Below are 72,089 nucleotides of genomic sequence, written 5' to 3'. Positions count from 1 at the left end.
GTGATTTGCCGGCATATGGGCCGAGCTATGTGATTTGCCAGCGTACGGGCTGTGCTATGTGATTTGCCGACGTATGGGCCGTGCTATGATAAAATGTGTAATACCGGCGTACAAGCCAATGATTTTTATGATACAAGTATATATATGCAAAATGTTATGATTGATGTGAAAATAACTGATATGGGATATCTATGTATCACGATTTTAGTTTATGTATATGATATCAGAACCTGGTTGGCTTGGTTTAGGCTAGCACTTGCACGGTACCATTGCAATGTGTCCATGGTCTTCGTGATCATGATATCTGTGTTAACACCGCTGTACGAAGTGGTGTGAGATTGGATGGTCGATGTGGTTATTTTCAAGAAGTGTACTGTTATCGCCCCTTGTGTACGGACTAGTATGGGTAGACCCATCGAACCTACAGACTAGACTATTGACTTGGCAGTGGTCGACCAACCATTGTCAGGTCCGGCCCGCCTTCGGGCCACACAACCTAGTCATGTGGGGGTAATACATGACAACAACCAGCTAACCTACCAGGATTATTTTATATTATTATTATTATTATGAGATGAGATATGTTATGAAAATGCAGTATGTTCTGCCATGTTTTGATATACATATGTTTTCCCAGATTTGATAAACAGTACTGAGTATGATATGTATGGTATATGTAGAACACGGTATACTCATGTTACCACACACTGGTATTAGTTTATTTCCCTTACTGAGAGGTGTCTCACCCCTAAAATTTTATAAATTTTTCAAGAGCCCCTGATAGGAGAACGGGAAAAGCCCCGCTGATCTAAAGTTGTTTATCTGCCCTCTACGAAGGGTAAGTTTTGTAGGGACAATTAGGTTTTTGTGGGAATTGTCCCTAGATGTGATTTTTTGGATGTATATATGAGATACAGTGATTATAGTAACTCTGGTACATTGTGATGTATGATATGATGGCATGTAAATGATTGTACATTTTCTGTTGCGTAGGCTTCTGCTGCATGTTTTGATGTATCCTTGGTACCCACGGGTTCAGGTGGATTGTGACTTGCTGAACTGGAATGTGAGATGTGTGGTATTGATTTTATGATGATATTATTATAAAAAAAAAATTTATGTGGAAAATGAGCAGGTCGTGATATTGGTTAGCTGCTAGCTATGCCAGTATTGACTGCTATAAGAAAAAAGTAGTCTTCAAACCTCCAAGAGAGTGGGAGTACAGTCTTGTGGGGACATATGTGCGTGCCCCACCATAGGTATTATCAGCTATCCATGCGAGGAGGTTGCTTCTAGAGGGAAGCCAAGGGTATCCAGCTTGGGTGAAAGAAATGCCGGTAGGGGATTTGAAATTAGAAGATATCCCGGTAGTGAGGGATTTTCTTGAATTGTTTCTAGAGGATTTGTCAGGATTGCCTCCCAATCGAGAAGTTGAGTTTGTGATTGATTTACCTCCAGGTACGACACTGATCTTTAAGGCTCCAAACAGAATGGCCCTGGTAGAGTTAAAAGAATTGAAAGAACAGTTGCAAGATTTGCTGGACAGTGCATTTATCATGCCCAGTGTGTCACCTTGGGGAGCGCCAGTGCTCTTCATGACAAATAAAGACGGGACGATGAGGATATGTATTGAATACAAGGAGATAAATAAAGTGACAATTAAGAATAAGTATCATCTTCCCTATATTGATGATCTGTTTGACTAGTTTTAGGGAATACAGGTATTCTCTAAAATTGATCTTCGATCCAGGTACCATCAAGTGAAGGTCAAGGCAGAGAATGTTTTGAAAACAACATTCCAGACACGGTATGACCATTATAAGTTCTTGGTTATGTCGTTCGGACTAATGAATGCTTTAGCAGTATTCATGGACCTGATGAATAGGGTTTTCCACTAGTATCTAGACCAGTTTGTGGTAGTCTTTATTGATGATATTTTGCAGACATCGTCAATGAGGCCATAATTTGTTGATGAAGGTAGAAGGCGTCTCGTCGACGAAATTCAGAGGCTCGTCGATGAGAAAAATCCGAGGGGTCTGGAAGTTGGAAATATCAGGATTCGTCGACGAAATCGCTGTCTCGTCGACAAAATTTCTGAAGACCTCATCGACGAACGTACCATTTCGTCGACGAAATTGGCCGGGTCAAAGGGCTATAAAAGGAAATTCTCATTACTTCACCATTAAGAAATCCTAATTATATATATATATATATATATATATATATATATCTCTAAATCTCTCCCTACTTCTTTTCTCTAGAATTCTTCGCCAATCGTTGCTAGAATCAGGAAGCGGAAGTTACCACGAGGATCATGGAAAGATTCTCTACAACTTCTATGGATCGAAATCTCGTTTCAAGCGTTTTTGGGTTTTAGGCTAAAATCGAGGTAAGACTCGGTTGATTCAGTATATGTGTAGTAGTACGAATTGTAAGCATGTACTATACTATGGTTTGTAGGTTTTGGAGTCTCGATTCGTAGTTTTGAGGATCGTAGAGTTTGTAGTTGGAATTCAGGTTAAGGTAAGGGGATTCTGTTTATATTAGTCCATTTTTGAAATCAGGATCGGTAAGCGCGTAGGCTACGATCATATGTATGCTTTCGCTACTTATTTGGGGAAATCTATCGGGTAAAAATGCGGGATTTTCGAGTTACAGTTTTTGGGAAAATTGGGGATTTCGGGTATCATCTCTATTTTTTTTGGAAAACTGTTGGTTGTATTTAAACTATATTATTGGGGTGAGCGAAATCCATATCTGCATAAACTGTATACTTGAATTAGTAAACGATATGATTTGCTGTAAACCAAATAAGTGTGGTATGTATGGATGTATGTATTTATTCCAGGTATTTGTAAAACAGTTATGTGTCGGCTAATTACCGTACGTTGAAATGTATAGGGACGTGAGTCCCAAAATGATTCCAAGTTTTATGAAATCTGCTAGGGGCGGCTAATTACCGTACGCCGAAACAATTATGTGGCGGCTAATTACCGTACGTTGTGCCATGGATCAGTTAACTACCGTAGGCAAGAGTGTCCGGCTCTATATCCGAGGGTGTGAAATATCACCAGTCTAATTCCGGTTAGTCACCGAAGTGGTGTGAGCTATATGCTACATCGTATGAAGCAATGGATTCACTGTGGGCCTAAGTTGTCGCAGCGTAGTTTTGCATGTGGCAATGTAATCGTGGTGAGACTAGGTGACCTTGTGTGGTTGCATATGTAGCAATGGATTCACTATTGGGCCTGAGTCGTCACTTCGTAGTTGCGCGTGTAGTAATGTAATCGCTATGAGACTAGGTGACCTTGTGTAGTTGCGTATGCAGCAATGTAATCACTATTGGGCCTTGTTCGTCGCAGCGTAGTTGCGTATGTTGCAATGTAATCGCTGTGAGACGAGGTGACCTTGTGTAGTTTCAAACTAGTGTGACAACACCAACCGTATGTATGTATGTATGTATATATGTATGTATGTATGTATGTATATTTGGGTATCGTATGAACTGGAATGGTTTTCTGAAAATGCTGGAACTGTATGGAATTGTATGAAACTGTACGAATTGTTTCAAACTGTATCGTATGTATAGTGTTATGAAGTATGTAAAATGACACTGGTATGCCACACATTGATATAAACAGTTTTCTTCCTTATTGAGAGGTGTCTCACCCCGAATGTACGTATAATATTTTCAGGTTCTTCAGGTAGCGGTAAGTAGCATCCTAGCGTTCGGAAGTAAGGGGTGTCGTAGCTATTGCTAGTACCTTTTAGGTACGAGTTTTGGTATTCATGTTGTCAGGATATTTTGTAGACACCTGGGGTACGTGTTGTAATTATGGGAATGTATGTCCTAGTTTGTGTAGACTCTGATATGATATTGTTTATGTATAAAAGACCATATTCCACTACATATCTGATGAGTATGGATTGGTATGAGTATGTATATAGGGTAACCGTGTACCCCACGGGGTCGGGCCCTCTTATTTGTGTTGTATCATGTATGTTTAAATTGATATAGAGACAGGTTAGGTTACTTAAACTCACACCTGGGACCCACCTGCGGGTTCGGGGCGTGACAGCTTGGAATTAGAGCTAACCAGGTTGTTGGGTCTTGCAGACTTGGTTAGGAGTATTGATGTGTACATACCAGAGTATAGGATGATGGAAATGGGTAGTGTTGGTCGAGGGTTGTTCTGTTACTAGATCGGGATGTGTCGGCGGTATTCCGTGTTTTTCCTGGAATGACGATTCCAGTAAAGGCAGGGCAGACCATTGACGACTTTCGTGTCGGTGTGATGGGATAGGGTTAGACCTGTGAGATTAATAATTGACATGATTAGGTGTATGATTGTTTTAACTGTGTACGATATAGGAATTCTAATCGATTCCTATTCTGTTTTCAGAATGGAGCCCAAGGATAATAACTTGGAAAGTGGCTCCGAGGAGACGGCAAGCGATGAGTCTCCTTCTGTGTCTCGTGGTTTGGCGAGACAGGTGATCCGAGAGATTGGGCGGAGTGTTAGGAGACGCAAGAGCTCTCTTACTGATGCAGGGTGTACCATCGAGAGGTTCACACGCATGCACCCTTCGACATTTACGGGAGGACCTGATTCGATAGTAGTAGAGGACTAGGTCAAGAAGACCGAGGGGATTTTGGAAGTCCTCCACTACACAGAGAAGTAGAAGGTCTTGTGCGCTACCTTCCAGTAGACTGGGGAGGCAGAGCAATGGTGGACAGCAGTGAGCCTGCTAGAGAGGCAGAGCGCTGTCCATTTGATATGAGGTGGGGCCGTTTCAAGGAGGTATTTTTCGAAAGATACTTTTCGGTCTCCACACGGGATGTGAAGGCCGATGAGTTTTCGGGTCTGACGTAGGGAATTATGATGGTGCATAGGTATGCTGCCAGATTTATTGAGTTGTCTCGATTTGCACCGTACTTGGTTCCGAATGAGCACGAGAAGGCTCGGAGGTTCGAAAGGGGTCTGAGGAAAGACATCCGCCATCTTGTGGGGATGCTGTAGATTCGTGAGTTCTCTGTCCTGGTGGATAAAGCCACCATAGTTGAGACTAACCTTCGGGGAGATAAGGCAGTATAGGATCAGGGGAAGAGGCTAGCGTCTTCTGGTCCTCAGAGTGGTCCTTGGCAGGGACAGTGGAAGAAGAAGAAGAGTTACAGTTCTAGTTATCGGTAAAACACCGAGCGGCCGAGTTCTCGGGGGGTTCTATCCTCCGCACCATGCGCCAAGTGCTATAAATGGCATGATGGCGAATGTCAGCCATTATGGGGTGTCTACTACAACTTTGGCAAGTCGGGCCATATGGCAAAGAACTGCCGGGAACCGAGGAAGGATATGCCTGCACAGAGCCAGAACCGTGGGAGTAATCAGATGCCTCAAGGGAACTACCAGGCAACCACGGCTCCAACGAGAGTATATTCACTTACTCCAGCAGATGCGAAACACGTTGGGAACATGGTGACGGGTACCATGTTATTGCTTTCGAATAAAGCTGTTGTTTTATTTGATTCGGGGGCGACCCATTCATTCATATCTACTAGTTTTGTGAAGTTGTGTGAGGCGGAAACTTGGGTGATGAATGAGATGTTGTCTGTGACTATGCCAACTGGGAGTGTAACGATTTGTAGTAAGATGTTAGGAAACTGCCCAGTTGTGATTCAGGAGAGACTACTACCGGCAAATCTTGTAGTATACGACATGTCGGGTTTCGACATTATACTGGGAATGGATTGGTTGTTCTCCAGCTATGCGGTGATTGATTGTCGTAAAAAGGTAGTAGTGTTTAGACCTCCTGGGAAACAGGAATATGAGTTTATAGGATCGTGTGTGCGTTTGGTGCCACAGATTCTATCAGCATTACAGGCGAGGAGGTTACTCTTGGAAGGTTGTCAGGGGTACCTAGCTTGCGTGAGGAACCGCCGCGGGATAAGTTGAGACTCGAGGATATTCGAGTGGTCAACAAGTTTTCGGATGTGTTTCTTGAAGAATTACCCGGTTTACCTCCGGATTGTGAGGTGGAGTTTGCGATAGAGTTGTTCCCTGGCAAGGCACTGATCTCTAAAACTCCATACCGGATGGCTCCAATAGAACTTCGAAAGTTGAAGGAGCAGTTGCAAGAATTACTAGACCAGGGTTTTATTCGACCGAGTGTTTCGCCCTGGGGAGCTCTAGTATTGTTTGTGACGAAGAAGGACGGGTCGATGCGTATGTGCATTGACTATTGTGAGATCAACAAAGTGATAGTGAAGAACCGTTACCCTTTGCCTCGTATAGATGATCTTTTTGACCAGTTGCAGGGAACACATGTATTTTCGAAGATCGACTTCCAGTCAGGATATCATCAAGTGAGGGTTTGAGCAAAGGATGTAGCGAAGACTGCTTTCTGAACCAGATATGGCCACTATGAGTTCTTGGTTATGCCGTTTGGGTTGACCAATGCGCCGGTAGTGTTTATGGATATGATGAACAGGGTGTTTCATGTGTACCTGGATCGATTCGTAGTGGTATTCATTGACGATATTTTGGTATACTTGAGGAGTACGGAAGAGCATGTGGAACATTTGAGGTTAGTGTTACAGATGTTGCGGGAGAAGAAGTTGTATGCTAAACTGAAGAAATGTGAGTTCTGGTTGAATCAGGTCATGTTCTTAGGCCATATGGTGTCTGAGGGCGGTATCTCTGTTGATCCTAGTAAGATCGAAGTTGTGGTCGACTGGGTGAGGCTGAAGAATGTGCAAGAGGTTCGGAGTTTCCTAGGACCGGCAAGGTACTATCCTCGGTTCGTAGAGGGTTTTTCTAAATTATCTGGACCTCTGACTTGATTGACGAAGAAGGGGGTGGAGTTTGACTGGACTAATGATTGTGAGCAGTGCTTTCTCGAGTTGAAGCACCGGCTGGTTACTGCTCCAGTATTGACCGTTCTTTCTGGGAATGGGGGATTTGTGATATATAACAACGCATCCTTGAAGGGTTTGGGGTGTGTGCTTATGCAACAGGGTAAGGTGGTAGCTTATGCTTCGCGACAACTTAAGGAGTATAAGAAGAATTACCCTACGCATGATTTAGAATTGGCTGCTGTTGTTTATGCCCTTAAGATCTGGTGACACTACCTGCATGGTGTTCAGTGTGAGATTTTCACTGACCACAAAAGCCTCAGGTACTTTTCATGTAGAAGGAGCTGAATATGAGGCAAAGGCGGTAGTTGGAGTTGATTAAGGACTACGATTGCACGATCAGTTATCACCCGGGAAAGGCTAATGTGGTAGTAGATGCGTTGAGTCGAAAGTCAGAACATGCAGCAGTATCTGCAATTGTAGCTCAGCATCATATCAGACGGGATCTGGAAAGCCTTGGCGCGGAGTTAGTATCTAGTGATCATCAGGCTTTTGTTGCTAGCTTGGTAATCCAACCGACCTTGTTTGAGCATATAAAGCCGCGCAGGCTAGTGATGCGGAGTTAGCTGAGATTGTAAAGAAAGTGCAGCAGGGTTTAGCTGCGGATTTTAACATCTCTGACAGAGGTGTGTTGAGGTTTGGGACCAGACTGTGTGTTCCAAATGACGATGAGATCAGAAGGATGATTTTGGAGGAAGCGCATCGTTCTTTGTATACGGTACATCCGGGTAATACGAAGATGTATCGGGATTTGCGCGAGTCCTTCTGGTGGAGTGGTATGAAGAGGGATATTGCCCGGTTTGTGGAGTAGTGTTTGACGTGTCAGCAGGTGAAAGCTGAACATCAAAGATCGGCAGGGCCGTTGCAGCCTTTGCCTATTCTAGTGTGGAAGTGGGAGCACATTTCTGTGGACTTTGTTACCAGATTATCGACAGCACTTCATGGGCATAATGCTATTTGGGTGATTGTGGAAAGGATGACAAAATCTGCTCACTTTGTATAGACGAAGGTTAGCTACCCTCTGAGTAGGCTAGCTGATATATACGTGCATGAGATTGTGAGAAGGCATGGGGTACCGGTGTCCATTGTTTCAGATCGGGATCTGAGGTTTACTTCTCGATTTTGGAAGAGCTTGCAGGAAGCATTGGGGATGAAGCTTACTTTTAGTATAGTGTTCCACCAACCAAACTGATGGACAGTCGGAGAGGACGATACAGATCTTGGAAGACATGTTACGAGCGTGTATATTGGACTTCGGTGGTAGTTGGATTCAGTTTCTGCCACTAGTGGCGTTTGCCTATAACAATAGCTTCCAGGCTAATATAGGGATGGCATCGTTCGAGGTTTTGTATGGTCAGAGGTGTCGATCTCCTTTGTATTGGGATAAGGTCGATGAATGTCAAGTTTTAGGACCTGAACTCGTGCAACAGGCATCTGAGAAGGTAGGTTTGATCCGGGAGAGGATTAGATCAGCTCAGAGTCGGCAAAAGAGTTACATGGATGTTCACCGCCGTGAGTTGGAGTTCGAGGTGGGGAGTAAGGTATTCCTTAGAATCGCTCCGATGAAGGGAGTGATGAGATTCAGAAGGAAGGGCAAGTTGAGCCCGAGGTATATTGGACCATTCGAGATACTTGAGCGAGTGGGTCCGATAGCCTACAGAGTTGCATTACCTCTAGCACTTTCAAGGGTCCATGATGTGTTTCACGTATCCACGTTGAGGAGGTATGTGTTGGATCCTTCACATGTTATTAGTTATGATGAACTGGAAATTGGGGATACTTTAGCGTATGAGGAGATACCTGTTCAAGTTCTGGACCATAAAGTTCAGAAGCTTCGTACCAAAGAAATACCGTTGGTGAAGGTATTGTGGTGAAACCACGAGGTTGAGGAAGCTTCTTGGGAACTGGAAGCGAAAATACGTCTGAAGTATCTGCAGTTGTTTTGAGTAGTACTGGGATAGTAGGGTGGTATGAGTATGTATGTATGTAAACCTCTGTTATCGTCTTGTATTTAGTGGTTAGTCTCTGGGAGGGTCATGTGGTATTGTAAGCTCCCGCGACCGTGTATGTATGTAACACGGTATTCCTCCGGCATAAGTGAGGGAATGTATGTATGTATCGTAACGAGGCCGCATATAAATGGCCGCCGTATTCTCTAGAAATGTATGTATATATTGTAACGAGGCTGCGTATAAATGGCCGCCGTATTCTCTAGAGTAGGTATGTAGGGACTGTAAAGGGGCTACGCTGTAGTGGCCGCCAGTTTTGATCTAGAGTGGTATATATGTGTTTGATGGTATGTATGAGTATATGAATGAGAGATGGCAAATTTCGAGAACGAAATTTTTGTAAGGAGGGGAGATTGTAAGAACCTGAACCGTGAGAAGTGGGTTTATTATGTAAAAGACGGGTAAAAATGGAATTCTGCAGACTTCATCGACGAGGCCATAATTCATTGACGAAAGTAGAAGGCTTCTCGTCGACGAAATTTAGAGGCTCGTCGACGAGAAAAAGTCGAGGGGTCTGGAAGTTGGAAATATCAGGATTCATCGACGAAATCGCTATCTCGTCGACGAAATTTCTGAAGACCACGTCGACAAAGGTACCATTTTGTCGACGAAATTGGCCGGGTCAAAGGGCTATAAAAGGAAATTTTCATTACTTCACCATTAAGAAATCTTAATTATATATCTCCCTCTCTCTCTCTCTCTAAACCTCTCCCTACTTCTTCTCTCTAGAATTCTTCGCCGATCATTGCTAGAATATGGAAACAGAAGTTACCATGAGGATCGTGGAAAGATTCTCTAGAACTTCTACGGATCGGAATCTCGTTTCGAGCGTTTTTGGGTTTCGGACTGAAATCGAGGTAAGGTTCGGATTTTATTTCTAATTCAGTATATGTGTAGTAGTACAGATTGTAAGCATGTACTGTACTGTGGTTTGTAGGTTTTGGAGTCTCGGTTCATAGTTTTGAGGACCGTAGAGTTTGTAGTTGGAATTCAGGTTAAGGTAAGGGGATTCTATTTATATCAGTCCATTTTTGAAATCAGGATCGGTAAGCCTATAGGCTACGATCATATGTATGTTTTGGCTACTTATTTGGGGAAATCTATAGGGTAAAAATGCGGGATTTTCGGGTTATAATTTTTGGGAAAATTGGGGATTTCGGGTATCATCTCTATTTTGTTTGGAAAACTATTGGTTGTGTTTAAACTGTATTATTGGGGTGACCGAAATCCATATTTGCATAAACTGTATACTTGAATTAGTAAACAATATGATTTGTCGTAAACCAAATAAGTGTGGTATGTATGGATGTTTGTATTTGTTCCAAGTATTTGTAAAACAACTATGTGGCGGCTAATTACCGTATGCTGAAATGTATAGGGACGTGAGTCCCAAAATGATTCCAGGTTTTGTGAAATCGGCTAGGGGCGGCTAATTACCGTACACCGAAACAGCTATGTGGTGGCTAATTACCGTATGTTGTGCCATGGATCGGTTAACTACCGTAGGGAAGAGTGTCCGACTCTATATCCGAGGGTGTGAAATATCACCAGTCTAATTCCGGTTGGTCACCGAAGTGGTGTGAGCTATATGCTACATCGTATGAAGCAATGGATTCACTGTGGGCCTGAGTTGTCGCAGCATAGTTTTGCATCTGGCATTGTAATCGTGGTGAGACTAGGTGACCTTGTGTAGTTGCATATGTAGCAATGGATTCACTATTGGGCCTGAGTCGTCACTTCGTAGTTGCGCGTGTAGTAATGTAATCGCTATGAGACTAGGTGACCTTGTGTAGTTGCGTATGCAGCAATGTAATCACTATTGGGCCTTGTTCGTCACAGCGTAGTTGCGTATGTTACAATGTAATCGCTGTGAGACGAGGTGACCTTGTGTAGTTTCAAACTAGTGTGACAACACTAACCGTATGTATGTATGTATGTATGTATGTATGTATGTATGTATGTATGTATATTTGGGTATCATATGAACTGGAATGGTTTTCTGAAAATGCTGGAACTGTATGGAATCTGTATGAAACTGTACGAATTGTTTCAAACTGTATCGTATGTATAGTGTTATGAAGTATGTAAAATGACACTGGTATGCCACACATTGATATAAACAGTTTTCTTCCTTATTGAGAGGTGTCTCACCCCGAATGTACGTATAATATTTTCAGGTTCTTCAGGTAGCGGTAAGTAGCATCCTAGCGTTCGGAAGTAAGGGGTGTCGTAGCTATTGCTAGTACCTTTTAGGTACGAGTTTTGGTATTCATGTTGTCAGGATATTTTGTAGACACCTGGGGTACGTGTTGTAATTATGGGAATGTATGTCCTAGTTTGTGTAGACTCTGATATGATATTGTTTATGTATAAAAGACCATATTCCACTACATATCTGATGAGTATGGATTGGTATGAGTATGTATATAGGGTAACCGTGTACCCCACGGGGTCGGGCCCTCTTATTTGTGTTGTATCATGTATGTTTAAATTGATATAGAGACAGGTTAGGTTACTTAAACTCACACCTGGGACCCACCTGCGGGTTCGGGGCGTGACAATCAAAGCAGCTCAGAGTCGACAGAAAAGTCATGCAGATACTTGTCAGTGAAAGCTCGAGTTTGAAGTAGGGGATCGTGTGTTCTTGAGAGTGGCACCGATGAAAAAGATTATGAGATTTGGGAAATAAGGTAAGCTAAGCCCTAGGTATATTGGACCATTTGAGATTTTGGGAGGAGTTTGTCCATTTGCTTATAGGTTAGTGTTACCTTCTGCATTGGCTAGAATCCATGACGTATTTCATGTGTCTATGTTGAGGAAGTACGTCTCAAATCTTTCACACGTGATTAGTCATGAGTCACTAGAGCTTAAAGATACCCTGTCATATGAAGAAGTACTAGTTCAGATTCTAGATTGGAAAGAATAGGAATTGCGCACTAAAAGTATCCCATTGGTAAAGGTTCTTTGGCATAATCACGTAGCTGAGGAAGCCTCATGGGAGTTAGAAGAGAAAATGCGTCAGAGATATCCACACGTGTTTAGTGGGGCCCAGCATTGAACCAATTGAGGTAAAGGTAAATAATTGTTTTGACTATTATCCTGTACAATGTAGGGTAGCTAGTTATGAGTTAGTATTTTTGGTTTTAGGTTATGAATGGTTTTGGGAGAGTTTTTTTATGTGATTGATTGTAATCTCCCAGAACTCTATTGAAATCACGGTGTTCCTCCGCCACAAGTGAGGGTTATTAATAAATTTGGGACGGGACCACTATGTGGGTGGCTGCCGGCTCTTCTTAGATTCGAATAAACATTTCAGTGATTCGTAGAGGAGATTGTGATAAGAGTAAGTTAGCAAATTTTGAGGACAAAATTTTTATAAGGAGGGGAGAATGTAGTGATTCCCAAAATAATAATAATAATAATAATAATACTAATACTAATAATAATAATAATAATAATAATAATAATAATAATAATAATAATAATATCAATTAATTAATTAAATTAATTAAATAATAATTATTTTTAAATAAATAATATAATATAATATTATAATAATATTATATATATATATATATAATCAATCCTTCCTGATTCTCTGAGAGCCCCCCCTCTATGCCTAAGTTCTCTCTCTCTCTCTCTCTCTCTCTCTCTCTCTCTCTCTCTCTCCTCGATTTTCTCGGCCAAACGTGCGCTGATGGAGAACAAAAAATACCCCTGGGTTCCATTCACTGCCACCGACATTTTAACCAGAGTGGATTTGTCGTAGGAGGGTCATAGGCACCACTCCTGGGATAAGTTAATCTCTCTCTCTCCTCAATTTCTCTCAAATCTCCAGCCAAATTGATGATCAGACACCACCACGGGGTCCTAACTTCGATTCTTGTCATTTTAATCGGAACATATTTTTAATTTGGGTTTCCTAGGCAGCACTCCAAGACTAGGGTGAGGATAATGAAATTATAATTATTAATTATTTTTAAAGTTTAATTAGTTATTGGGAGTGTGTGGGCCTAGGAAATATTAAAATGATTATTATTCTGGGGTTGAATTGATTGAACTGGGGAAAAATGATTTCAGGGGTTTGAGCTCCGAATGCTGCGGGTGTGGAATTAGGGATTTTAGCAGGTCTCTCAGTAAGTAGGTAAGGGGAATTAAATTATGTTAGAAATTTCTAGAAATTAAAGGATTAAATTGAAGTATGATATGAAAATATATATGTGAATTTCCTAACTTATTGGGTATATATATGTGAAATGGTAGTTTTGAAAATATCCAATGTTTTACCGGATAATTATGATATGGTTAAATATTATTGGAAATCTGTGTGGCATGATAAATAATTTTGATTATTGAAAATAAATCTATGAATATTTTATATGAGGGAATGGGGTTTATGTGGGAATATAAACAGATATGATGATATGAGTAATATACTGATATGTTTGAGATAGATATGTTGAAATGGGATTTATACAGACATGATATGATAATCTGCCATATACACAATCAAGATAGTTTTATACTGATAGATATGATGAATAGCCATGAGTTACAGATGAGATGTGTTGCATGCACATGGATACTCATGAGCTTGAGCACCATGAGTTACAAACGAGATGTGTTACACATGGATACGCATGTGTTTGAGTCTGTTTATGAGAAATGAAAGCTTTTGAAAAAATAAATTTTTAAGTAAAATGAGTGATGGAAGTGAGAACCCGATTGATTAATGATATGAGAGCACAGTACCGTTGCTAGAGATTGAATTAGTGCAACCACACAGCTCGGGAAGTGTGTAGGTATTGGAAATCGATTAGGCCTTCAGGAGAGATGTTGACTACCCCTGTGTTTAGACCAGGCTGCAGTGGGCCAATCGTACTATAAACGAGGTGTTTTGACTTAGCCTGATAGGCTAACCAGGGTTAAGTCTCGCCTTCGGGCTACACAACCCAGTCATGTGGGGTTATTATATGATGATGATATGAATGAGTCTCCCCATTACAGACGCAATACACTCATATAATTGTACTTTGACAAATATGATACTTTGTATACAAAAATATTTGTTAAGCATGATTATATTTTTGAGAAAAGTATATGGTTACAAATATACATATATGTTTATGGATATGAGTACAGATTCCTATGATTCCTCAGTTAAATTAATATTTTTATAAACATGATATGATACACTGAAACTCATTACCACACACTGATAATAATTTATCCCCACTTACTGAGAGGTGTCTCACCCCATAGATCTTAAACATTTTAAGAAATTCAGAACGTTAGGCGGACTGAGCTCCGTGATAAAGGAGGAGTAGATTTCCATTAGTCAGGGTATGTTTTTATTTTGGGACTAAATATATGATTGTATAGACTTTGGGGGTCTGAAGACTTTTGGGAGTTGGTCTTGTCGCGACGTCCCAGACTTGCCAGAAACCACTCAGTAAGGGGTGCGGCTGCGAACTGGGAAAAATGGTGAATTTAAAAGGTAATGGCCTTGGCGTCCCCAGCGGAATCGCCAAGCTGTCGCGACATCCTAGACCAACTAGAAACCACTCGGCAAGGGGTACGGCCGCGAATTGGGAAAAATGGTGTGAATTTTGAAAAGAATATTTTCGTGAAAAACAATGTGTGATGGTGTCGCCACTAACCTTTTGGAGTGCGGTTAGAACACTTGATTGCTACCCCATTAGGAGTAGAATCAGTCTGCATTATCAGAGTCGGGCTCGAGAGTACAGTTATCCGAGGGGAAGGTATTAGCATCCCCTACGCGCCTGTTCTTACGAACTGTACCAAATTAATAAAAAATTATCCCAAAATAAATCTAATAAGCCTTTGAAAATTACTCCCTTTCAAAAATCGAAGAAAATGTACAAAATAAAATACTATATAAGTATTCCCTCAGAATCGGGACATATCATACTTCGAAGAGCTTAATGCCTCACTTTTAAATCATAGGGATAGAAAATCAAGAAAATAGTTTATGAAAATACTCTCCCAGGGTTTTGAAATCTTTATAGGATTTTCTAAATATGAAAAATAATATTCCGGGAGGTTTTTGGAATCTTTATCGAGATGGAAATGATTTTTTGGGCTCAAGAAAATATTTTTGTAATTTTTCTAAGTGTGAAAATATTTTTGTGATTTTTTTTAATATTTTTCCTGACGGTGCACTTCGTCGACGAGAAAATACTGAGAGGCTATTTTCAAATCTCTGAATTTCATCGACGAGAAGCAGACGTTCGTCGACGAACGTCCTTCTTGACCTCGTCGACGAGGTGATGTGGCTCATCGATGAAGGCCAGTGTATAAATAGGTAAAAACTTTATTTTTGGCCGAAATTTCATGCGCAAATACTCTCTCTCTCTCTCCTCTTTGGTTCCTACCCCTTCTCTCTTAATTTCTGGGTCCGTTTGTCACCGGATCGACGATCCAAAACCACCACAACACTCGTAGAGAAGTTCTCTGCATATCTGTTGGAGTGGATCATTGATGAGACGAGTTTGGAATTCATCTCAAATCTAGGGTAAGGTCTTTTACTCAATATTTGGCTTTACTATAGTTGTAAGAAATGTTATATACGATGAAATACTGAAGTTTAGCTCTGGGAGATGCTATTTTCAGGGTGTTGATCGGGGAACCCAGCGGGTGTTAAGTTGATTGTTTTGGGGTTTTTTTTCAGGAATCAGGTAAGGGGATAAACTAAACTAGTTATCTTATGAAAATATATGTATAATCTTACAACATCTGATTTCAAGAAAATAAATATATTTATATATATGCATTATGTTTGGGAAATACTGCTTTAAATGACGATATGTTTAAATATACGTAAAACCCCTTTTGTGTGGCATGAGTAGAATTTGCTATAAATTACTATTTTCTGGGAACATGATAATAATACAGAGTTTTAAATATGAAAAATCGGCATATAGGCCGAGAGTTTTATATGATTTGCCGGTGTACGGGCCGAACTATGGATATGATTTGCCCGCGTATGGGCCGAGTTATGAATATGATATGACGGCGTACGGGCCGTGAATGGTAAAATATGAAATACCGGTGTACGGGCCAATGATTTTCATGATGTATATACATATACAAAATGATGTGATGTTATTAACTTGGCAATTATTAGTATGAAGTATCCATGTATCACATTTGATTATATGTTATATGTTATCAGAACTTGGTTGGCTTGGTCTAGGCTAGCACTTGCACGGTACCATAGTTATGTGTTCATGATCATCATGATATTGTATTATCGCTGTTGTATGGGGCAGCATGAGGATGGATAGTCGATGTGGTTAATTGAAGTGTTGGTGCCCTTGGTGTACAGACCAAGTCTGGCAGACCCATCATACTTACAGACTGTACTTTTAACTTGGCAGTGGTCGGCCAACCATTGTTAAGTCCCGCCTTTGGGCCCCACAACCCAGTCATGTGGGGGTAATACATGACATCAGCCAGCTATCCTTCCAATGATGTTTTTGGTACTATTATCATATAAGATGAATTATGTTTATTAAAATGCAGTATGTTTTGCCATGCTATGATAATATATGTTTTTCCCAGATATGATATAATAGTTTACTAAATATGATTATATATGGTTTATATATAACACGGAAAATTCATGTTGCCACACACTGGTATTTGTTTATTTCCCTTACTGAGAGATGTCTCACCCCAAATTATATGAACATTTTAGGAGCCCCAGATAGGAGAGTGGATAAAGCTTCGCAGAGATAGTTACAGCTGATCTACCCTATCTGAAGGGTAGGTATTTGCCAGAGTCAGACAGTTTTTAGGTGGAGACCTTAGGATTATTTTGGGTACTTTTGAGATGTGTGTATCTATATGATGGATGTAGTAAACTCTGGCATTATGTTAAATGGTACTTTGAGATGTATATGATTATATGTTTCCTGTTGCTTAGGCTTCCGCGTTGTATTTTTTATGTATCCCTAGTACCCACGAGTTTAGGTTGATTATGATCTGCTAGGTATATTGTATCAATTTTTATTATTATGGAAAAAAATGGTTAAATAAGCAGGTCATTACAATTTTGTATCAAAGCCTAGGTTGCTAGGTTTTGTAGACTTTAGAGTGAAGTGGAAACGATACCAGAGTATAGCAAAATGATTTAAGGTTTTGTTCTACAGTCTAGAGGCAGGACTTCCATGGTGGTTTCTGTGCTTTTCTTGGGGTGACGATTTCAAGAAAACTATAGTAAACTATTGTCGAGTTGTGTTCCTAGAATGTAGGACTAAAGTTAGGAAAGAGTTGAGGATAAGTAACTATGTTAGGTTTGTAAGCTATAAGTATAGGGTTCCTAAGTTACGTTTATTGTTTTCAGGATGGATTTTGGAGGAGGTTGTAAAGTCCCTCAATAAAATACAACATAATAAATAAATGGTCAACCCAAACCTGGGGGTAAAGGGGACACCTGTCATACACAGCGGAAAACCTAGCAACAGTAAACATAAAAATCCATACATCCATCCATAAAACATAATACCAAAGCTTTCTATTAACATCAATATAATACTGTACTTCTGTACATATCCATAAACATCAAAATATCTCTAGGGTCACACAAAATAACTCTAACCCTAGTACAAAATCTTACCCTTATCACGGGTAATCTCACTAACTCAACGACGGCCTTGACCCGCCGGTCTCTTTGGGGCTCCTGAAAAATTTAATAATGTTGGGGGTAAGACACTTCTCAGTAAGGGAAAGTAAACTAAATATAGCTGTGTGGCAACATGAATATTTAAAGTGCTTATACATATACAGTACATTTCATAACTCTGAAAATAATCATAATATCATGCTGGATAATCATGTATTTTCATATTCGTTAATAAATCATAACATACATAAACATCTGTTATAACTCGTAATATTGAAAATATACCCAGGATGAATAACTAGCTAATGTCATGTATTACCCCCCATGACGGGTTGTGCAGACCGAAGGCGGGACTTGACAATGGCTGGTCGACCATTGCTGAATCAAATATGTCTGTGAGTACGATGGGCCCGCCACACCCTGGTCCGGACTGCCAGGTGGACGTCCACACTCTACTAAAAGTCACATCAACTATCCATCTCCCATCCCCTCGTGGAATGCTTAGCACTAATACGGCCTCGTGCCAAATCTGATCTACCCATAGCTACGGTATCGAGTTCCTAGTCTGAACTAAACTAACATCCTAGTTGTAATAACATATAATACATGCACATACATAACATCATCATGGCCTCGTGCTGAAAACATAGAAACGGCCTCGCGCCGAAATCATACGTATGGCCTCGTGCCAAAATCATAGTAAATATGGCCTCGTGCCAATAACATAAATACGACCTCGTGCCGATAGCATAAATACATGACCTCGTGCCAAAATCATATAAATACGGCCTCATGCCGATAACATAAATATGGCCTCGCGCCAGATACATTTCAGGTATTTACATTTTGAAAATAGCTCATTTATCATATATTCATCAACTCAATATAACAGAACCTATCTTTCCAAAATACCTGAAAATGTGTTTTACTCGTAAAAGCATTCATATCATATCTCATTTCACGTAAAATAATATTCATGCCACACATGCTCTGTTAAAAGTCATACTAAAATCACGATTTTCGGGCATCTCATACATACATATTCATTTTAATCATCATAGCAGTATTTTTCAAATCATACATTGCATTCGTAATACACATTATAACATATGTTTTTTTGAAAATAAATTTACTCATAATCACTAATAATTTGTATGGAAAATAACTGCTTTAGTTTATTCCCTTACCTAGCTACTGAGAAAGCCCCCTAAAATCTTAGCCTGACCCCCCCGTAGGATTTCCTACTTAATATCCTGAAACTCAAAACTCCCAGTATTAATCATCAGTATTTTCATGCGTACATCAATTTCTATAACTATCACAAAGTCTAATTTGGCTTAAAAAGCCTTACCTCAACTCTGGGATGATTTCCAACTTCATTTCCCCAACGATCCGCTTTGGCAAACTTGTAGGGAACTTCACCAGGAGCGTCGTGGTAGCCTCAGATCTTCGATCCGGCGTAAAACCAACCCAAAATCGAAGAGAGAGAGTGAGAAGGCCGAAGAGGAGAGAGAGGAGAGAGAGAGGAAGCTTGCATATGAAATAAAAATCGAATTTTTCATATTTATAGGCGACGAAATTCGTCGACGAGCCCGATCTTCGTCGACGAGACCCTGTATTCGTCGACAAAATTCAAACTACCTCAGAACCCTTCTCGGTATTTTCTCATCGACGAAGCCCTGTGTTCGTCGACGAAATCTTTAAAGCCTTCGTCGACGAAACCATGTGTTCGTCGACGAAGCTTGGCAGCTTCCTTCTTTGTTTTATTTTGTTTCCAATTCTCTTTCTCTTCTATCATTCAAATTCCATTTTTCCCCTCCTCTTATTACTTAAATTTCATTTAAAATTCGGCTCGTTACATTCTCCCCTCTTTATAAAAATTTCGTCCTCGAAATTTGCTACTCACATAATTCATTATCCCTTATTAGGTAAAATGGTCTACTTGTTTATTACTCACCCTCACTTATGGCGGAAGAAAACCGTGGTTACAACTCAAGTCTTGGGAGATTACACATATCAAAAGAAAATTCCTCCCAAAAAAAAATACCACACTACTAAAACCATACACGTACCTGTAAAAGAAAAACTACATATTTACTCACATTTTCTAATTACATTTAAACTTCCTGAAATAATTGCGGATACCTCAGTCTCATCTGCTCCTCGGACTCCCAAGAAGCCTCTTCTACCACATGATTCCTCCACAAAACTTTTACCTGAGGAATCTTCTTGTTACGTAGCTCCTGTACTTTCCTATCCAGAATACATAGTGGTACCTCCTCATACCCCAATGAATCACTAAGCTCCAACTCATCATAACTGATAATATGAGAAGGATCTGGGACGTATTTCCTCAACATCAATACGTGGAATACGTCATGAATTCTGGATAATAAAGGTGGTAAAGCGAGCCTGTAGGCCACAGGTCCCACTTTCTCTAAAATCTCAAATAAACCAATGAACCTAGGGCTAAGTTTACCCTTCCTACCAAATCTCATAACTCCTTTCAACGGAGCTATCTTCAGAAATACGTGGTCCCCCACATCAAACTCCAAATTCCTGCGGCGATTGTTGGCATAACTCTTTTGTCGGCTCTGTGCTGCACCAATCCTGTCCCTGATAAGCCGAACCTTATCGTATGCCTGCTGCACAAGCTCTGGTCCCACTACACGCGGCTCACCCACTTCATCCCAATATAAAGGAGATCGACATCTTCTACCGTACAAAGCCTCAAATGGTGCCATGCCAATACTGGACTGGTAACTGTTATTATACGTAAACTCTACCAGTGGCATGAACTGAGCCCAACTACCCCCAAAATCCAATACGCATGCACGGAGCATATCCTCTAATATCTGTATCGTCCTCTCAGTCTGCCCATCTGACTGAGGATGGAATGACGTGCTAAATGATAGCTAAGACCCCAGAGCCTCTTGCAAGCTCCTCCAAAATCGTGACGTGAATCATGGGTCTCGATCTGACACTATGGATACAGGCAGCCCATGAGAACGAACTATCTCTTGAATGTAGATTTCCTCTAAACGGCTGAGGGAATACATGATCTTAATAGGTATAAAGTGGGCGGTCTCTGTCAAACGGTCAACAATTACCCAAATGACATTCTGGCCATGTAATGTCGTCGGCATTCCTGACACAAAGTCCATATATATATGATCCCACTTCCACTCCGGGATAAATAACGGCTGCAACTGCCTTGCCGGCCTCTGGTGCTCAGCCTTTACCTGCTGGCACGTCAAACACTGGGTTACATACTCTGCAATCTCTCTCTTCATTCCACTCCACCAGTAAAACTCTTGCAGATCTCTGTGCATTTTCATACTGCCGGGATGAACCGTATACAAGGATCTGTGGGCCTCATCTAGAATAGTCTTCCTGATGTCAGCATCAACAGGAACACACAGTCTAGAACAGAACCGCAAAGCTCTGTCATCAGAGATGCCGAATTCCTCTCCCTAACCACTCTGCACTCTATCCATCACCTTTACTAATTCTGGATCTTCTTTCTGGGCGGCTTTAATTCTTTCCTGCAGAGTAGGCTGTACCACTAGGTTGGCAATACATACTGGGGTGTTACTATCTATCAACTCAATGCCAAGTCTCTCCAGGTCCATTATGATCGAACGCTGGATCTCCATAGCTACTAACGATGATACTCCAGACTTCCTGCTCAGTGCATCAGTTACCACATTTGCTTTCCCTAGGTGATAACTGATGGTACAGTCAAAATCTTTAATCAGTTCTAACCACATTCTCTGTCTCATATTCAACTCCTTCTGGGTGAAGAAATATTTTAAGCTCTTGTGGTTAGAGAAAATCTCGCACTGCACGCCGTATAGATAATGCCTCTAAATTTTGAGTGCGTGTACCACTGCAGCCAAATCAAGATCATGGGTAGGGTAGTTCTTTTTGTACTCTTTCAACTGTCTAGATGCATACGCTACTACCCTGCCATGCTGCATCAACACACAGCCAAGTCCTTTTAAGGATGCATCACTGTATATGGTATAACCCTCACCCCCAGATGGGATAATCAATACCGGCGCTGTGACTAATCTCTGCTTCAGCTCTTGAAAGCTCTGCACACAGCTGTCGTCCCACTCAAATTTGGAATTTTTCCTGGTCAGTCGTGTCAAGGGCCCTGACAAAGTTGAAAACCCCTTGACAAAACGACGATAGTAACCGGCTAACCCCAAGAAACTCCTAATCTCCTGAACGTTCCTCGGTCTAGCCCAGTTCACCACCACCTCAATCTTACTGGGATCTACAGAAATTTTGTCTCTTGAGATGACATGCCCCAAAAACACCACTTTCTCGAGCCAGAAATCACATTTACTGAACTTAGCATACAGCTTCTTCTCCCTGAGCGTCTATAAAACCAGCCTCAAATGTATCTCATGCTCCTCATAGCTCCTCGAATAGACCAATACATCATCAATAAAAACAACTACGAACTGGTTTAGGTATTGGTGGAAGACTCAGTTCATCAAGTCCATAAATACCGCTGGAGCATTCGTCAGACCAAATGGCATAACAAGAAACTCGTAATGCCCATACTTGGTAACCTGATATAAGATCGATCTTAGAGTATACCCGTGTACCCTGGAGCTAATCAAATAAATCGTCGATACGGGGTAGAGGATATTTGTTCTTGATGGTCACTTTATTAATTTCTCTGTAGTCTATACACATCCTCATAGTCCCGTCTTTCTTCTTCACAAACAACACTGGAGCTCCCCGCGGAGATACACTAGGCCGTATGAAGCCTTTATCAAGCAAATCCTGCAACTGGTCTTTCAATTCTACCAACTCTGCCGGCGCCATTCAGTACAGTGCTTTAGAGATAGGTGTTGTACCTGGAAGTAGATCAATGGAAAAATCTACTTCACAATCGGGCGGCAACCCTGGTAATTCATCTGGAAACACGTCTGTAAATTCTCTCACTACAGGCGTATTAATAAACTTCAATTCATTTTCTGACATCTCTTTCACAAAAGCCACGAATCCCAGACAACCACTCTGGAGCAGTCTCCTCGCCTGAACTGCGGAGACCATCTGAGGTAAAGATTGTACTCGTGACCTTGTAAATCTAAATTTTGGTTTCCCTGGAGGTCTGACTATCACTTCTCTAGCGCAACAGTCGATAATAGCAGAATTAGCCACTAGCCAATCCATGCCAAAAATAATATCAAACCCATGCATATCCAGCACCACCAAATCAGCAGATAAAATCTTCCCCTGAACATCAACTGGGCAACCACAAAGTACCCTACTACATCTCACCGCTGACCCGGTCGGTGTAGCCACTAATAACTCGACATCTAATGGTTGCGTTTCTGCTCCACATAATTTCACACACTCCAAGGACACAAAAGAATGTGTGGCACCAAAATCAAAAAGTGCAATAACTTTAAATGAAAACATACTAACAGTACCTATCACCACGTCGCTGGCCACCTCAGCGTCGCCCAATGTCGAAGCAAAAACTTTGGCTGAGGCCGTATTCCTCTGCTGGCCTCCTCGTGGTGCCTGGTGACCTCCTTGTGTAAGTGTAGGAGCAGGAGCAGTACTAGTATGTGTCGGACACTCCCTCATCATATGCCCTGGCTCCTCACACCTGTAGCAGAAACCTTGCCCGGCACGACACTCTCCCAGGTGTCTCTTCCCACAAGATGGGCAGGCTGTAGATGGCTGTGCACCCTGGAAACCGCGATACTCGGTCTTCTATCTCCAGTCTCTATAATAGCCACCTCTCTTCCATGTACCACGTCCACCCCCCTGCTGGGAGCTTGAAGGTGTAGACCTCTTCTTTTGTCTCTGTTCCTCAGCCTCCAACCGATCACCAATCTCAGTTATAGTGGCTCGGTCCACTAGCTCAGCAAAATCCTGCAACTTTAAAATCGATACCTACTTGTATATTTCTCTTCTCAGACCTCTTTCAAACTGCTGTACTTTCTTCGCCTCATCTGGAATAATGAACGAGGCGAAGCGGGATAACTCAATGAACCTCGCCGCGTACTGCTGTACTAACAGTTGTCCCTGCCTCAGATTCAGGAACTCTGAAATCTTAGCCTCCCTAGACGAGGCTGGAAAATACCTGTCGAAGAATATCTCTCTAAATCGCTCCCATGTCATCTCTACAGGTATAGTCCTCTGCTACTCTAACAATCTCACTGCTGACCACCATCTTTCAGCCTCTCCAGTTAGTCTGTAAGTGGCAAACAGCACCTTCTGCTCCTCTGAACACTGTAGTACAGCAAATATCTTCTCCATCTCCTGTAACCAGTTCTCCGCAACTGTAGGATCTGTCCCTCCTGAAAAAGCTGAAGGACTTATATTAATGAACTTCTCTATAGAACTACCATGGCCTACTGATGGACCACCCTGTTCCCTCGAACTCCTGACAATTTCTGCCATAACCTGCTGTGCTACGCTGCGTAAGACTGCATCTGAATCACTACCCGCAGCGCCTAAGGGTCTAGCACCCTCACTCCCACTAGCATGGGCACTATTGCCACCAAGGTCCATCTTGAAAAATAGGTAACTTAACTCAAATCCTCTTTCTCTATGTGTATCACTCAACTCATATATTAATCCTCCTAATTAACTCATCTCTCTTAATCTCAATTCAAGGTTCAATCTTGCAACCTAGATACCTAACCCGACGATAGTTTACAATGAAATTCCTGAAGTCATAAACCCAAGAAAATCATACAAACCACCACGGAAGTCCTGCATCTAGACTACAAAACTAGACCTCAAATTCTCTTATTCCTATACTCTAGTATTATTACTGCTGTACTCTAAAGTCTGCAGAACCTAGTATCCTAGGCTCTGATACCAAATGTAACGTCCCTTAATAAAATACAACATAATAAATGAATGGTCAACCCGAACCCAGGGGTAACGGGGACACCTGTCATACACAGCGAAAAACCTAGCAGTAGTAAACATAAAAATCCATACATCCATCCATAAAACATAATACCAGAGCTTTCTATTAACATCAATATAATACTGTACTTCTGTACATATCCATAAACATCAAAATATCTCTAGGGTCACACAAAATAACTCTAACAGAACCTATCTTTCCAAAATACCTGAAAATGTGTTTTACTCATAAAAGCATTCATATCATATCTCATTTCACGTAAAATAATATTCATGCCACACATGCTCTGTTAAAAGTCGTACTAAAATCATGATTTTCGAGCATCTCATACATACATATACATTTTGATCATCATAACAGTATTTTCCAAATCATACATTTCATTCGTAATACACATTATAACATATGTTTTTCTGAAAATAAATTTACTCATAATCACTAATAATTTGTATGGAAAATAACTGCTTTAGTTTATTCCCTTACCTAGCTACTGAGAAAGCCCCCTAAAATCTTAGCCTGACCCCCCCGTAGGATTTCCTACTCAATATCCTGAAACTCAAAACTCCCAATATTAATCATCAGTATTTTCATGCGTACATCAATTTCTATAACTATCACAAAGTCTAATTTGCCTTAAAAAGTCTTACCTCAACTCTAGGATGATTTCCAACTTCGTTTCCCCAACGATCTGCTCCGACAAACTTGTAAGGAACTTTGCCAGAAGCGTCGTGGTAGCCTCAGATCTTCGATCCGGCGTAAAACCAGCCCAAAATCGAAGAGAGAGAGTGAGAGGGCCGAAGAGGAGAGAGAGAAAGGAAGCTTGCATATGAAATAAAAATCGGATTTTTCATATTTACAGCCAACGGAATTCGTCGACGAGCCCGATCTTCATCAACGAGTTCTTTATAAATTTTGTCAACGAGACCCTGTATTCATCGACAAAATTCAGGCTACCTCAAAACCCTTCTCGGTATTTTCTCGTCGACGAAACCCTGTGTTCGTCGACGAAATCTTTAAAGCCTTCGTCGACGAAACCCTGTGTTCGTCGACGAAGCTTGGCAGCTTCCTTCTTTATTTTATTTTGTTTCCAATTACCTTTCTCTTCTATCATTCAAATTCCATTTTTCCCCTCCTCTTATTACTTAAATTTCATTTAAAATTTGAGTCGTTACAGAGGTAGTGCCCATGCGAGTGGCAGTGATGGAGCAGGACCCTTGAGTGCAGGCGAGGCTGATTATGATGTAGTACTTCACAGTGTGGCTCAGCAGGCTATGGCTGAGATCGCTAGGAGCTCCAGAGAGCAAGGAGGCTCGTTTGCAGGCCATGGGTGCACTATAAAGAAGTTTACTAGGATGAATCCTCTGGAGTTTTCAGGGGGAGTAGATCCTGCAGCTTCCAAAAATTGGAAGCAGGAGATCGAGAAAGTCTTGGTGGTGCTACAGTGTACGGAGGAACAGAGCGTCCTCTTCGCCACCTATAAACTAACAGGAGAGGCGGAGAGGTGGTAGACTACTGTGAAGCTTCTAGAGTAGCAGAGGATGACGCCGATAGCCATGACGTGGGACCGATTTAAAGAGTTATTCTTTGATAGGTATTTTCCAGCTATTGTCAGGGAGGCTAAAGTGGAGGAGTTTTCGAGTCTGAAGCAGGGATAGTTGATGGTCCAGTAGTATGCGGCATGGTTTATAGAGCTCTCTTGCTTCTCTCCATAAATTATTCCTGATGAGGTGAAAAAGGCAAGTCAATTTGAAATAGGATTGAGGAAAGGTATATTCAAGCAAGTGGTAGTGCTGAAGATTCAAGACTTTGCTAAGTTAGTCGACAGAGTAGCCTTGGCAGAGGTTGGTGAGCGTATGGATGCAAAGGAGCAGGGATAGAAGAAGAGATTTGCATTTTCGAGTTACCAGCAGGGTCCTAGACAGGGTTAGTGGAGGAGAGGAAACCATGGCAGAGGACGGAGAGAGGAGACTGGAGGTCGTGAGATTCAGGCAGTGCAAAGTCTTCCTGTTTGTCAGACTTTTGGAAGGATACACTGGGGAGAGTGTCGAGTAGGTGGAGCCGTCTGCTATCCCTACTGTAGGCTGGGGCATATTGTGTTAGACTGCCCTACACCACCAGATGCAACTCCTGCTCCCAGATCGTACTGAGGAGATTATCAGGCGCCACGTGGGGGCCAGCAGAGGAATATGGCTCCAACCATAGTTTTCGCTTTGACGCTGGGTGATGCTGAGACAGCCGGCAACGTGGTGACAGGTATGGTTAGTATGCTTTCTTTTAAAGTTATTGCATTATTTGATTCAGGAGCTACGCATTCGTTTGTATCTATGGGGCGTGTTAAATTGTGCGGGGCTAAAACACAGTTGTTAAGTGCCGAATTGTTAGTATCTACACCGGGTCAACAGTGAGGTGGAGTAGGGTGCTCCAGGGTTGTTTAATTGATATTCAGGGAAAAATCTTGTCTGCTGATTTGATAATGCTAGATATGCATGAGTTCGATGTAATATTCGGTATGGATTGGTTAGCATCTAATTTTGCCAGTATAGATTGTCATGCATGAGAAGTGATATTCAGACCTCCAGGAAGAGCAGAATTCAGGTTTGTAGGGTTGCGAGTGCAATCCCCGCCTCAGTTAGTTTCAGCTATTCAGGCAAGGAGACTACTGCTGAGTGGTTGTTAGGGGTTCGTGGCTTTGTGAAGGAGATGTCAGAGAATGAATTGAAACTCGCTAGCACACCTATAGTAAAGGAGTTTGCAGATGTTTTTCCAAATGAATTACTAGGCTTGCCATCTGATCGTGAGGTAGATTTTCCTATTGATCTACTTCCAGGTACAGCGCCGATTTCTAAAGTACCTTACTGAATGGCGCCAGCAAAGTTGGCAGAATTAAAGAATCAGTTGCAAGATTTTCTTAATAAAGGCTTCATACGACCTAGTGTATCTCCATGGGGAGTTCCAGTATTATTTGTGAAGAGAAAGGACGGGTCTATAAAGATGTGCATAGATTATAGGGAAATTAATAAAGTGACATTCAAGAACAAGTATCCTCTGCCCCGTATAGATGATTTGTTTGACCAGTTCTAGGGTACACGAGTGTATTTTAAGATTGACCTCAGATCGGGCTATCATTAGGTAAAATTGAAAGCAGAAGACGTCTCGAAGACAACCTTCAAAACCAAGCATAAAGACCTTAAGGAATTCAAGAATTGAAAATTTTAAAGAGTTTATAGGAAATTTCATGTAAGTACTTCAAATAATTTCAATATGGATGCATGAAACTCTTAGGTAAATTTATTGGACCTAGATACCTTTGAACATACTTGGAAAATATTTTTATAAGGTAAAAAATTGTTTCAAAAAGGTTAGAATCTTTTTTGGAATGAAAAACACCAAAAAGAGGATTTTTCAAATGCTGTCAATTTTTCTACATCCACATTGAGGTGCATTTTTCTCTATCCAAAAATCTTTATTTAAAAAGTGTTCAACATAAAAATTGTAGGATTTTATCTTAGCTTTCATTTTACACCAAGATCATCAAATTTGGAGTTATACACAAAAAGTTAAGACCGAAATATTGAAGGGTGCTCGAAGCTGACAGCAGTGTTGTGTTCCACCAGTAGACTGCTGAACCATGACAGGCGCCTGGGTGGTCAAGCCAGGTGATTGGCTGTGTCCTGGCAGGCGACTGCCACCCTACTGTCCTTTTAAAATTGACATGGCAGGCGATTGCCACTCGAACAAAATGTTAGAAAACTCAACGGAAATATTTTTTAAATGGTTTGCTTGGGGCTCAAACTTTGTGAAAACTTGGAGAATACTCCAAGTCACTTGGGGATCAAGTTACATAATTTTTAAAGTCTATAAATAAGCCTCAAAGATCATTGAATCATTGCACCAAGAATTCAAATTCAGCAAAAATTCATAATCTCTCTTAATTGCTCTCAAATTCTCAAGGCTCTCTCTTACTCTCAAGCTCACATATTGTGCACGAATTCAACTGGGTTTTTGTTGATCTTCTTCCACCAAAATTGTGTTATAAATTCTAAATCTTTCAATCATTTCAAGAATTAATCGGTGATATACTTCATTGAGCTTCAAGTTAATTTCCATATTGTTATTTACTTTGAAGTATATTATAGTTCTGAATTGTTGTACTAATCAACTCTTTTAGGAGGAAATTCTTTGTACACAAATATTTTATTTGTATCTTGTAGATTGACGATTCTAAGGGTTGTTTGGATCATTGGCTAAGCAAGGGGATATTGCTTAGAGAGGCGAGCTCTAGCCTAGTTAAGGAGTGACCGAATGAGGGGACATCGTTTGGAGAAGGCGGGCTCTAACCTTGACCAAGGAGTGTTGTAAAGGTATTGTTCCGCCCGTTAAAGGAACAGGTTTAGTGAATCCTTTGGTGGTTTACCAAAGGCGAGGACGTAGGCTGGGTATATGCCAAACCTTATAAAAATTTCTGTCTCACTCTTTCTTTCCCTACTCTTTATTTTCAGTACATATTTAAATTACGTGGATGGTTTAAGTTGAAAATCATATATACTATGTATATTTGGGAATCAAGTAAACTTAAAGTTTAATTTTGATTTGGGTTACGAAAATCGAAAGGGAGTGCGTTGGTTAAACCATATCTTGCGGAAACCATATGGGAGTACGTTACTTGGTTAAACATCCCAAAGAAAAATTAACTGAGAGTTTGTCTGAATTCTAAATATTTGGAAAGAGTGATTGGATTTTATATTGCACATCATATTGAAGAAGCAAATTCATTTATACAAGGCTTGGTTCAAATTTGGCTAATATAAACAAACAACCATCTTGAGTTTTTATATTACATAAGTGTTGTGTATTGGCTTGGTTGTTTGCTTTCTAATTATAGTTGATTGGTTTGGTTGAATGATTGGATGTTTGTATGGTTAAGGATTAAATAAAGAAACTAAGTTCTTGAGTGCTTAACAAAATAAAAAAAACAAGTCACGAATTGGTTGAAAGAAATAAAAGAAGTTTAAGAATTCTAAAAAGGAATTAAAAGAAAATTTTAAAGTCCAATTCACCCCCCTCTTGGGACTACACCTTGCTTTTCAATGTTTGTAGAACATGTTACGTTTGGGCAGGGCGCACTTTTCGCTTGAGGGCTTGTTGAGTAAGGCGAGTGCACTAGTAGCTTCAAATGTGGCAGTAGCTGCATAACGTACTAGGGCAGAGGGAACCTACTTGTATGGGCGGGTAGATTTCCCTATCCTTAGGGCCTTTGCCGGTAAGCTATTGTTGAACGGTGTGAGTACGAGATCAATTTAACACTTGAGGGCTTACTGAGTAAGGTGAGTGCCCTGGTATGCTTCAGTTGTGATCTTCGGGTTGCCTAAGTATCAGAGCAGAGGGGTGCTACTTGTATGGGTAGGTAATCACCCCTATCCTTAAGTAATCTCGTGGGTTAAATCTTTTGCATGTATTTGATTAGGTTTAGAGAATGATTTCAGTATCAAGTTAATGATTTGAAAATGTTATTAAAATGATATTTATTTATCTCATGTTAGCCACACGCTGTTTTAATATGTATGTTTCTTCCCTTACTGAGATATGTCTCACCCGAATATAAATTTATCTTTTCAGGATTTCCTCGAGATCGAGCTTAGAGAGCTAGAGATTTTATAGCATTTTTTGGGAAATAGAAAGAGAAAAGGGTTTATTTTTATGTTAATTTTGATATGTATATTTTATGTTTTATAGTTTATGTTTTAAGTCTTATGAGATATGGATGGTTGATAATACTGGAAGTGTAGATTATGTTTTGGAGATGTGTATATATTTGAATACAGGCAGATGATTAATTTATTATGGTGTATAGATAGGAGTAGAAAACTCTGGTATTATATTTGTTGGAAGATTGTAATTATGTTTTCTGCTGCGTACATGATATTAAAATGTGGATTATCAGGTAAATAAATGGATTAGTAGCACTTCAAGCCCACGTAGAGGGTCGGGGCGTTACACCACTGTCCAAAGAGCTGTATTCAAAAATCATACTCTCCTATATGCTCTTTGCTCATATCTTGACGTGATTACTAAGCATGAAAATATTTTGGAAAATGTCCACTCATTCTGAATACTCTTCTGAACTCAATAATGATTTTATTATTAAGAGTGTTTAAATTATCTTCACAAGCTCTCAAACTTTAAATCAAATAATTTAGAGCTTCATCTTTGTGAACCTTAAATGGCTAATATAATTGCTATAGGTTTCAACATATATGGAAATGTAAATGACTGAGAAACCTATGAATGAATTTTACAAATGAAAAGTCATCTGGACTCATGCCTCTCACATTTTGAAAATCATAAGAAAAGAGGCAAACATTGGTTTATCACTTTAATGAATATTTATTGTGACTTTTTGGTCCGGAAAGCCTAAAGCATTCACGCCAAGATTAAATCATTGAAATTCTTAATAACCTTAGCTAAAGAAAGTAGATAATTAAGAAAAGATATAAATTGAATAAGTGCATGACTCAGGGGGAGCATTTCCCTTTCATGAATATATATATATATATATATATATATATTAAATGCTCTCATGATTTTTATCTTTTATGCCCATATGCCTTCATATGAAAAACACTGAATTTCTACTATTCATTATGTGCTAAATGAGTATATCTTCTAATGGATAGTTTGTCTTTTGTATTATTTGTTGATTGCTACCTGATTGCATGCTTAGTTTAGAATGCCTCCTGCATGGCGGATGCAGTTGATGTGAATTGCATGCTGGTAATGGATTATAGGTTCTCGTGTGTCTTGAACTGAACTATAAATTGCTTATTTGAACCAATCAGGTGCAAGTTTTATGGGAAAATTTCTGATTTATAGACGGCATGCTGCCAAAATTTTGACAGTAATTTTCCCAAAATAAAACCTTGTGCTAAAGATTATTATGATAAAATTAATGTTACAATATTTTTGAAAGGATGAGTAAAAATTTAAATAGAAATATCAAAATTTCATCATAGCATAATCATCGAATAGTTAGAGGAGCTCAGCTCCATCCCTAGAGAAAGTGCATAAAGAATTCATATGCATGATGTTTTACTTTTTGGATATTGAGGCTCTTCTAAGAACACTGTGTTGGGCTTTTGTGGAGCCTAGTTGTGTTTTAATTTGGATGCCGACCCGACCCCTATTTAATTAGAGATTTCTATCCTAAGGTTTAGTCCATGGAGCGAAGGCTTGGGCCGTAAAAAGGATTGCTTTCGGGTGATTAGGGTTTGGCGTGGTTGTACCTGCGAGAGAGCGAGAGGGAGAGATTGTATCGCCGCACTCTCTGTGTTTTCTTCCTGATAATATTGAAATCCCTGCAACTCCGTGGACGTAGGCAAAATTGCCGAACCACGTAAATATTGTCTTGTGCGTGAGATTGATATTCTTTGGCGTTATTTTTCCTCTATTTTGTTTCTCACAGGTTTCGGGAATTTGTTCTTTATTCCCAACACATTGAACATCATATCCTGCTTCCAAAGTTTTATGTTTTGATATGGATTGTTCTTGGTTAGGTGCTTTATCTCATGCCTTAATATATATTTTCTAATGCATGTGTGACCTATAGGGATGATTATACTGGTCGAATAGTGAAATGAATAAATCTTAATCCAGTATATTCGTTTTAAAAGACTTAAAAATGATTGCTTATACTACTTGGCATACTTAATGAAATTAATCCTTATTAAGTATAAGCATTTTACTTCATCTAAGCTTGGATTCAATTTGAAAGGGGGAGCATCTTAAACTAAACTCTTATCTTGCTATGCTCACCAGTATTTTGGGCTTAGATGTGTATTGAAATTATTGTGGTATGTGCTTGATTGTTATGTTTATTGAATACCTTAAGTGAAAAATATAATACTTGCCACATAGTCCTTAATTTTGCCATATGATCTTGCATGTGATTGTTAAATCTTTAGGATAATTGTGGTTGTGCTTTTTTGGTTATATTTTGTGTGCTTAAATGAAATACAAGAAAAATTTTGCTTGCCTGAGCATGATTTTTAAAGTTCTCTTTCAGCAAGCACACCCTTAGCACTTCTTGAAAATATCATAAGGGGGATATTATATATATATATATATATATATACATATATCTTATTATTCGACAAGAAATGATTTTATATGTGACATTTTTTTTTCTTGCATATGTGCCTAAATGTTATATCTTTAAAATTGTTTAATGCCCAAAATACTATATAATAAAAAGGGAAGAATGTTTTGTGCTTAAAAGTTAAAAAGGGGGTAAAGATTTTTTCGAAAAGGGGGAGTTCTCTTTCGCTAAGTTTGTTTTAAATGACAAATCTTTATACTTAGCCCTTTTTTCTGATGGCAAAAGGGCGAGAACTTTTTATATGAGCAAAATGTTTGACTAAATGGGGTGAATTTTTTTGGGGACAATATTTTAAATGGGGTAATTATCTTAGCTGAATGCATGTATGTATTTGTGCCTTACTGCTAAAAACTAAATGCATATAAGTTAAAATGTCTTCTTTAGTATATATGCTTGAGCTATATGGCTTATATTTAATTTTATGTATATTCTTAGGGGGAGCCTTTTTAGGCTTAATCCATTTTGCTTCTTGGTGTTTGTCAACATGAAAAAGGGGAAGATTATTGACTTTTTGAGTTCGATCTCTATTTTGATGCTGACAATCTACTAGTGTCTTATGTGTGCATTTAGTGCTTGAACATATATTCATTTTAGCACAGACATAAGATACTGGAAAATGGAAGCTAGCAAAAACTTAAAGCTCACATCAATCTGGCGCATTCCATGGAACTGGAGAGTAAGACAGAAGAAGATGTACACTTTCTATTGTAATTGCATTTGGTTTTATATTTTGGTCTGTAATAATGCATTGCATGCATGATGTGAATGGATAGCTCAGAACGACCATAGACAGACTCTAGAGACCAACACTTTACACAAAAACTCATTTCTTAGATAACTAACTGGTTTGGGTTAAAGATTAGGGCTAAAATGAAGTATTACAAAAACTTTGGTTGACCGATGCCATATTTTTTGGACAAATTAAAAAGCTAAAAGACCATAGACTGACTTTAGGTCTCAAATTATCACATGAAAAGTCCCCATAATCTTAGAATCAATTATCATGTGAATAGGGCTGACTTCATAAGAATAATAGGGTTGAATTGCACAAGTTTGGCGTGTTCGGTCGACTGAACCCCAACACACAGAGAACTTCGGTTGACCGAAGTTCCTAAAGGTCTAAATTTTGACCATTCGGTCGATAGACCAAGAATGTACTCCAACGTTCTAGTCGACTAAAGCTCCCTAGGGTCAACAAGTTGACTCTTTGGTCGACCAACCAAAAATGAGCTGCAATGCTCTAGTCGACCGAACCACCTCGAGGGATGTCCCAACTGTATGGTCGACCGAACCTTTAAGTTCAAAAGACCTTGGTCAATCAAAACCGTAGTTCAAATTCTCCCTGGTTGACCGAACTGGGCACCACGGTTGACCGAACCATCAAGATGGTCGATCGACCCTCTCGGGTTGCCCAATTTTTTACCAAGTTTAAACGAGATTAATTTTAATTAAACATCATTAATATTTTTATAAAATGACCTATGTGTCCCCAACAGTCATATTTTTCCCCAAGTCTATATATACCCCTTCATTTGTCTTAATTAGTGTGAGATTAGCAAAATCATTAAGAATATTTTCTCTCAAATTTTTATATTCATTTTGGTCATATTCTTTCAATCTTTTTCAAAGTATTCTACTCATACTTCCTCTCTCTTTGACATATCTTTGAAAAATCATTTTGAGAGAGAGCACTTAAAAAACCTTGGGCATTTATTTTCTTCAAAGCTTATACTCTCACTTGTTCTTTGTTTGTGAAAATTTATTTTTGAGTTAGCTGCTTGGATCTTTCATATATTTTATTGATAAATATCATTGGGAGACATTTTATATTAGTTATTTTTGAAAGACTTGAGCACATATAACTTGTGCTAGGAAAGTCTTATTGCAATCGTGCTTACACTCGCACATACTATTTTGCAAGTTCATTTGTAAGCAAACAAAAACCCTAGATTCTCCTACACTTTATTTGGGAAAAACATATTTGGAGAAATATTCTGTTGGGATTTAAATCCTTGAGCATCCATCAGATATATTTTTATTTAAGGATTATTTTTAGCAAGAAAATCACATACTCACACTGAGCTTATTTTCACATCGTACGTGAGTGTATCTTGAGTTGTATTGTTGTACACATCTGCTTAGTGTAAGAAGCACTTTACTTGTACGCAAATTATATTGTGAATCTGTTGTATTCCAAGTGTGGGCTTGAAGAGGGAGACTAGCCATGTTGAATAGTTTCAGATTGACTTAGACCCTATTAGGAAAGTTAGGCGCAACATCCTGGTAAGGTGTAGGTTGAGGTCAGCCCCGTTAATTGACCTGGTTGTAACCGATGTCGCTCCATCTGTTAAGTGAGTTTTGTGAGATCCTTGTACTGGTGAGCCAAGGCGGGGATGTACGCACAGTTGGCTGAACCCCGATAACATATCCTATGTCGGCTCTCTCTTTCTTTATACTCTTTATATTTCTACAATTTAATTTATGCACATGTATATTTATATTTGAATAGTTATATGAATGTTGTGCATGCTTTAAATATGGTGAATGATTTGAAAATACTGAGTCTGCTACATCTATTTTATATATCTACTCAGTATTATTTTGTTGGGATATTGGTATGTGCTTAGACAAACCCTAGGTTGGGAATTATTGATTGTGGAATTGAAATCAACCTAGGAAATTTTAATTACCCAATTCACCACCCTCTTGGGAATACACCAATTCCAACATAGTTTAGTGAATAGAACCACAGGATTGAGTCCTTTTCAGGTTACATTGGTTACCAACCTAGGAAGCCCATAGATCTCATCCCATTACCTCCACAGGCAAGAGGGAGAGAGCAAGCTAATCCTTTTGCAAAACACATGCATAATCTACACTCTCAAATAAAAATGAAAATTAACTTGAACAATGAGCATTATAAATCTAGTGCTGATGTACATCGCAGGTTGCAAGAATTTTTAGAGAGTGATATGGTTATGGTTCGTATTTGTCCCAAGCGGATTCTCGTAGGAAAGGTAAGATAGTTGCATGCTAAAAAGATGAGACCTTTCAAAGTTTTAAAGAAAATTAGTTCTAATGCTTACATGCTTGATATTCCTATTGATTTTGGTATAAACAATGTGTTTAATGCTAAAAATCTAACCCCTTTTCTTGAAGCATCATCTTTTGTAGAGCCTTCAAATTCTAACCTTGTAGATGATCCTATTCCATTCCCCACTCTTGAACCTAACAACCCAAAATTGCCTTTACCTCCACCTTTACCCATACCAAAGAACCTTGATGAGATTGAAAAGATCTTGGATGACAAGATAACATTCACACGAGTAAGATCTTACCAAAAGTTCTTGGTCAAGTGGAGAGGTAAGCCACTTTCCAAGAGGAGCTGGATTCTTAAAGAAGACCTCCTTCATTCAACCCGGAGTTGTATTCTCAATACATCACTTCTCATTCTTCGGAGAAGAATTCTTTTGGGTCCGAGAGAGATGATGGTGATCAACATGCCTTGTCCATTTCCTTTGCAGATATGGTGACACGTGGACGACCTCCCGATGTCCACTCCTTTGTTGATATGGCGACAAGTGGACGACCTCCATATGTCCACTATCATAAAATCTATTTTGTAGGCACACATGGATTATTTGAAGACTTATGATGGAAGAATTTATTATTATTTTGCTTGGATATGTTATTTCAAGACTAGTTAGATGCTTGAAGACCCAAGTGAAGTATTGAAGCAAGTTCCACCTCAAGACCCATGTAAGCCCCACACGGATTTGGGCCTTCCTTTTGGCACATGCTTAAGTTCCATATTTAATTTTTAATATTGCAAGACAATTAAGCTTGCATCTATGTGCTTAGTAAGTTGTGAGTGTAATTAATATGTTAGTAAGTTGTGAGAGTTTATTATTCTTGTCTCCCATGCTTATGGGCGAAGTGTAAGTTTGTTTAATATGCCTTGTCCCCCCGTACTAGCTTATACCTTCCATTGTAAGAGCTTTAATGAAAGTTAAGTTTGAATATTGAATAAAAATCCATTGTTGAGCTTGAAAGCTTATCTAATCTATTGATTGTGTTGTGTGAGGCTACGACGTTCTCTCCGAAGACCAAGTGGTGAGAGACCACTATCTATCAAGCAATTCCATCGCCATATCTATCTCCTCCCTCTCACCCACACGACCATTACATCTACACTCTATTGTTGCGTTTGTCTTGGTGTTTAAAAGCTTGCACGAAGAACTTACAACGTGGTCTACCTCGTATTGAACAACATCAAGCCATCCATCGAATCTCTTAGTAACTTCAATAATTGTTTGAACCTTTGCTTAATCTTGTGTAAGCCTTTGCTTAAAAATCTGAACTTCCATATTTGAGTAGCACATTTGAAACATTAGATTTCAATATTGATACTTGCTAGTTAAAATCAATTGTATGAATGTTAGCTTGGTAGCTTAGAACTTGAAATCTTGATTTTGAAAGTAACATCTTCCGCATAAAACTAGATTCCTTGATCAGTATATACTTGGGACTTATTTTCTGGACAGCATCATACACCTTTTCAAAAATCAAACAACATGTGAAATATATCATAATTTATGGTGTTTATGTTGATTAATTAAATTCTTAATCCATAGTGTTTTTAGTGTATATGCTTGTGTGAGAGTTGAACCATAGGACTAGATCGATCAATCTCATCCTACATCATTTTCCAAAGTTTAATCTTTAAAGTTTATCCCTATTTACCAACTCAAAATTCAAAGTAATTATTAACACTTGGTTTGTTATAACCAAAATTTGGTCAATGAAACCTTAGGACTAGCATCATATTCTCCTCTACTTACTCCTTTTATTTGTTGCATGAAAATTTAACATTTTCTTACATATATTATTATAATTGCTTTTTAGGTCCATTTGGACCAAGAATTTTTTTGGGGGAAAAGAAAAGAAATGGAAATAAGATGAGAACTCATTTTCTAATTCTATTTTTTCTATAGAAAAAATTCTTAAAAATAAAAATTTATTCCAATATGATAAAAAATTAAGAAAAATAAAATGCTAACTATGGATAAAACCAAAATCTTGTTTACTTATTAGGTATGAATTTTCTTTCTCACTTTTCTTTACAATAAAAAATAAAAACTAAATATTTATGTATATATCTTTTTTCATAATATTTTTCAAGTTCCAATTAATCAATTGAATTACTTTATGAATATCATAAAATGCTATCTTGACATTTAAAATTTAAGACCATATTTAATCCATGGAATGTTTATTCATAAGAATAAAATAGTTTTAATAGGACAATTTGATAGCTTATCTAAATACATACATACATACATACACATACAAATACAAAAACATGCATATACATATGTATGTATGTATGTACGTATGTTATTATCATAAAAAAAATAAGTCTATTTTTGATCAATCCAATGGTAAGAAATATATCATGATAATTATTCATAAATATCATCGTGAAAATGTATGCTATGTATGTATGTATGTATGTATGTATGTATGTTATTATCATAAAAAATAAAAATAAAAGTCTATTTTTGATAAATCCAATGGTAAGAAATATATCTTGAATAATTATTCATAAATTTCATCATGAAAATGAATTCTACTTCACATTACATTTTTTTTAATAACCCGAAACTCCAGCCTGACTACCTGAGCAAGCCAAATATGTAATAATTATATATTATTTCTATCTTCTATCCCAATTATTCACTGCATTTCATCTTATTTTTAGAAATAATTATTTCACAAACCAAAATTAATCTAAAAACAAACATCTCAAAGGGACATAGTGTTTTGAAAAATATACCTCATAAATTTTAAGATTCTTGTGAGGTAAGATGTCTATTTAATATATACTCACCATGTCCTTAATTTGTCACCATTATTAGGCTTAATTTAGGCAAATAAGTACCACTCTTTTTGAAAATACATTAGCTTTATTTATTCCTCTTTTTTCATAGAGACAAGTAAAACAATTAAATTGAAATCAATAAAGGAACCATATCATCTTTTGAAAATTTGAAAATCAAACTTTCGATTTCAATTTAAATTTATGTCAATTTAGATGGAAATAAAAAATCGTATTAAATTTTTTCTAAATATCAAACCTAAAATCTATTACACTGAATACAACATAAAATATTATATAATATATATATGTATATATATATATATAATTTTAATTTTTTAGGCTCTATTTGGAACTGGGAAAATATTAGAAAAAAGAAAGAAAAAGATCAAGAAATTGATATTTTCATTTGCTTATCAAGTTAAGTGAAAAAGAAAATAAAAAAATATATCAAATTCATGAATAAATTTTGATATTACATAACATTCATTTTAATTTTTTTAAATTTTTTAATCATATTATAGAAAACTCAAATTTTTAATATTATTTAATATAAATAAAAATACAATGAAAATGAATTTCTTCAATATTTTTTTTCCAAATAAAATCACACTATAGACATTATACTTGAATATGTATTTTTTGCCCCAACTATTTTTCTCCCCAATCACAATCAGCAACTAAACCAAATGGGTTTCCAATGCCCCGAGAGATGAGCAGTTCATGAGAAAATGCGTGAGTGGCTTTCAAATTTCAACTCCCTTTGCAATTTCTCATATACCCTTCCTTTTGATTCCTCCCAATGCTCTCTTTCCTGTTTCCTTTTGTCAAACTGATGGATTCATTTGTAAAAAAACATGGAACTGCTCCACCCCACGTCTCCTCTCCTCTCTCTCTCTCTCTCTCTCTCTCTCTCCTCAAAAGCCCATTGTTCTTGTTTTCTGCAACAAACCACTTGCTCTGGGTGTAAAAGATGGCTGCAATGCAATGGAGAAAGAAGAGAGTGAGCCCCAAAAGGGCTATGGTTACTAGTGACCACAGAGCTCAACCAATTCCTGCACCATCATACTTCATCAGCATCGGAATTCCTAATCAACCAAGCACGAGAATCAGAATTCCCGAGCTACTGGTCAAGACTATGCACATAAGAAGTATAAGAAGAAGAAGAACCACCCTGCAGAAATGCAATGAAGCAGAGGAATTCGGTAATGATCCAAATTACAGCAAGAACAAGAAGAAAATGAAGTATTGGGTCAAACCCAGGAAGTTTTTTCCTAGGAAAATCCGCCTGATGTTTTCTAGTGTCAGAAAATTATATGGAGGTTGGAATAGAGTGCTCAAAGAAGACGAAGAAGAAGAGGCAGGGGAGTTGAAAGAGGCCAGACCAGAGTCTGCATCATCTCTGTCCCGAGTGCTCAAAGAAGAAGAAGAAGAAGAAGGGCCAGAGGAGTTGAAAGAGGCCAGACCAGAGTCTGCATCATCTCTGTCTCGCTCATTGAAGGAATTGTTGGAGATGGAGGATGAAGAAGGGAAAAAGAAGAGCTCTAGCCCATTAATCGTGGTGGGTAGGCAATATCTGAGAGTGCCATTGTATTTCTCGAGAATACTTAACATGAAAACTGGTGTGGTCTACATTAGAGGGAAGATTTATAAATGTAGTAGGAGAGCAAGTAGTCTGTTTGGGAAGAAGGAAAATTTGGGTAAAAAGGGTAAGTGGGCTTTTGTTAGGAGACCAATTAGGAGTTGCAGAAAGCTGAGGATGGCATTGGCGGGGCCTTTGAGGAAGAAAGTGTCAAAGCAGGCTGAAGAAGAAGAAGAGGAAGAAGAAGAAGAAAAAGAAGAGTTGTGCAGCAAGAGGGTTCTACTAGGAAAGAGGTGCAAACCTTTGCTACTGTAGATGTTGAAGACTTGGGTTGTGGCTTTTGTATGAATTTTTAAGTCCATCTGTTTATTATTTGTAGCTTTTTCAGAATTTGTAGATTTTTAGCAGGCGTTATATTTATTTTCTTTTGCTTAAGCATTTATGAGTGCGGATTTTAAACTTCAGACTTTAAATTTGGCCTAACATGATATAATTTTATACAAATTTAAATTCAAACCTAATATGCACCCAAACACAATATTAGTTAATTTATAATTTAATGGTGATTTAGGAATAGAATATGATAATTTGTTGTTTTCTAATCCAAGGATAAAAACAAATAAGCATTCAATAAAAGTATTTTATCGTTCAAGTTCAAAAAATAGTAGTGGGAGGAGTATGTGCATGGACATACACAATGTACGTATCCAACTCAATATTAAATACACATCATACATGTAATTCAAGTGGCTTTGCAAGAATTTTTGAATCCACAGGTGAGATACAGCCGAACTAATTGTAGTATCATCATTAGCTTAGGAGTCCGGCTATAATTTTTTAAGCACATGAAATTGCATAATTATGTACCAAAGAAATATTTTGTAAAATTTAATTAATTAGAATTACAAAGAGAGGGCCTATTAATCTTGATTGGATTTGCACTGAGACCTCATTTTTTATTTTCAGATTTCTCAGCTTATCATCTCACATATTTGATACGTCCTTTATAAAAACAAGTTAATCATTGAAAAAGAAACGTACAAAAAATGTTAAAGACCTATCCAGTTATTTTTAATTTTTTGACTTCCCTGTGATATCCACGGCTGATGGTGCGAGAAGCCATATACAATGTATATGGTTAAATGTCCCCTCTCTTCGTATCCAAATCTAAATTTAAGGTGGGAGAGCTTAGCCTAACCTACCTTATATAAGCTGACAAAACAATAGTATATTTCCAGGCAAGCTCCCACCACAAACAGCAGATCACTTTCAGATTAGAATTTGCAAGATTAAAGTAGGGGCACACCTACATCCATCCAATACAAAACAAAGTTGGATGGGGTACTCTACATTTACAAGCACTGCAGCACCAGTAGACATCAATCAAGAATCTGAAACCCCATCCATCATGATGTACTAGAGCAGGGGAAAAAAACAATACCCAGCAAAAACTCATTTCACTAGACCTTCAATGGTTTCAACCCAAGGGATGCCCGGAGCCTGTTTGCTTCCGCAATTTCGGGATCTGGATGGTCCGTCCCATCATCCTTCTTCTCCTTCCGTTCTTTCTTCTTTTTAGGCTCTTCACGCACATAGCCATCCTCGGCTCCCTCCCCACGCCTTCTAGGGCTAGTACTGCTGCGGGCATGCCTCTTGCGGTAATCCCCACCCTCACGGTCCTTGCGGTCTCGGCTCCTACTTCGGCTCCTTGAATAACTCCTACGCCTGCCACGGTCCCTTTCTCGTCTGTCCCGCTCCCGACCTTCTCTCTCCCTTTCCCGGTCCTTCTCTTCTCTAAGACGATAACGGTCCCTATCTCTTTCCCTGTCCCTATCCCTATCCCGGTCGCGGTCTCGGTCCCGTTCCCGATCCCGACCCCGGTCTCTATCTCTGTCTCGCCCTCTTCCACGTTCCCTGTCATAGTCCCGGTCCCTGAGACAGCATGAAGAACAAAAATGGCAGTACTTAAGATAGAAATTCACAGCAGTAGCCTAATAACAAGCATATTGTTTCATTCAGAAAATTATACAATAAACTATTGCAACTCGATCAACATTAAACCAGGTAAAATCTCATGACAAATTTCACATGGAAAAAGGGAAAAAGTTGAGTAATCATCCTACTAACTACGGAGGATGCCAGTAACCAAGGAAAGCAAAGTTAGAACTACAGCCAAATTTCGTATATTTGAACTTATACTAAGCTGTGGTTTCATACAGAGAAATCTGGCAGGATCAAATTGAATGACTGCAGCACCAACTGCTTCGAACATGGTAGTAACTAGTATAATTGTTGTTTGTCGGGTGCCCCATGTGTATGTGCGTTAAACAACAGTTTCCACTTCAATATACTCCAAACAGGGAACCCACAGATCTTATGATAAAGCCTATTTCCACGGGGTTAGGCAAAAGGAGGGGCTAGGAGGCCCACTAAAGAATGGATAGTTCACATGGGATGAAATTTCTTTGTTCCATTTTAATCAGCTTTTAAAAAAGGTAAAATACAAAAGCCCATACAAACTAAGACTATCCAAGGTTGATGTTGATCCATCATACTTTTACCTGTACACCGTACGGAGAAACCTAGCATGATCATAAGATATTAATTTAGGAAGCTGTTTGAAGCCACTAATGGATTTACTGCCATGCTAGTACACTTGATTTAGAAAGATTGTGTGCATGTGCGTTTGTTAGTATATATGTACATACGTATGTTTAGTTTGAAACAACTTCTATTTTATAATATGTCATACTAGTCATTCCAATTAATCAGATAAAAGGAAATAGATAAAAGCCATGAAGAGCAAAATAGCACCAGAAACTAAATATCTACAAGCAACAATGAAATGCCACATTATGGTAGAACTGTGAGATCCATCATACTTCTCACTGCACACTGCCAGTGCAGAGAAACCTGGCAAGATCATAAGAAATCACTATAGGAAGCTGTTATAAGTCTACCTTCTAAGCCACCAATGGCTTAAAAAGCTGTGGTAGTGACGAAATCTTTGATGTGTGTGCCTGTGTGAATTCATACATGTATGTGACTGCAGTTTGCAACAGCTTCCATTACAATCTAATAATAGATCTGCAAAATAGAAGTTCAAGATTCCTCCATAAACAAGGAAAGAGAATGTACAATGGGAAAGAGAAAAAAGGATGGAGCCAAAATTTTCAACCACCTACAGAGGCAAGGTTGTGGGTTGAGCTAGGGATTTGATAGAAATCGTGCAAATCCCAACACCAACACCATAAAACCATAAATAGAAGTATTTTCAAAAGTAAAATACAACAAAAAAGCATAAAATAAGCTACTTAAAGGTAGAAAATTGTGAGATCCACCATAATTTTCCTTGCACACTCAGTACAGAGAAACCTGGCAGAATCACAAGACATTAATTTAGGAAGCTGTTTGAATCCACCAATGGATTTTACTGCCATGATAGTACACTTGACAAAAAAAATTGAGTGTGTCTCTCTCTTTGTGCATTTATGTATGTATGTGTATATGTAAACTTTGAAGCAGCTTCCACATTATAATCGTAATAATTTTCTGATTAATCAGATAAAATGAAATTGATTCATAAAAGCCATGAAGGGCAAAAACAGTACCCAGAACTAAATATCTACAAGCAATGATGAAAATAAAGCACCACAATAGAACTGTGTGATCCATCATACTTCTCACTGTACACTGTCAGTACAGAGAAACCTGGCAGGATCATAAGAAATCACTATAGGAAGATGTTCTAAGCATTCTAAGCCACCAACGGCTTAAAATGCCATGCTAGTGAGAAAATCTTTGATGTGTGCACCTGTGGGTATGTGTACATGTATGTGATTGTAGTTTGCAACAGCTTCCATTACATTCTAAAAACAGATCTGCAAAATAGGAGTTCAAGAAAGAGTAGGAACCATGGGAAAGTGAAAAGGTCAAAAGGAAAGGGAAGGGGGATGGAGCTACAATTTTCAGTCACCAACAGAGGCAAGGATTGAACTAGGGATTTGATGGAACCATACAAATCCCACAACCAACACTAGACAGCAGGCAACAAAAAGGAGGTGACACAAATTTAACCAAGTAAAATTGTAAGAGAAGTATTTGCCAAATGCCCAAAAATCAGAATTAAAATTATAAAATAAATAAATGAAAAAGCAAGAGTTGTCAACTTCAGCAAATTTTGCTTGAAATGTTCTAGCTGGACAGTTGCCCAATGTTACCTTCATGAAATCATTAATAAAGTTTGGACTTGCCATCTAATAGAAACTGTACCATTCAGCCATAGCCACCACAGTTTTCAAAAGCAAAAAATGACAGTTATTTTTATTTTAATAAATATGATGATAAGAAACAGCTCATGGGTTATTTTATTTTAAAAAATAAATACACCATCCCTAACAGAAAAAATACCCACCCCATGCAGTCAATTTATTTTAAGAAATAGATATTTCACCATAAGAACCATAAACCAACTCTGTCCTCCACCCCCCCTCCCCCGGTCCCTCAACAAACCAGAAAAAATAAAACCACAAAAAATTCGTAAGGAAAAAAGAGAGCTAAGAATCTATTAATCAAAGTATCCAGTTGATTTGTTCTACCAGATTGCAAACTTGCATTTTGCTTTGAGGAACTAGAACCCTCAAAACAATTGGAACAGCCCAGTGCACAAGGTTTCCAGCAAAGCAAGTTTCTACCACCAATATGCGAAGCGGTTGCCATGGGCCCCAGGTGCAAGTGGGCTAGCTTAAGAATATGCCAAGACTCACCCTCTGACTAAGAGCCACTGATATTGAGCATTTGAGCTAAAGCTTTAAGCCTTTAATGACATGACACCTGAGAATTCCCAAAATCTAGACAAGATGCAACAATTCATAAGCCCAGTGACAGACCAAAATAACTACAAACTTAAATTAATCCCTGTACTATTAAGTGAAAATCTATTAGTCTCTATACTTTTAATTAGTACAATTAAGGACTTGTAATTACCAATTTCATGCATTCATATTGCCATCTTAATCAAGTCTAACAATGTTTGTGAATCTTGCTGCCACATAACATTATTTAGTTGCTAGGAGTGTAGGCGTGGAAACAATCACTTGCAAAAATGCAAGGTAAGGCTACGTACTATAGACCCATTGTGGTCCACCCCTTCTCCGAACCCCGCATACACGGGAGCTTTGTGCACCAGCTGCCCTTTAGGAGTCTAGCCTAAATAAAAAACCAAAAGAAGTTCTAGCTGTGAAGTTAAATGGCTTCTAATTATGGCCTCAAGTTCTAAAACGATGTATAATTAGCTTAAAATAATTTCAAAAATAACATATACCTTTTTTTTTTCCATAACCAATGACATTCAGGCCCCTTTTAGAGGCAACAAATCCACGGGATGGAGGGACCTTCCGTTAATTCTACCCTCCAATTCATAATGCCATCAGATTGTTTTAGGTGGCAACTTTAATTGAATAAAATTAATAAGTTTTCAATTGTACAAAATACACACAACAACAAAACCAAGTCTTAAGTCCTACTAGGTGGGGTCGGCTACATGAATCATTTTCCGCCAATTTATGTGATCAGGACAATTTCTTTCGACAAATTCAGGGCTATTAAATCCTTACTCACAATCTCATTCCAACTTTTTTAGGTTTACCCTTACCCTTTCTTTTGCCCCTCCCATTAACTAATTCACTCTTCCTCACTGGAACACTACGTGGCCTATGTTACAAGTGCCCAAACCATCTGAGTCGTCCCTCTCTTATCCTATCTTCTACAGGAGCTATCTCTAACTTACCATGAATATATTCATTTCTTAATTTATTTTTCAATGCTATACCACTCATCCATATAAGAATTCTCATCTCAGCAATTTTTACTTTTTAGATTTGTAGTTTCTTAGTCGCCCAATATTCTAATCCATATAGCATAGCTAGTCTTATAGTCGTCCTATAAAACTTCTTTTTTTAATTTTAAGTATATTTTGCGATCACAAAGCACACTTGAAGCACTTCTCCATTTTACCCATCTTACTTTAATTCTATGGATTACATCCTCTTCAATTTCTCCTTCAGCTTGCATAATAGATCCAAGGTATCGAAATCCACAAGTGCTACTTATTTCTTCATCCTCAAGTTTGCATTTATCTCCAATATTCCTCCTCCTATTACTGAAATTATATTTCATATATTCTATCTTATTTCTACTTATCCTAAACCCTTTAGATTCTAAAATTTCCTTCCATAATTCTAATTTAGCCCCTACTCCACCCTTAGTTTCATCAATCAATACAATATCATCTGCAAGCAACATACACCATGGAGATCCATCACAAAAGCAAAAAAATAAGGGCTCAAAGCAAATCCTTGATCTATACCTATTGTGATTGGCAATTCTCTAGTCTCTCCACCTATAGTCCTTACACTAGTCATTACTTCATCATAAATATCCTTAAATACCTACTACATATACCTTTTTTTTTTTCTTCACTAAAACTCACCATAGAACTTCCCTAGATACCCTATCATATGCTTTCTCTTAGTCAATAAATACTATATGCAAGTCCCTCCTCTTTTCCCTAAACTTTTCCATTAATCTTCTCAAAAGATATATAGCTTCTGTAGTAGATCTCCTAGGCATAAAACCAAAATGATTTTCTAAGACTTTCGTTTCTAACCTTAACCTTTGTTCAGCTACCCTTCCCCACAATTTCATCATATGAGTCATAAATTTAATTCCACGATAGTTATTACAATTTTGAATATCTCTTTATGTTTTTCTATAGATATTAAAGTGTTTTTTCTCCGTTCATCTGACATTTTCTTTGTTTTTATAATTGTGTTAACCATATAATTTCGTTATCACCTAAGCATTTCCAAATTTCAATTGGGATGTTATCCGGTCCTATAGCTTTTCCATTTTTCATTTTTTTAGTGCAAACTTAACTTCATTAACTCTAATCTTGCGAATAAATCTCATATATTTAGTATTTTCCTCGTTCGTTGATTCTAATTTTAAGCCTTCTATTTGGTTTCCATTAAATAGCTTACTAAAGTAACTTGGTCATCTTTCTTTTATGTCTTCTTCCTTAACCAAGACAATATCATCTTCACTTTTTATACATTTTATATTACCAAGTTCTTACTCTTTCTTTCTCTAGCTCTAGCAAGTTCACTAAAGGCCTTTATTGCATCTTTTCTTGCGTCTTTATACTTTTCAAAGTTATCCACGTTTTGACATTTTTGCCATGTTTTATACCAAATTCTTTTTGCTTTTATGGCTTTCTGGACATCTTGATTCCACCACCAATTTTCTTTGCTATTCGAGAATCTTCTTCTTGATTCACCTAAAATCTCTTTTGCTATTTTCCTCTTGGTAGTAAAAGGAATAACTTATCGTTTTGCCCAAATATAAATTATTTATGAAATTACAGTCTTCAGAAGAGGGTAATACAGAAAGATATTTTCCAATCGACTCCATCACCTTCGAATTCATACAACAACATAGGTATAGCTAGCCAAATTAATACATCATATCCTAAGCCAGGTCTGCCATTAGACTAGGAGAGCACAGTTGACACCGCACATCGTCCTTACTAGAAAAATAGTCAGGTGTGCAAGAAAGGAAAAACCCATACAGAATTTAAAATGAAAAATAGGGGAACTACATTTTTGCACCTTAAACTTTGGGGTTGGTTTCCACATGGTCCCTGAACTATTAATTATGACAGATTCAATATTGTATGATCAAGATTAATGCAATACCAATATAGAGCACCAATTACTTTTAATTTGAAATATGAGCCACATCTTAGAGTTTATATCCAATTAACTATGAATTCAAATGGCAACATACGCTAAATTAATGTTCAAGCGCATTTAGAAGTTGCATTGCATGAAAGATACTATTTTTGAAGTAATTACTTATTCCCAAATTAATATTTGCATCATCCATGTTCTTCCCCTTTCATTGTTACAAGTAACTTATTTCTTTTTTTCAGACTGCTTAATGCCTATGTAGGTATTTAGAAATCTTGCTGCATATAGAGCGAAGTTCATGGCACTACTTATTCTTCTAATTGGAAATATTTTCAAAAAGTAAAATAAATATTACAGCAATAGATGGTTTAGATGCATTAATCTTGGAAGTATAAGGTTTAATTTGTCACAATAATAGTTTGGGCGGCCATTTAGAAACCAAAATGAAGAGTTTAAGGGTGCAAAAGTGTAGTTTTCATGAAAAAAAATACATGGGAACAATAAAATGTTCCACTGGACATTAATTGCAGAAGATACTAGTGACAATTGTTTAAAACTTAAAAAACAAGAAATTCAACGCTGCAAACATAAAAGGATCATACCTATATCTGTAGCTGTCACGTTTTCTGTCTCTATCCCGTTCCCTTGTTGGACTTCGCCCACGATAATAATCCTGTTAAATAGACAAAATGCAAGAAGAGAATATGCATCAGAATCACATGAGAATTTTTCTTTCTATGTTCTCTTATTTATTTATTTTTTTGAGAACCTTTTCATGAGGCCCATCATCTAATTCAGCCATAATTTGGTCATCCTCCTCCTTTTCCTCCTCCTCAAAGTCATCTTCCAAAGCACTTTTCCTAGGTTCCAGTGTCCCAATCGATTCCAGAGTCCATCTGTCAATAAACAATTTGTTGTTAGAAGAAATTCATAAAAACATATCTAAATTTAACTTAGAAGAATGAAAATAATCATTAAATACAAATAAATGTAAAAAAAAAAAATCATGCATTTGAATGAATTTGCCAACATGGATAAAATACAGTAAACGTCTCCAAGTTTCGACAAAGAAACAGAGACCTCCCCTAGCATTCTAGAAGATATAATAGATGATAACAAGTTACAACACCCTTTTTCTTTTTCTTTTTCAGATACCCTCTTTACCCATAAATACCAATAAAATTAAACCACAATGAAATGTCAACAAGCAGCAAAAAACAAAGATATGTAATTGAATGAGTTTGTGAAAATGGATAGATACATAGAACACCCCCAAATTTTGACAAAGAAACAGAGATCTCCCCTAGCTTTCTAAAAATTACACAACCAAATATAAACATCTCCAAGTGCCTTTCTCACATGCAAACTAAGCTCCCTATTAGGATCTATAGTCCTTCATTGGGGTCTCTATTAAAATTCACACATCAATTCTCTGTTAAGGATTGGAACCTTGAATCACATCCACATACATGAAGCTCCGGCAAAAAGAAAAGATCTGCCAGGCCCCATGCCCATGGGTACAGGATTTTTCAAAAAAGCACGATTGGCTTGGGGACCTGGGAGCTTGGATTTAGCAATGAATGGAGAACCTCTTTGAGCTTTCTCTACCAAACCAAACCCCCCAACCCTCTCTCTCCCCCCTCAGTCAGCTGCCAATATTTATACAAAAAGCGATGACAGCATTCCATTTTTTTTTTCTCCCCAAATACCATTTTTACCCATCCATCCAAAGATAAATGGCAGTTCTTATTCAAATTTCAATTGTTGACAGCCAGTGATAATTGAGAAAATTAAAGCCAGGAGTTCCACTGGAGAATATCAACTACTGTTTCCCTGCTCTGCTCTTCAGATTCACGATCCAGCTACCTCACCTTATCCAAATGCTACAATCGGCCGAAGTCCACCATCAACAAACTTCGCCGTTGAAGCTCCAATCATCATCAACATGCTTCCCCCAATTTTTTATGAATGACTTCGATATAGGAGCTTCCAAGAGCAAAATAAAGGCGAAACAGTTCAGTATTACTGTTCATGATACAATAGCAGATTTTGAGGGCTTTTATGTCTTTTGCCTTTCACTTGAGTTATTTAGCCCTGGTTTTAAGTAGTCAGATGACACGAATGTGGGCTTCTAAATAAATGGAGGGGCTGGGATTAAAAGCTTTTACAAGAGATTTAAGGGCTAGGATTATAGGGTTTCAGCAGATTATTATGAAAAACTCTCATGGAGGATCTTGCATCAGTTTTTTCATGAACTATTGCAGCAAAATTTCAAACATTAGTCCTCACCTGGAGTTTCAAATTTTATGGACTCATGTATTACTGTTTCCCCTTCAATTCCCTAGCATTCTATCTGAATATTGATGCTAGAATTTTGAAATAGACAACTGGACAGCAAACCTGACGTTGCATCAAGTGGCATCAACTGAAGCAAAGTGGTTATCTACATGGCTTCATGAACTTGAAGCCTGTCTCAAGAACCTTGAAAACGTCTTTGAACCTTTAGAAGTGCCTAGCAACGATTTTGAGGATGAATATTATGATTAGTGACAAAATCCTTTTAATAGTGCAGGATTCACAGACTACACAAATTAAAGCAAGATAGCGATGAAGGATTTTGTTTCGTGGGTAGGGACTCTCCATGATTTTATAATGTTTGATGAAGATGAATAGTGGAGTTAAGTATTCACTTTATAATCAAGTAATCATCCAATAAGAGGGCATACACCAAGTGCTTGATCAAAGTTCCCACTCTACTAATAGTGATCAATCTATTTGTTTATCTGAGAATACCCCACATCTGCTCCATAGAAGTCCACAGAAAAAATTTGGGTGGTAACAAATTTTTACCTGCACATGTTCAGAAGAAAGATGATTTTTCACATGTATGACATTGAATGACGTGTTTGAAATGAAAGAGACATGTAATCAGACTGGGAATATTTTCTAGCACATGAATTAGCTAAAAAAATCACAAAATAATGGAAGAGCTTCTGAGATTTTTAAATGCAACAATGTTGAGTTTTCAAAGTAGTATTCTAATTAAGCAACTTTTCTTCCAAAATTCATATCTTAGTTAGTTGAAGAAGGTGCACACAAAAGTTCTCACAAATGTTTTTTGACAGAAGAATCAACTGTTCTTAAGTATTGGACATCACAAGAAGAAGGGTAGGGGATATTAGTTTGTTGATTTGTGGAAGGCATAGGCAGAACTTGAAAGTGAGTTCTCGCCTCCAACTTGGGGAACTGACATGGGATAAAAACAAGGAATAAAAATTACTGCACCACCCCCCCCCAGAAAAAAAAATTTGCTGTCCAAGTTGCAGCTCTGTAGCATGGTAACTTTTAGTGCTATTGTAGCAGCCTGCTTCTTTAGATTTTAAGTGTATTTGAGTTTTTTTGGTTTATTACATTTTGTATGGCTAGGATTACGTTAATGCAAGGGCTGCGATTTATTGTTGTTACTTGTTAAGATTTTTAGAGCTTAGTTTCTATTAGTGATTATTTAGTCATTTAGCATTATTATTATTGTGTTAAGAGTTATGTTAATAAGTGAATTAGTCAGGGTATTATAGTTATTGACATTGTACTTGACATATATTATAAATAGAGGGAGAGACATGGTTTTAAATAACGATCGTTACGTAACAGAATTTCAAGGCCCTGATACTGATAGGCCACCATAGTGGTGAGGGAAAAAATCACAGCCGCAATGGCCGTTACGCTTCTGTTACAGGCAGTTACACCCCCATTACACCATCATTCCCTGCTGACAGCCCTATATACTGAAAAATACCACATTTGTTCCTGATTTTTCTGAATTTTACTGCAATTTTCCCTCTCCCCAAAATCGTTCAGCTTAGATCTAGTGATCTATGGCTGCCAAAACATAAATTTGTGCTTGGAATCGCCATATGAAGGTGATCAACTGTCCATCTGGAGAGAAATTTGTTGCTGTTTGGAAGTGATTTGGGTAGATTTGAGTAAGAAATCAAGCTAGAAAGTTGGGATTTGAGCAGATCCAAAGAGGATTTGAGACTTTGAGCTTTGAAGAGGGTTCGGGAATGGGAGGCGCTTTGCGTTTGTGCATTGCCGAGTACTGACTTCCTTTTCATGGGTCTGCATACTGCCAGCATGTACAATTTATTCCACCCTTCTTTTTTTTTTTTTTTTTTTTCCTAAAGCAAGTTAGGCAGCTTATTAGCTTAACTAATTAATTTGCTACTTGTGACTTAAGCTTAAACAATGCTTATAGCTTAAGTGTTTAATTAATTAATTTGCTACTTATAGCTTAAGCTCATGCAATGTTTATAATTTAACTATTTCCAATAACTACTTAGTTACTTATACTTTTAATTGCTAATTTTCTATGCTTATAGCTTAACTAATTAATTTTCTTAATGGGCCATATGCTTAGTTATTGATATTTTGAATATTAGAATTTAAAAATTAAAATGATGGCCTAAATTGCTATGCTTAGTTATTGATTTTGAATATTACTGTTAACCATTAGGTATTAAATACAATGAAACTACTATCTATTTAGTCTTAAATTGCCTAATGGGCCATGTCCCAAATTTTTATGTTTGCTTCGTTATTGACTTATTGTTATTTTGAATAGTAAAATTTTAAAATTAAATTTTCTAGAAAACGATAAAATTATATGGAACTATTAAATGTAACTATTTCACATACTAATACTAATAAGTTTACCGTGTATGTATAATTGTATATTGACTCATTTTATGTCTCTAATTAATTGGATTTCATTTTCAGTTACATTTCTAAATTTTTTAATCATTAAAGTAGTGGAAAGTATTAAAAAATGGCTTTTACTGTAAACAGTGCGCTAAAATTAATATAAAAATCATGTTGCATGTTAAGAAGTGTTTGTTTGTTGAATAAAAGTGGTCAAAAATCATTAAAATCATGTTTTAAAAGATTCCATGCTTATTCTTCAATTTTGGCATATGGTTGTGCATGCCTGAAAAAAATTCACGACCGCTACAACCGCTTCCAGTTCGCTTTTCCTGCGTCTGACGACACCTGTGACCGTTATGCGATATTACCCGTGACTATGATTTAAAACCATGGGGAGAGACCTATCTTTGAGGATAGGTCTTCCATTTTACCCAATTATTCAACATGGTATCAGAGCAAGATCCGACCTAAACCCTAATTGCATAACTGCCACTAAATCAAACCCTAAATATCATAATACCACGCAACATGCTCCAGTTGAAAGAGTCCTCAGCATCACAAAAGTCCAGGAGCAGCTTCAGCAGTTGCGAAAAATACTGTGGCCCGAAAAATCCTGTTCAAGAAATACCTCATATTTTGCAAAAGTAACCACATAGCAAGCCACAGAACCTGCCAATCTGCCAGCCCCACAAAATTTCATGGTCAGGGAATCCTCCACGCATCCCCAAGCCCCAGCAAAATCTGGCAATGCCAATCCCATGCCCAGCGTGTGAGACATTTTCCGATTTCCTCCCCAATGCCATGAATCCTTACACCATAATACCAAGTTGTTGGTCATATTTTTTGTCCAAACGTACAACCTTTTTTATCTGTTCATGTGCGGCATTCTGAGAATGTTTGCTTGCTAATGCCTGAAGCTGTTGGTCAGTAATTATAGAGTTCATTGAGGCCTGAAACAGTGATATTGCTGTGTTCTTGATTCGTTTTTTTATCTTTCTTGATCATTGTGTGCTTGTGGTTTGCTCCAGTTGTCAAATGTTGTGTGCTGGGATGGTGTCCATGAATTCCAGGAGGACGTTGTTCACTGTACTTCAGATGTTCTACTGTATAGAGGCTGTTTGGTGCTGTTACAGCTGCATGTTGGTTTCTTGGGGATGTGTTCAAGTCTCTTAGAGCAGGGGCAGCATTTGTGCATTGATTTTGTAGGGTTGTGGCAGTGCAATGTCCAATTGTTTAAGTCTCTTGAAGCAGTGGCAACAACTATACAATGATTTTGTAGGGTTGTGGCAGTGCTATGTCCAGTTGTCGGTTCGGTTGGTCTGAAAATTCACTTGTGGTTGTTTTGGTTGGTCTAGAAGTTGACTTTTGGAATCCTAAGAGCATTCTGTTAACTGTGTATTTCTGATTTGCTGCTGTATTGAGGTTTTGTGTGAGGTGGGATGGCATCCTCAATTCCCAAAAGTGTGTTTCCATCATTAGGCATTTGTCCAGGTGAACAGCATACTGTAACTACCTCGGAGAAAGAGTATTCAAGGTTCCTACAGTAGCAAACATCAAAACAAGCATCTCATCACATTGCATCTTTTGCTCACAAGGGTAAAATCCTATAGTTTGTATGTCATTTGGCATCTCTCTCACTAGTCCTTGGATTATCGACTTTGCTGCTACTAACCATGTGACGGGTGTAACCAACTTCTTTTCTGCCCTCCAATATTCTAAAAAACTACCTCAAGTTATCCTTGCTGATGGGTCCACAACTACAGTTTAAGGGATAGGAACAGTAAATCTTACTCCCTCCATCTCTCTTTCTTATGTTTCATACATTCCTAAGTTCCCATTCAATCTTATGTTAATTAGTAAGCTTTCAAAGGCACTAAATTGCTTTGTAACCTTCTTTCCTGATTCTATGATTATTCAGGATCTGAAGACAAGGAAGACAATTGGTCTAGGACGTGAGACTCGCGGACTACTACTACTTTGAGTCACTCTCTTCTCCCATTGCCTGCACAGCCGCTACCACACTGCTTCAAATCCATTGTCGCCTTGGCCATCCATCCTTGGACAACTTAAAACAGCTAGTTCCTACCCTGAGTTTTTTGTCTAGTCTTGAGTGCAAGTCTTGTCAATTGGCAAAGCATCATCATGTTCCCTTTGCTTCCCGAGTCAACAAACAAGCAAATAGTCCTTTCATGCTCGTCCATTCTAATGTTTGGGGCCCAAGTCGTGCCACGTCAAAATTGGGGTTTTTGGTACATTGTTAGTTGATGACTACTCCAAGATGACTTGGTTGTATTTAATGAAAGATTGTTCTGAGTTGTTTAATTTATTTTGTGCCTTCTATTCTCAAATAAAGACTCAGTTTGATATGCCAGTCAAGATATTATGTAGTGATAATGCTGAGGGGTACTACAATACCCAATTCAATACCTATATGACTAATTTTGGTACTATCCATCAGTCTTTTTGTGCCCACACTCCACAACAGAAAGGAGTAGCAAAACAAAAAACATACTCTCAAAGTCACTCGTACCCTATTGTATCAAATGAAAATCCCCAAAGTTTTTGGAGTGATGTCGTGTTCACTACTTGCTTCTCATTAATAAAATGTCATCCTCTATCCTTGGTAAAATCCCATAATTAGTTGTCTTCCCTAAGGCTCCTTTATTCTCCCTTCCTCCTTATATATTTGGTTGTCTTTTGTCCATCAGCTAACTTTAGGAACTAATAAGTTTGATCCTTGCACTACCAAAAGCATTTCTCCAGGGTATTCCTATACTTAAAAGGGACATCGATGTAATAGCCCTACTTCACATCAATTTTGTCCCCGTTGATGTCACATTTTTTGAGTCTACACCATAATACTCTGATTTCTTGAGTTCTATTGACCTTTACGAGTCCCTTCCTCAGCCTTGTCTTCTAGATCTTAACTTAATATCTGCGTCCAATCCTCCAACATCCTCATCTAGTTTGAGTCCTTCTTGTCGCTTGGATCATCCCAATTTACAGGTATACACATAGCAACTCAAGGGAGGAGAACCTCCTCTAGCTTCCACTTCTACGCCTTTAGTTTCCTTGTCAAATGCTCCTATTTCCCAAGATGTTGATCCACTCATTGATGTTTGAAAAGGTAAACATAGTTGTAGCCAAAATCCAATCTCTAATTTTGTTGTTATGATTTCTTGTCACCCTCATATTACCATTTTGTTAGATCTTTGCCTTCCCTTGCTCTACCAAAATCTATTTCTGAAGCCCTGTCCCATTCTGGGTGGAGGAATGCAATGATAGAAGAGATACGTGCTCTATAGGATAATGATACCAAGGGCTTAGTATGACTTCCTCCTGATAAGTATGTGGTTGGTTGTCGTTGTACACTATGAAGGTTAATCCAGATGGTTCCTTGGCTCAATTGAAGGTTGCCTTGTTGCTAAGGGATATACTGAAGTGTATGGCTTGGACTATTTAGACACGTTCTCCCATGTAGCCAAATTCACATCAGTACATTTCTTCATCTCCTTAGCCACCTCCTACCACTGGCCTCTACACCAGTTAGACGTGAAGAATGCTTTCCTACATGGTGATCTTCACGAGGAGGGTCTATATGGAGCAACCACCTGAATTTGTTGCTAAGGGAGAGTCAGGCTTAGTGTGTTAGCTCAAGAAATCACTATATGATTTAGAATAGTCTCCAAGGGCATGATTTGGTCGCGCTTCAATACTGTAGTACTTGAGTTTGGCCTTCAACGGTGTGTAGTAGATAATTCAGTATTTTATCACCATACTCCATTCGGAAGGACTCGGCTTATAGTGTATGTGGAAGATATTGTGATTACTAGTGATGATGATCAAGGTATTCAAAGCCTAAAGTATTTCTTGCAAATTCTCTAAGGATTTGGGACCACTTAAGTACTTCTTGAGCATAGAAGTATTGATGTCTCAAAGAAAGTATGTTCTTGATCTTTTAGATGAGATAGGGTTGTCGGGATCGAAACTTGCTAATACATCCATGGATCCCAATAGTAAGTTACTGCCAAATATGGGTGATTTGTTGCCTTACCCAAAATGGTACCAAAGAACTGTTGGGAAATTGAATTATCTTATAGTCACTCGACCAGACATATCCTTCACGACAAGTGTTGTGAGTCAATTTATCAATTCTCTAAGAAGAAGTCACTAGGATGTGGTAATTTCGCACTTTGAAAAATCTCAAAGGTGCACCAAGGAGAAGTCTCTTCGATCAGAATCGGGGCCACACTCATATTCAGGGATTTCAGCTTGCTAATTATTCACTAAAGCCTTGGGAGGTGTTCGTGTGAAATTCATTTGTAACAAGCTAAGAGCATATGCTATATAATAGCTTGAGCGGGAGTGTTAGTGGTTATTTAGTCATTTAGCATTATTATTATGTGTTAGAGTTATGTTATTAAGTATGAGTTAGTAAGGGTACTATGGTCATTGGAATTGTACTTGACATATATTATAAAGAAAGAAACCTATTATTGAGGATAGGTCTTCCATTTTACCCAATTATTCAACAATTTCGATATATCATCATAAGCAGATGTTTAGGACTCACGATGCGCAGCTTGACTTTTCTATCAATAAAATTTCAGCCTTTGGCTTTCCTCTTCAGAATTTATCCTATGTTCGGGAGCATGGATCCCAAGCCTTGGATTTGGATTTGTGTATTTCAATGAAACTCAATACAATTTGTAATATCTTTTGTTCAAACCCACACCAACCAGATCCAAGACCCAAAATCCAAACTCCCAAGCACAGGATAAGAATTTGTATGATAAGCCCAAGCAAAGGTAAACCCTTGTATTACTTCACTCCTAATTGCATAGGCTTCAATGAAATCTAGGTTTTGGAATTTGGACATTAAAGATTCAACTCAAATTTTTAATTGAGCATGGGTAGCTTGGCTTCAAATTTGATGTTGTTGCAAGGTTTTTAGTGGTGGTACTTGATTGTGAGAATGAACAGCCATAAGGCATTGTGAATGTGGAAGAAGAAGAGAGAATTTGGGAAAACACAAGAGTCTAACAATATTATAGAGAGTGATTCTTGATCTAAAGAGGTTACCAAAGCCCTCATTGCACTGCCCTTCAAACAATAGGTCTCCAAATCCCCGTCAACCCCCAGCCCCTCAACAGGAAGGAATTATGGGCGGTTGGAATCTTGAACACCCCAAGTTGACCTCTCCCTACAAATGAAGAGTGATTTTTGATCTAGAGAGGTTACCAAAACCCTCATTGCACTGCCCTTCAAACAATAGGTCCCCAAATCCCCATCAAGCCCCAGCCCCCCAACAGGAAGGAATTATGGGTGGTTGGAATCTTGAACACCCCAAGTTGACCTCTCCACACAAATGAATCTCTCCCCCCTCAAGCCCCAAACCCCAAAAAAAAAACTGAACACTGGCATTTGTTTGGTTATATTTCCAAAATTGAAACAAAATTAAAATCTAATTACACACATGTTCATTTACGTCCTCAGATCAAATAATAATTAATTATCATCCTACAATTTAATCACCATAAAATTTTCACCAAGTAAACAATTTAAGAGATGGAAGCCTGAATCAATTAAAGTATGATTATAATAATGAAAAATACAAATGGACACAAACTAAATAAAATAAAAACAAAAAGAATTATTTAGCAATTACTTTACTCAATAAATATTCTAAAATAAAAATATTTTTTTGAATGATTTTTCTCATTTCTTATCTTTTAAAAAAGATTACAAATTTTAGTGATGTTAAATTTTAAATTGTGTCAAATTCATACTACAATTTAGTTCTTTTTTCTTCACTAAGAAAAAACTGTGCACACAATAATTTAATCCACAGAAGTGAATCCAGATATTAAAATAATCTGAAAAGTGATTTTTTTAAAAAAAATATAAAAAAAAAATACTAGTTGTTAGTTGATTCCAGAACACCTGAAAACTAACAACAGAAACTGTAAATTTACAATATAAACAAATGAGCTGTAACCACCTTTTTCTTTGATGTAAAACAGAAAATAAAAACTATAAAAATAGAAATGACTCCAAATATCCACTAAAAAACATATATTGTGACCTTCTTGAATCATGATAATACTGCATGCTAACAAAGAGTTAACAGAGAGAACAATATCAAGCTTGCATCCTGTTAAGTATAGTGACTCTGAGTGCAGGCATAATCTCACATTCTCAGAAAACAACACAATTATCACACCACAACAGGAACTTGCCCCCAGCATTAGAGGACAAAGAATTATTCTAGCAAGCTTAAGGCAATAAATGCATATTCTAGTAAGCTTAAAGCAATAAATGCCAGCTCAAATAACAAATAATAAAACCACTCATAGGGGAAGAAAGGAAGAGGACATGCTGCCAAAAAAACACTTTTAAAAAATTAAAACTCTTAATGCTTCCCGAATCATGAAAACATTGCTTTTTTGCCGAAGAACTGACACGTAGTGCCATAGTTACCTTGAACGCGGTGCATTTCAGGTCATGGTATCAGTATGGGGACGGAGTACACTACTTAAGAGGTATGCAACTGGGGGGTTAGGTTAGGCCTTCGTACGCTTGAACCACTTATTTGGTTCAATTTGCCAGTACTCTGTTGGATCGCAACAAGCTCTGAATTATTTACTTAGGATGTAATATAGAATATAGAAAAATATCCCAATTATTTTTACTCAATTAAATTATATAAATTATAAATAAACAACAATTAATTAGTAAATTAATTTATTTTCTGATGTAAATTAATAAGTTAATTTTTTAATAATAATCTGCATGAGAAAAGTGTCGGGGGTTAACTTCTCAGTCTCTCATCCTTTCCGCACCAAAAAAGGTGATGGGTGCAAGCCTCTCTCTCTCTCTCACACACACACAAACACTTTCTGGACAAAAAGGGGAGAGGGTGGGGGTAAACTTCTCTCTCTCCCTGCTTTTTTGTTTTAATTTATCCACCACTGCACAGCAGCCAGCAGGAAACCTCACAGAGTATCCGTCCACCATAGTGCAGCAGGAAACCCTTGCAGAATCTCCCCTAGCAGCAGGCAGTCCTCTTCCCTCCCTGTCCCAGGCTTCAAAGCCCTCTTCTCTCCCTGTCCCAGACCTCGAAACCCTCTTCCCTCACCATCGTTGCAGGCTCTGCAGCCCCCTTCTCTTGCCATTGCATGCTCTGCAGAGTTCTTCTCTGATGAATCTTCATTTGCAGTTTTGGGAGTGTGGATCTCAACCCCCATCAATCTGGAACACCATTGAACCCCAAATTGGTACATGCAATCCAGATCACAGTTCATGGGAGGGGTCAGTGAACCAACACAGCTAACTATGGATAGAGCAGAAGTGTTTAAAACTGAATGAAAAACCAAAAATGGGACACACAAAAATTGCTGACAATCATGTAAATTGATGAAGGATTCATGCAGCCTACTCCCACTAGTGGGACTTAAGACTTGGTTTGATTGTTGTTGTTGTTGCATCATCTGCTACAGTGCCATTATGGTTGTCATGATATGTTCCAGATCGTCATCCATCCACTATAGGCTGTTATGCCCCCAGACCAGTTGTGAATTGCTTAAAACAATTTATCTATACTATTTTTGTACTTTTTAAAGACATGTCAAGGTATAAAACTGGAAACACAATCGATAAGGCTCTTTTTACTAGCAAATAGTAAACAATTAAACTCCAATTTACGATTAAATAAACTGAAGGCACACTATCCATTATGTGCAACAAAATAAATCATATTTTGGAATTTCTTAATTCTAATCATTAGAAATTATATTTGTAACACACATCTACAATTTTCATTTCTAAAACAATATTAAAACTTAAAATTTGAAGGCAGGTAGTCTGCAGTTGTTGCTCCATACTCCTCATCCCTTGATTAAGTATTTAGATATTTTATGTAGTTATGCAATGAATTCTAAAAATACAAAAATGTTCCGTCATTTATGTTTCATTCTTTTACAATTTATTAGTTTATATAAATTTCTAAAAGAAAAGAAAAACAAAAGCAAAGAACAAACACAAAAGAATAAAAATGGTAAAAAAAAAAAAATCCTGGACTTATCCAAGAAAGCCCCTATTTTAATCCCTTCCCATCATAGTCCACCAAACACTTCAAATTCACTAACTCCCTCTGATCCTTCTTCGCCTTAGATTTATGACCATCAAGCCTAACTTCATTTCCTCCATGATCAAACAATGTCAGGCCCAAGCTGTCCGACAATCCTGAGTTTGATTGTCTTTCTTAGCAGACACTTCAACTGAATTAAGCAAAATTCCATCTTTTACCTTCATTTCCTCTCCAAAGGCATCAGCCTCAAAAATAATAATTCTATCCAAACCTTCAAGAGGAGGCAGTAGCACATAAGATAAATCCCCACGACAATCATTAGAAGAGTCAAAAAAAAATCCTTGCTGCTCCCAAATCTTATCCAAAAGTAAACCCTTGTCACATTCAAATTTGCTATTACCTACTCGATCGTCCTCTGCACCCCCCATCTCTTATCATCCTTGTATTAATCCTCTCATCAATTGGCTCCTCCACTATACATAAAAAAACCCTTTAGAATCTCTTTAAAGAAAAAAAATTTTTTGTTCTGCCACCAGATGAATCCCAATTATCTTCAAAATATGTCCTCCTTTCAAAACCCAAATGCACTTCATTACAGCAAGCGTAAACCTTTCAACTCCTCAAATTATCCAAATTGACTCCTTTATTATTTGAATTCCCTCCCGAACCAACAATAAACCTTGATTTTCAACTCCACAAGAATTAAAATTCCACAAAGAAGATTCCCCAAACCCAATCCTGGAACCCCGCCTACAATCATTCTTCTCCAAAATAGGAGAAGCACCAATCTCTAGAAAATTAGTAGACTTTTTAGCAGGCCACCTATCTCATTCCGCTTCCTCTTCTTTTTTGTCTTCAGAGCGAGTGTTTCTCTCCTCTTGACCACCAAAGATCTTGTTAGAAGATGATTTAAGCTCTGAATCACACATCTTACTTCTATTCCAAGGAGAGATTAATTCCTGCAGTCTCACAAGTTTTCATAAGACCTTCTTTTTGACTGGAAACCTGACCAAGCATTTGGGCCTGCCCTTCTGATTGGCCCTACTGTGATTTACCCTACTGAATTTTCTCCTCTTTAATATGGCTCAATATAGAATCAAAATTCTGCTCTTGAGCCTCCTCAACCAACAGGCTGATCAAAAATTTTAAAAGGCCTTTATTGCTTTCAAACAGCCAGCCCATGTCTAAATTAATCATCTAAGATCCAAACCCAACCCACCTGACCTTCATCATCCCATCATTCATGCAGAACACCATGGCCACCTATAGACTAACCTCCTCCGCCGAAACCTTCTCCCTTAGCGACGTTGATTGATCATCATAATTGTCTGCAGGGTCTCCTCTTGTATCTTCCCCCAACACCAAACACACACCACCTCCAGCACATCCTTAGGTAATGAGCGAACTCCCATCATTAGAAACCGTGCAAGCACCAACAATAGGAATCGAAGGAACTCCATCAGCATAGTTTTTCCTGATACTATTTGACTCCAAGATTGATTCTCATTCCACCTTTTACTATTAATTCCAAGAGCTCACCCAAACATCGAACTCTTTCCCCAAACTGAAACCACCCATCACCTTTGGATCCTTCAGGGAAAAAGATAGAATATCTTTTGCTTCTCCATCCATGCCCTAATTCCAGGAATTTTCCCTACCCTCGTCACACGAATCATAATCCAAAAATCAACAAAACCCACCCGAGATCTACGAACACCCTTTCTTAACTTTCTAGAAAAAGATAAGAATCCCCATGAGAACCATATTGCTACAGCTGAAGCAAATCGAACCCATTATTGCGCTGTCAATTCTCCTCAAGAACAAACAAAGCTCCAACCTCGAAGGATTTACTAAATGAATCCCCATCATCAATAACTAACAGCATTTCGATCAAGAGAGAGAGGAGAGTGAGTCAAGGTCCTTTGAGTGCGAGAGAGAGAACCATCACATGTCCTCAAATTAAACAACTGCTAAAGTGGCAACTAGGAAGCATGAAGAGCCTTTGAGAGTTCCTCCCTTTCCCATTGTTATTGGCCTTCGAGAAAAGAGATTCCAGCAACAGCCAAGCTCGAAGATGAACGAAGGATAGGAAGCAGCGAGCTTGAGAGAAAGAACAAGGGAGCTAGGGCTTCAAATCTTCCAAAGAGAAGAGGCTGTGAAACTTCAATAGTGAAGAGGGCCACGAGTCTTGCTCAGGCTCTAACGAAACTCCTGCTCTAGGCAAAGATTTTCAACAAATCGTGATTCACAATAGGGCTCCAACAAATCTCTTGGACAATGGATGAGATGGACGAGATTCAGTATGATGATCAAGCAAGTACTGACAACTGTCAGCTACTGCCGGCATCAATGAAGAGGCGAGATGCGGTGAAGAGACTCTGAAGAGTCACGAGAGTCTTGACTAATTTTCATTCCTACAGCTTTTCAAATGGTAAGTGGTGACAAATACAAGTTTTTTCCCCCTTTACTGATAAAAAAGAGCCAATGTCCAATACATGTTATGTAACTTGACTTAAAATGTGGTAAAATTCATTTAAAACATTAGTATGAAAGTCGAAACAAATGAATTTATAAGGTTTTTTAACACATTTTCTAATGTGATTAACAAATGCACAAATGCAGTATCAATTACATGTTTTGTAGCAACCAAAAGGATTGTGACCATTAGCATTCCATTTTTTAAAACTATGTTAAGGAGATATACAATTCAAAACAGTTTCACAATCATTTCAGCCTAACTCAAGGATCAATATGATCATTACAAACCCACTTCCACATATTTCCTCTAAATTTAGCCTCCCTTAAATTTTTTGCAACAACTAAATTTTCAAATCATTTCATATGACATAATCTTGTAAAAAATCACACTACATTTTTAAACTTAAGTTCCTAAATATGTGTTGTCATAACTAGGGGTGAGCATAATTCGGGGAAAACCGAATTAACCGAATTAACCGACCGAAATTGGTCGGTTCGGTTCGGTTAAAAAATTATGTTCGGTCGGTTCGGTTATGCTTTCCAACATTTCGGTGAATCGGGTTTCGATTCGGTTAATGGAGAATATTAATTCGGTTAACCGATTAACCGAATTAATAATTAATTAAATTTTAAATATAAATTAGTAAATTAAAACCTGGTTATTCATTATTCTGGTATTCCCTCTCTCAGACTCTCAGACTCAGTCTCACACTGCTCTCAGAAGCCAAAACGCAGAAGGCCCTCCCTCACTGGCAGTGAGTCACTGCCTCTCTCTCGCTCACCTGAGCTCGGTCCTCCGTAGTCCACACCACCAAACTCCATCTTCACGCGATGCCATTGTCTGTGTCCATCACCGTCGCCATCCCCGGCCATCATCACCAACACAGACTACACAGTCACTGCTCTCTGAAATCGGAAGGCCATCACTAAGTCACTGCCTCTCTCTCGCTCATCCGAGCTCACTGCTCCGCACCACCATCACCATCACCGTCGCCGTCCATCGTCACCAGCACACAAGCTCCCTCTCATTCTCATTTCTCTTCTCTCACGCACATACCAGTTCACTGAGAAGTGAGAACCACCCCCGACTCCTCATCGGCATCAAGCTCGCCCGAGCCCAATCGTCTCCCTAACCACCTCTCCTCCGCGAGTCCGCATCAGTCTAAAATCTGGATAGTGGATACACCTTCCCGGCTTCCCCCCTTCCCTCACTTCTCGGATACACCTTCCCGGCTTCCCCCCTTCCCTCACTTTCTTGGTTAAATTCAGTTAACCGAATTACCCGAAAAATAAATTCGGTCGGGTTCGGTTCAGTGAGGCCAAACGGTTTGGTCGGTTCGGTTAACAGTATTCTTTAACCGAAATTTTCAGTTAATTAACCGAATATGGCCAAACCGACCGTTTGCTCACCCCTAGTCATAATTACAACAAAACAACCGAAGGAAAATTTTCAAAATCCACAAACAAAAGAGTGTGAAGGGCAAATAACCCAACAAGATTATCAGAAATTTCTGTCTCCATAAGTCTAATTGTTGATTTGTTCCCAAAATAGATTTATAAAAATTACATTCAAATACAATGAGGAAAAACTCAAAAATTGTAATTATATAATTTTAGCTTTAAGAAAAAAGCAAAATACATGAGAAAGCAACTGCAGATAGTCACCTTTTCTTGATGCGTGGCAACGCAACGTCACAAGAATAATCTTTTGTCAAGAGTTCATCAATAACCATATCCACGTGTGTCAAAGAAAACACTGATAAAATTGAAGTAGCATTACAAATTATTATTGCCACACAAACATAACGGAGGTCAAATAAAATGTTATACTTGAGACCAGGACTAAAAAATAATCAAAAGGATCACATTAACTGGCTAAATTCCTTACGTCCATCAGCTAGTTTTTGTCTCAATTTTCGGTAATCATTGTATAGAGGCTCTAGGTACCGGTACACATCTATATCTGATCCAGTAAGACGCAAATAGAAGGCACCAAGCACCCGGACATATCTGCATGCAAAAAAATGAAACTAAAATTAGACAGCAATCTATACAAGAACCAATCTTAAATGCAAAACACAAGTGAAATAAATAAAGCATTGAAATTTTTTTTTTAAAATCCATGGAACAAAAGGATTGAAAAAAAGATACATGGATATGCAGAACTAAATATGCTAACTGCTGAGTCATTTTCTAGATAAGATAGAATTTAAGTACAAATTAACATTTTGTTTCTACCCCCACCAAACAAAACAACAAGGGGTGCAGCACTGAGCATGAATTGGTTTCACCTCTGAAACTGAAACCAAAAACCGACCTCCCATGTTTTGGAAAAATTACAAAATATAAACTTACAAAACAGTGATCCATTCAAACCAATGATTAGCTGTTTGGATCAGTTAATACAGCTTACACACACGAAATTTCACGCATAGAGCAAACCAATTTGTAATTAAAACACTCCATAGATATACATTCTATCACTAAACATATATCAAACATACAATTTCTCATTAAAAACATCAACTTAAAGCATTACATCACCAGGAACAACCTTTAAAAAATAAAAAATAAAATAAAATAATACAGAATTTAATATCCCATTGATTTCTTCAATTACCAACGTAACAAAGTAAGAAAAAATGCGGAAAAGGGCACCCAGAAAATAAAATCTGCAGCGGACTGAATTAACTTTTCCATTTACTGGCTACAAAAATCAAATAAGCATAAAAAGATATTTCTCTCGCTTTCATTTTCCCACCAAAACGAGCTCTGCGGTGAGCTGTGACATGGGTACGGATTCCATTACTGTATCTAAGTAGACAACAGTGGCGGGATTACAGAATTAGGAACCGTGGAAGGGTTCACCTCCCTTTTCCCTCCAAAAGAAACAACAGATACACAGATATACGGAAAAATAGAAAAAAAAAATTATTTTGAGGACTGGTAAATAGTACTTGTAGTCTTCGTTCTTGATGAACTCGACCACGATGTCCTTCTCTGGCTGGATCTGGAGCATCTTCATGATGAGGCACATGAAGGGCGTAGGAGTGCGGTTGCCACCAAATGTGCCGCCGAGATGGTCGAGCTCCATGGCCTTGTCCACCAGGGTCTCAGCAGTCAAGCCGAAGCACTGCTCCTTCCAGTACGTGTTCTGGTATATCTTTGACCTCAGTATCTTCTCCACAAGGTTCTGTGGGTTCGTTCCCCTTATGCTCTTCGCTGCTGGGTCCGTACGATTTGCCATTTTGATGGAATCGAAACCCTAGAGAACACGCATACACAGAGCCTGGATAACCCAATTCTAACCCTAACCCTAGCAAAAAGAAGAGGGATGGTGGGAGAGTACAGCGAAACCGGCAGGCAGAAGGTTTACGTTGGTGTTTGAAAGAATTAAGTTCCGGCAAAACGGGTCAAATCAATCTAAACCCAATTTCTTATTAAAATAAATAAAACTAACTAACTAATAATTAACTAATAAAACTAATACTGATAACAGATAACTGACTAACAGATTAGAAACTATCAATAATTTCAGAGTCACGTAAAACTAACGACAAAAATAATATAGTCGTCGACAGTTGTGGCGATGGTTTCAAACAGAAACTAAAAGTCATCGATATCATCAATGGAACCATCGACGGTTTCATCCTAAAGCACAGCTTCTCCGTTTCCTTGTTTATTTTCTTACCATGTCTTCTTTGATAATATAAGTCATAACAAAGTTAATACTCACCCTTAAAATGGAGTATAAATATTGATAACACTCATCTTGAAAATAATATTAGAGAAGAGATTGTAGTCAAGAGGCTTAGTCAAAATATCAACCAATTGACCAGCTTAACAAACATTTAATATTTTCATAGTGCCTACCAACAATTTTTTGCTAACAATATGACAATTAATGTCAATATGTTTTGTACGTTCATGAAAAACTAAGTTGGCGGCTATGTGTAAGGCAACCTCATTGTCACAAAAAAAGCACAACTGGTTTGCACTGTAGTGCAAATAAATCTTTCAACAAGTGTTGCAGCCAAGTAATTTCACATGTTGTTACCATGACATGATATTCAACCTCTGCTGTATACCTAGACATTGTATTTTGCTTCTTGGATTTCTATGAAATGAGGGAATGTCCACAAAAACTAGTAATAGATTTTCTAATATCTCTACATGTAGCCCAATCTACATCTCAAAATGCCTTCAATTGTAAATCATTTGCTGATGGGAAGAATAACCCTTGACCAGGATTACTTTTAATGTATCTCAAGACATGATGAGCAGTAGCCAAATGTGCTTCAGTGAGATTTGCAACATACTGACTTAATATTTGAACATAAAATGACAAGTCAAGTATTGTAATAGTCAAGTAGAGAAGTTTGCCTACTAATCTTGTGTAACAAAGTGGATTTGAGAGAGGCTCCCTTATGTTTTGGATAATCTCAAGTTCTGGTCCATAGGAAATGATGCTAGTTTACATGTCAACTACCCTGAATCAGACAATATCTCGAGAGCATACTTCTTTTGTGAAACCGCAATGCCTTTTATGGAACGAGCAATCTCAAGACCAAGAAAATATTTCCAAGGTCCAAGATCTTCGAGCTTAAATTGAGAATGAAGATACTTCTTTAAATCAGCTACAACATTGTCGCAACGTTCCGGACCTGGCCCGAGAGAACCACTCTTTAGCAAAAATGTGGGTTCGGCTGCGAATTGGGAAAAATGGATGTGTGATTTTGAAAAAGTGTTTCGTGAAAAAGCAATGTGTGATGGAGTCGCCACTAACCTTTTGAAGTGCGGTTAGAACACTTGATTGCTACCCCGTTAGGGGTAGAATCGGCCTGCGTTGTCAGAGTCAGGCTCGGGAGTACGGTTACGCGAGGGGAAGGTATTAGCACCCCCTACGTGCCCGTTCTTACGAATGGTACCAAATTAATAAGAAATTATCCTAGAAAGAAATCTAATAAGCCTGTCAAAATTACTCCCTTTCAAAAATAAAAAAAAATGAAAATACAATATAGGTATTCCCTCAGAACTGGGGCAATCCAATACTCCAAAGAGTAAATGCCCTTGGTTACAATCATCGGGAAGGAAAATCAAAAATAAAATACAAAATACGCTCCCGAAGGTTTTGAAATCCGTAGGTTTTTCTAAGTAGGAAAAATACTATTCCGAGAGGTTTTTGCAGTTTGTTCAGGATGAAAATGATTTTCTGTGCATAAAACATTTTTGTGATTTTTCAAAGTGTGAAAACATTTTTTCTGATTTTTTGTGATTTTTCAATATTTTTCCCAAATTTCGAAATAATGCAAATAAAATCAATGGAAGTCAAAGTATGAAAATATTTTCGGGATTTTTGAGAATTTTGTGATTTTTTAAGAATTTTCTGGATATAATAATATACAAGTGAAATGGAGAAAATCGGCGTGAACCGGTTTCGGGAACGATGAACCGATCAAACGTTGACCGACACGGGGGGAAAACCAGTTTAAGGTCTTGGTCGAGACCAGGAGTCAACACACGTTGTCATACGCATGGACTGTGTGTGCAAGTGTATGTTAGAGTGCATGAATGATGCATGATGCATATGTGATCACGGATGCATGACCATGTGTATGCATGGATAAGCACGTGCACGAACACACGTGCATGCATAAATGAGCATGTACACGAATGTGAGTGCGTGCATGAATGAGCATGTGCACGAATGTGTGTGCGTGCATGACATGCATGTGTATGATTGAGTGCGTGCATGAATGTGCACGTGTATGAATGTGTACGTGCATGAATGTGCACGTGTGTGAATGAGTACATGCATGAATGTGTGTGCATGCATGAATGAGCACGTGCACGAATGTGTGAACATGCATGTATGTGCGTGCATATGAATGTGTACGTGCATGAATGAGTACAAGCGTGAATGTGCACGTGTGTGCATGGATGATGTGCAAGGGTATGAATGAGTACGTGCAAGAATGAGCATGTGCACATGCCTACATGCATGAATGAAGTGCACAGATGTGTGTGCACGCATGAATGAGCACGCGTATGAATGTGTGTACATGAATGAATGTGCACATGTATGAATGTACACGTGTGTGAATGACATGCATGTGTATGAACGTGTACGTGCATGAATGCGCATGAGAGTGTTATGTTACATGTATGCATGCAGGTGAATGAGTGGTTGTGTGAGTGTCTTGATGTGGGTGTATATGCGTACATGAGTGTGTGAGTTTGCATGAATGAATGTGGACATGCATAGGTGTATGTGGGCGGGAGTGTTTAGAATGCAGGGACGAAAGTGCTCATGTATGGGTGTGTGCGTGTGTGCGTGTGCGTGAAAAATGGGTAGAATTATCTTACAATATTTTTTCGATTTTTTTCTCCTTTTCTGGTATTTATTTGAATTATTTATTTTAATGAATTTTAATTGAGAGAAAAGGAGAATTATTCAAAGATAAAATAAAATAAAAATCAAATAAACCGGTGAGAATCGGTTCGGGAGGGGAGGGCAGGACCAGTCAAGTGTTGGCCGGTCCAAGAAGACCATTTTTTAGGTCCAGGTCAGGACCAGCGACGCGTGTCGCGTGGTGAGTGGGGTATGGCATGGCGGCACGAATCTGTGGGGTGGTTTGATCTTGGCTGTTGGTGGAAGGAATGGATCAGAGGGTTGAGAAGTGGTGGATGTCAACCTTAATGGCGATGTCCATGTGTCACACCGCATGCAGGAATGGAGCTGGATCCAAAGGGCACCTAACTCAGGATGATCTGAGCTGTTCTTGGAGAAGACGATCCAATGGCTAGGGAGGGTGCGAGGACGCCCAACGTTGAATACACTTAGCGTGGAGTGATCCGGATCGTTGGTACAAATGTTGATCTAACGGTGACGCTTTACCAGCATTGATGGCTCGGGAAACGAAATGGACACGTGCCGCTAGACGGGTGGAGAGGCGAACGAACATTTATGAGGGGGAACTGGCAACACTAATGGCTTCCACGCAAAGTGATCTCCACCATTGATGTGCTACCAGGTGTCCTCGATCGGTCCGAGGAGCTGACACGTGATGCGGATGTCTACCAGAGCGCGATCCCAGCCATTGATGGCATATAGGGATCTAAGGGCGAAGGGGAGGCCATGGAATTTCCTTCAATTGATGATTGAGGTGGTGCCATGTGTCTTAATCGGACAGTGTCAAGGTGAGTCGTATTTAAACTGAAAGTCTTCAGTTTCCTCACTTTTCACCCCTCCCATTCTCACACGTCCTCCTTTCTCCCTGTTTCTTCACAAGCCAGAGTTCAGGAACCCCTGTGTTTCCTCCCTCCATTACGTGAATATAGAAACCCTTACGATTTCTTCCTTTTCCTAATCTATCAATCCCCTTCCTCTCTTTTTTGTTCTTCTCATATTTCTCTACCTTTATTAGTCCCTTCAAACCCCAGCCCCTGGTTCATCTCCTTTACTGAAATTTGTAGCCCCTAAACCTCGATCCTGCCACCTCCTTTAAACTTGAGCCACTCCCTGGCCTCTCGAAGAAATTCTCCCTCCTGGCTCTTTGAGTTCGGGTGTCCTCACTGTTCAAAATGAGGCATAGCCGAAGATCCAAGTTCTCGAGGATTTTGGGAGATCCAAAATCTCCAAAGTGGAGACTCGTTTGCTCGTTCGAAGGCCAACCCTTAGATAAGTGTCTTCCCTTTTTCTCTATTTATTTTGTGGTGATTTTTGTTTATTTGTTTGTTTTATATATATATTTGGTGTTTGTTTTTTTTTTTTTTTTTGAAATCTGAGGTGGGTATGTCTGATTTTCGAATTGTGGTTGTGGGTTTTGGTGCCCGATCGAGGACAACGGTGTGGAGCTGTTGAAATTGGTTTGTTAACGCGGGTGGTTTGGGTGTTGAGTCAGGAGTTTAGGGTTAGAGTTTGCGTGGAAAGTGGATTTGCAGGTTTCAAGGGTGAGGACGAGTTCACTTGTCTCAACCTGGTGGATCAGGAGGGGGTCGACTCATCTGAGTCGACCCAGAGTGAGTTGGGGGGGGGGGGGCTCGAATGAGTCCAAGTTAGTCACATGACTGTCACGTGTTGGAGGTTGGCCTTGGGAGTGATTTTTGAAGCTAGGCTGGATAGTTTAAAAAACGCGTAATGGGCTCATTTTGAAAAATTGGGTTAGTGGGCTTATTTACAAACCAGGTTTTGGGGCTGAGTTTTAAAAGAAAATAGTTAGGCTGGGTTAAAATTTTAAAATCGACTCGAATTAAACATTTTAAAAACTGGTTGGGCCTTAGGTCTTTTAGTAAATGGGCTTTGGGTTTCAATTTTGTTTGAAACGGGCTTCGGGTTAAAAATTGGTGGGCTTCAGGTTTCAATTTTTAAAAAATGGGTTTTGGGTCACAATTCCTAAAAATGGGCTTCGGGTTACAATCAGTGGGCTTCGAGTGCAAGGAGATAAATGGATCAGGATGTCAGGTTGTGGGTTCAAGAGGTCCAGACCTTGATTCAGGTTGAATGCTTGGGTAACACGGTTAAGGTTCAAGAAACATGAAACCAATTAAAGACCCGAACCCAAATTTGGGTTCGGGTAGGCTCACCATCCGAACTTAAATTCAGGTTCAAACTGCGAACATGAAGTCAATGCACTTTCACACACTAATGTTGATTGAATTAAATGATTAAAACAAAAAAGAGTCTCAAATTTTACCTTTTCTTTACCTTCTCCCTTCTTTTCCTTATCTTGTGTGAGTCAGGAGTCTGAGCGTGGTCGATCTGGCTTGGTGGGGTATATCCTGAATGATTGAATCCCTGCCCCCTTTGCTCTCAACCTCCGCAGAGTTTCTCTGTCCTCACCTGCAACTCTCCAATTCTCTTCCTACTTCCCTACTTCTTTCTGTTTCATTCCTGCTCTTTGCTATTGGATAGAGTTCTCGACTTTGGCAGGGTGATGCTATGCTTTCTGATTCTTCTCCCCTTATTTCTTTTCTCGACTC

The 72,089-nt window shown here is 38.5% G+C and overlaps 1 protein-coding gene across 1 annotated transcript; it reads right to left on the bottom strand.

The window, feature by feature from the left end:
* Positions 1–41,322: 41,322 nt before the first annotated feature.
* Positions 41,323–66,527, bottom strand: LOC131154011 (pre-mRNA-splicing factor 38). The gene is made up of 6 exons (XM_058106460.1): positions 66,065–66,527; positions 64,996–65,117; positions 64,773–64,863; positions 48,609–48,735; positions 48,442–48,512; positions 41,323–42,023 (listed from the first exon to the last, which is right to left on the bottom strand). The coding sequence occupies exons 1-6, from the start codon at positions 66,352–66,354 to the stop codon at positions 41,552–41,554; spliced, it is 1,173 nt and encodes a 390-aa protein (XP_057962443.1). The 5' UTR covers positions 66,355–66,527; the 3' UTR covers positions 41,323–41,551.
* Positions 66,528–72,089: the final 5,562 nt, after the last annotated feature.

The sequence above is a fragment of the Malania oleifera genome, chromosome 4, assembly GCF_029873635.1.
Source record: "Malania oleifera isolate guangnan ecotype guangnan chromosome 4, ASM2987363v1, whole genome shotgun sequence".
Taxonomy (NCBI): Eukaryota; Viridiplantae; Streptophyta; class Magnoliopsida; order Santalales; family Ximeniaceae; genus Malania; species Malania oleifera.
The sequence above is the reverse complement of the archived record's forward strand: the minus strand, read 5'-3'. Positions and strand labels throughout refer to the sequence as shown.

Coding starts and splice junctions, on each gene's coding strand:
- LOC131154011 (XM_058106460.1), bottom strand. CDS start 66,354: ATGGCAAATCGTACGGACCCAGCAGCGAAGAGCATAAGGGGAACGAAC. Junction 65,118..66,064: donor ATCAAGAACGAAGACTACAA/GTACTATTTACC, acceptor TTTTGCATGCAG/ATATGTCCGGGTGCTTGGTG. Junction 64,864..64,995: donor ACAAAAACTAGCTGATGGAC/GTAAGGAATTTA, acceptor CAATTTTATCAG/TGTTTTCTTTGACACACGTG.